At 43.8% G+C, this 72089-nt stretch overlaps 1 protein-coding gene across 1 annotated transcript; it reads right to left on the reverse strand.

The window, feature by feature from the left end:
* Positions 1 to 5828: 5828 nt before the first annotated feature.
* On the reverse strand, positions 5829 to 56614 carry LOC147428705 (Sec23/Sec24 protein transport family protein). The gene is made up of 5 exons (XM_086496975.1): positions 55956 to 56614; positions 52874 to 54694; positions 52656 to 52772; positions 6487 to 6558; positions 5829 to 6393 (listed from the first exon to the last, which is right to left on the reverse strand). The coding sequence occupies exons 1-5, from the start codon at positions 56409 to 56411 to the stop codon at positions 6256 to 6258; spliced, it is 2604 nt and encodes an 867-aa protein (XP_086353101.1). The 5' UTR covers positions 56412 to 56614; the 3' UTR covers positions 5829 to 6255.
* Between the last annotated feature and the right edge of the window lie 15475 nt (positions 56615 to 72089).

The raw sequence follows: 72089 nt of genomic DNA on the forward strand, positions 1-72089 counted from the left end.
TTATTGAGCCATAGGAAGTCCGAAAGGAGCTATCCCTCGACAACTTCGCTATGTTAGACTCACTCCACTACTCTCTATAATTAACCAACTCGAGCCGTGGGTGTAGATACTTAAGTGCCTATTTTCAAAAGACTACCCATGTACTTGACTACATGCTACATATGATTGGCCTGGGGGAGAGGGGTCCAATGAGCCTTTGGCATGTGGAAAAGTCTCCACTCGCCCAAAGCAAGGAGGGGGGGTGCTAGGGGGATATACACCATCACACACACTCATTTCAGACACCATTCTCTCTTGGTGAAAGTTGAAGACCACCACCTCCTTCTCCAAGCTTGTGAGAGTGAAAGCCTACACCAACACTCTTGGCTATGGAATGCAAATCCAACCAAGAGCCATGCTTCAATGCTTAAGCTTGCCATCTTCTCCATCTCCATTACTATGCTATTATGTATGCTAGCAAGAAGAGTAATGATAAGTGAGGAACTACTTCTTTTTCCTATGGAATGTTTCTTCTTCCTCTTCCGTATCCTCATTCCCCGCTAGCTCTCCCCACCTTCGAAGGTGTTTGAGGCCTTGGGACTGAGGCTTGGGATAGTTAATGTTTTCTTCAAGTTTATGTTATGTTTGTGATGCATGAGGCTTCCATCTTCATTGCATCACCTAGGTGACAAGGAACACAAAGATTGTATTGTACCAAGTCTCTCTTGATGGGAGAAACTATAATACAAATGCCTATTGGAGGGGGGACCAGATCCATATGAATCCGGTCCTCAACTATTGTCATGTTCTCTAAACTCTCTCACTCTCTCTCTCTCTCTCGCTCTCTCGCAAAAGTATTGTTCATGCCAAGTTAACTAAGTGTCATGTTTATGTTGCTACCATCCACTAAGTTCACCCGCTATGCTCACAAAGTAATGTCTTAAAAATGCTTTACCTAATTTCTTGATTCCGCTACTTCCAAAGTTCATAGGTAATTACCATTACACTATATGCCCGCACGAACATGTTCCTCGCTACAAATGTCCCAAAGGGGCAACACGGGCACGATGCCCAAGTGGGATCCACCAAGAGGAAGATCCAAAAAAATGAAATAAGAAACCCATACAACTGTCCTCCCACCATGCATGCACAAGGTCCCATCCCTCGCGAGCAGGCACGTCGAATTCCAGTCCTAAAATCAACAACAACAGAAATGTAGTCCCAAAAATGGCCATACATCATGAGTCAGAAAATGAGGACAAAGAATGTGAGGAAGTCTCAACGATGTAGACAAAGAAATTATTTTTCTTGGAACAATCTCCCTAGGAGCTACTGCAACACAAGAGGTCAAATAAAGTGAGCTAACTCCAACAAATGAACAAAAAAAACCACTACATAGCAAGCAAGAGGCGATTGGTAACTCACCAGGGCCTTGGATCACATTCTCATCCATCCTTGTATCAACAATCACCTTCGTTCCCTTGCGAGAAATATTTGCAGCTTAGAGAAAGTTAAAAATGTTAAAGTTATCTAAATGCAATACAAATAATAGAAGGCAAATTAGAAATTCTAAAGTTCTTCGACAAATTATATTTGAGAATGTTTGCAGTAACCATTTACCATATGTCATGTCATCCATACTAAGAGGAAGAGGCTTATTGGATGTGCCCACTAGTGAGTAGACTAAAGAACATCTTGTCCTCTATGCATGCAGAGCTTGTGCTCATCCCATGTCTCTATCTCTGCTGTTGCTTCATCCCATGTCTCTATCTCTACTGCTACTTCATCCCTTATGACATACGGGACTATTTGTAAGCATTCCCCTTGTGGATCAAGAGACTCGTCAACTTTATCTATGGGACCAAGCTGCAATTCTTGACTATGTGTCTCCAAACCTTTTGTCATATTTGTGGCAGAATTTGCACTTATTTGACCACTATTATCTAAGATACTTGAAGCTCATGAAAAATTTCATCTTCCTCTCCGATGTCCTCCACGTACTAGAGGACTAGCACAACAATATCAATAGTGCAATTTGAAATCCTTTACTTGAACACTTCCAGATGATTTGAACTAAAAAAGATGAATGTGGCAAACATTCATCTTTTTGAAATTTGAAATCCTTTACTTGAACACTTCCAGATGATTTGAACTAAAAAAGATGAATGTGGCAAACATTACAATCATATTTGAAATTTTACATATCATTATGAAACCTATCTCTTGGCATGCATGCTGACGTGGATAGCTAGAGACAAGCGGCTATAACATCATATTGGCAGGTGAGCGAAGTGATACAATGTGATGCTCACTTGTCTCTAGCCATCCACACTGGCATAGATGGCTAGAGACTTGTGATGAATTGGAAGGTGAGCAAAGTGATTTAGTTTCATGCTCACCTAACTCTAGCCATGACATGAATGGCTAGAGACAATTGAGCATGAAATTACATCACTATGCTGCTAACCTTAGAGGAGAAAAATATTAGCTTAAGATATAACTAAGATTCATTTTTTTTCCACCATAACTATCCCAAACAAAATTTTAGTTCACATACAACTGTCTCTAGGCATCCAAATTGGCATGGATGCTTTGAGGTAATCGAAAGAGTTAATAATTATTATGAGAGAAAATTTTAACCATCTACTAGTCTACACACTTGTTGCAATTGCTTGCAGGCATCCACATTGACATGGATGGACAGAGGTAGTTGCAAAAAAAGGATAACTCTCACCATGGTAGCCTTAAGGGGACCTACTAGGATACCGTTACGAGGCAAAACAACAATCTAAAACATATTAATTTGCTCACTTGCTACTTAACAACATGCCCTTAGTGAATGAACGGGAATACTGATGCTTCTTTTTTTGGGGGCTCCTGGCACAGCTGTGGATTGATAGGGTTTTTTCGTAGCACAGTTCGGGCGATGCCGGCAGTGGGGAGTATGTTTGCCAGCTGGGTTGGGGTGCCTAGCGCTGGGTGAAGATTGAGTTGGCCTTACACACACAAATGGGTCGCACATTTTGCTTTGCGCGGGGTATGCCCGTTGTGCAGGATGGCGGTGGGGAGGAGGGTCGAGGTCGGGGCTCTTCTATTATTGTGGGCAGGGAAGAAGACAGCCCATCAATCCAATGCCAACTCCACTAGTCCAGAAAAGATACTGAAGCCTTCCTTTGGCATTTGTACCCTGGCTGCACTAGGCAATAGGATCAAGTCAGAACAAGGTGAAAGATTGTGTAGGGAATGGTTGTGCACTGACCATTCCGTTGATCATGGGCGATCGGTGGAGGTCGAGAGCGTTGATTATGGGAATGGTCTGTGCACGATCAATCCCGGTCTTCAATGGTCGAGGGAGAGGGAACTGATACTCAATGGTCGTGGGAGAGGGGACGGGTACATTCACGAAGCACACAGAATTCTGCGTGCTAATGTGGCAGTTGCAGAGAATGGGTCAATTGGTAGAATCCAGCCACTGACGTATCAGCACCTGAGTTGGAGCTCCATCATTGGCTGCAGGCTGGGCAAATTCCGCCAGCTGATGTAGCGTGCATCACACGGCTGCAGATATGCATTCTGCAAAATAAAATGTTGTAGATCGATGGCGCAGATTCTCTACCCGGCTCCCCACAACCTTGACAGCTATGTGATGAAGGCTTCAATTTAGAAGAAGCGAATTTGAGCTTGGAGGCTTGCTATGCTCACTTGGTCATATTGCATTTTATGGGCCGTTATGTGTCAAGCCAAGGGGGTGGCAACGACGACAAACAACAAAAGCGAGACTTGTAAATCCACTTGATTGAATTTTATATTGAGAGTAAAAGTTGGACAATTCAGAAAGCAATGAATCATCTAGCATTATGATACCCTCACCATCATTTTTGGAGTAAAAACTAGACCCTTGAGACTTGTAAATTGAAAAGAAATCGTATAGGCACGGCTATAACAGTGAATCTTCTGGCATTATGATAGCCTCACCAGCATTAGTCTTTTGCTTGAGAATGAGCACGTTTTAATCCATGGTCACTTGTGCATCCCATCTTTTTGACCAATTAGTTGGTAGGAGTTTTGCAAAAGTCACTTAAGATGAAAAAGGACAACTAACTGCATTCTTGTGAGTATCCCCCCCAACACACACAAAACCCCACCCAAAAAAAAAAAAGAAAAAAAAAAGAACATCATTTCTTTTGCATGGCGTATATAAGTTGATGTAAAACCCTTCCAAATTTCAATTTGTGTAGTCTACCCCTCATTCATAGCTTCCTTCAAAAGTAATAGAGGAATCCAAGATTCAAGGTTCCTCTTCCCCATGCACTACTCTCGTAAGGAGTCAAGTTGTTATTGAAGAACATTCGTCTCTCTACCTTTGTAACATTTGCAGCCTTCAAATTTTACTTTTACTCATCAAATAACACAATAATCATATATTTTGACAACTTAGCATAAGATAAACTCCAATGCCTCCGAGCCTTACTGACTGGATTCTAGGATCGGCTAAGAAGAACGATCTGCTTTTGAAAGACGGTTCTTAAAAACCAAGAGCTGCTTATTGCAACACAAATTGTTAAATTCTGCTAGGTCTGGAAGGCTAAGAACGGTCGTATATTTGACAAACCCATGGAAATAGCCATGTTCACAACGATAATACAAGAAAGCAAGGGGGGCGATCCTAACCTTTGGGAAACATAAGAACTTTGATGAATGGAACAGGTTAATTGGCATCATAGGAACCGACTCTTAATAATAAGGGCACTACGTTTTCCGCGGTGTGGCTCCCCTTACGGTCTATGTATCAACCACCTCTTAGAAATGTCATGGCTCGGCATGAGCATGACAAGAATTTGTAATTTCTTGTGGTTGTCAATATAATTTACTCAACCATTGTGAGTTTTGGGAGGGGAAAAAGATAACATATCGCCAACTTGTCCATGAACTAGCTTTTTTTTTTTCCATCTCCGCAACTAGCTTTCATACCTTGTATAGATATGCTCCCGACTTCTTACGCATCCTTGCCTATATCTTGGAGTTTCTTTGGTTTCCCTTTGACATTTGTCACACTTGATGGAGTTCTCTGCTCAGCTGATTAAGAGTGTTGAATCATTCAAAAGCGGTCTTCAGGCAAGGATTTTCCCTTACCTTCTTGCACATGTATTCAATAATTTCAGTTGAGTCAATTTATCAACCCTTTCAGTTGCCAATAGCCTTTGGGCCCAGTTAATTATACACACACACACACACACACACACACACACACACACATATATATATATATATATATAACGTCGTAGGAAACTGTCCCGAGAGAGAAGAAGAAGAAGAAGAGTGTTAACGTCGTAGGAAACTATCCCAAGAGACCTTAAATATCTAGCCGACGAGGAGTTGAACTCAAGACCTATTATTCAAGAGGGAAATGGCATAACCAATCTACCACACTTGGTGATAGAAAGGTTATACCATTTTCCTCTTTTTATTAGCGCACACACGCACACACACACACACACACACCCACACACCCGAGAAGAAGAGAGAGAGAGAGAGAGAGAGAGAGAGAGAGAGAGAGACTACGCATTGATGGAATATTTTAGCAAGACTCTTCGAAGACAGTGGAGGACGCACACCGACGCTGAGCTGCAGCACATCTACATCTTTCACCCTTTTGTCAGGCAAGATTACATAGCACCATTCCTTCCTCATGTCATTTGGATTGCACTTGCTTTATATGCTGCCTTGATGCACCTTGTTTATACGTACCACCTTAGTTTTGTACAGCTTCATGAAGTCAAAACACTGCTAGTAAATCCCCATGGGCCTTTTGCGCCCGAAACTGGGGTGTGTTAAGTATTGCAACTTGGTTGAAATAATATAGCATATGTATTGCAACTGGTGAATAACTGATGCAAGTACATTGCCGTCCAACATATGTCATCCTTCTTGACAAGGGTGTTTTCTATGAAAGCTTCAACTCCCAATCTGTACCAATGGCTCCATATAAACTAAAAATCTTCAAAGTGAACGAACAAGAAGCCTTGGCAAAAATTGACCGCTTCTAGTTGAGCAAAAATATAAAGAAACTGGGAAGCTCTCTTTCAGGAGATTCTTCCAGGTTTGGCTTTTTACTAAGGAAAATTTATCTCAACAATACACATTGCCTCTGTTCTCAACCCTATCCACAAAGTCACCTTGAGAGGTAGCGACACTTGTACATTAAGGCCTCCATTCTGAGGTGGGAATTCCTGGACGGTTACAAAGAATACTGGGCAGTTGCAAAAGCTTCATTTGTCAATGAGGCTCAGCAGGCACAAGTTTCAGGCTCCGCATCCATTCACAAAAGCTCAAATCATCTACATGAAAAAACTTGCTCTTTAAGCGAGCCCTCTGGTCTGGATTCAATGAACGAAGCTGGGGGAATCTTGCCTCCTGGACAATAGATCACAAGCAAATCCCATTAACCAGCATTGCAGATTTCTTTTTTAAGCAAACACAAAAAGTTATCACGCTACCATAATGTACCTGTTCGTAAGGGGGGTCCTTATGTGCAGGTATAAGCCTTGACTGAAGATATCTTGCTTGTGATGTTCCTTCCTGCACATTAGCACAAACAAAGCAAAATAAGAAGGATACAATAACTCGAGATGTAAACACTAATTTTGACAAGACCTCTCTCTCTCTCTCTCTCTCTCTCTCTCTCTCTCAGGGGGAAAAAGGATTGTGCAAATTGTTGCACGTGGCAACTCTTTCACACTTTTGGATGCTTTGTATGTACCTAGGATCAAGAAGAATCTCTTGCATGCATCTTTGCTTGCAAACTTGTACTCGAGTTTGTTTGTGGATAATAGATGTACTGTGCATGATCTCACTTTTGGTGATACTATTGTGGCATTGGTACTTCGTTTTGTGGCATTGGTACTTTGATACAAGAAATGTGTAGAAGATTCAGAATGTGGAGTTTCTGATCCGAAGGCTATTTCAAATGCAAAACTTTGGCATGCTCGTTTTGGTCATCTAAATTTTGCCAATTTGCTACGTTTGCAGAAATCTGCTATGGTTGCTTCGTTGTCCCCTCTTGAGGCACCGTTGAAACATATATGTGAAGACTCTGTTTTGGGCAAAATACAATGTTCTAAGTTTTTAAAGAATCGATCTATACCGGCTACTTGCAAATTACAACTTGTACACAGTGATGTTTGTGGTCCAATGCACACCAGGTGGGCGGGCTATGTTAAACGAGTTCAATGCGTTTCTAGCTAGTCCAAGAATAAAACACCAATGTACAATGTCATACACCCCCTATGTAAAATGGCTTTGTAGAGAGGAAAAACGGGTCACATGCCTTTTGGCTTGAGGCTATATGAAACCGGCCCGCAAGGTGGTAGACTTTAGCTTTCACCTGATTCTTTACTTGAACTTTACGACACCGATTAAACCTGTGATTGGAATCAACACTTCAAACAAAGCACGGCTTGGCAGCTAGAGTGCTACCAAGCAGACAGTGACACCCTGGAGGCCCCAAAGACTAGCGCCCCTTTCGGTATTTTTTTATTCTTATAAAAACTTGGGAGAAAACCTATAAGTTCCTAGGAGCTGTCTTGCTTTTACCGGGCTAGCCCGATTTCGGCAACATAACCACAGTAGGAGGCTTCACAGACAAAATCCCCATGCCAAAGGTGACTTTCCCGGTGCATACGGACACTTTCCCAAACCTGGCGAAGAATCTGCAGCACGCTGAATTCTCTGTTTTCTGCCCTGAAAATGCACCAGATCACTTGTACAATGATCCCATCACTTCCCCAAAGCTCCTGGGGGTATTAGGGATCAATTAGGGTCAAAACCCTAAACCTGCAAAGATACACAGCAGGCTGTAATTCACTGTTTCGGGCTCCGTTTCACGTGCTGCTCACATCCATAGCAAGCCCTCGAGCTCCCGCATCTGTAGGGCTACTTGCCCTTTGAATTGGACGAGGTATCTAGCGTGAAATCTCTCCGAATTCACATGTACTTGCGGAGGATTAGCAACTACCTGATCCAATACCTGTGCAAGAGGCTCTTGCCTCGGCAATCGCGCATGAACCCACACAGTTGTACATACAGATGAAAAGCCCTCGAGCGGGGAATCACGTTTGTGTATTCAAAGGGGAAGAGAGATGCACGAGAGCGGAATCATCGTGCAACATAGAGCAAGGGAGAAGGCAAGCTTTCCATTAAAGTTGTGATCACCTGCACCCACTACTCACACACACAGTAGCCCTTGCATGGTCAAAATCAGCCGTTTGGGCGTCCCCTCTTCATGCAAGCTAGCACATTGCCGCCAAGTGTCCAGTTTGCCTCTTTCGAGTTAATTTCCTAGTAGCCACCAAGTTATAAGTGTCGCAAGGGGCCTAAATGCTATGAACTCAGCCTAGACGCCCTTTTACTGCTCGGAGTCTAGTGTCGACTGGCCTGACCATCTCGTGACGACCTGCCCTTCCCGACTGGGGGTGAAACTCTCTGCCGTCGGCCATTTCACACTGGTCACACACTATCCGGCCATTTGTGACTTCAAAAAGAGGGTCCCAAAAATTAAAGAAAAATCAAGGGAAGGAAACCAACAACTAAGGTTAGTGGTTGCCACAACCTCGTGACATACGTCCCTCTTGAAATCGCAAACGTCCTCGATTGCATGTATATATGATTTAGTGTGATTAGCACCCTTTTATCATCACATGTATCCGCAAGAAAGGTCATGAAACATAGTACAAATGACTTAATGAGACCTTCATACTTTTGTCATTTCATCTACGATAGAAGTGAGCATAATACCTTTCGCATTCGTAGAACAGTGTCCACTTTTATTGCACTAAATCCGACTATACATTTGAGGTGTTAGCTTCATCATTACCCCTCCTTTGAGCGCGTTGAGTTGGGGCATACGTAGGCTGTAACCCAAAGGCCTCAGGGTAAAGCTGCAATACATTTGGTGACTCTAGCAGTTCACACTCTTCCATCCACTTAGCATCCATAGGTGGATAGTTCTTGAACTTCACCAAATACCGTCTTGCAACTTTTCCTTTAATTTTCTTTCTTTTGGCCTGTGCTCCAGAAGACTCGGGTGAATCTTCAGCTTTCTCTTCTCTTTCAGACTCCAGGGAAGCTTCAAGAGCCGCTTTAGCTTTCTCCTCTTTCAAACTCCTGGGAAGCTTCAAGAGCCGCTTTGCAAAGGACCTCTTTGTTGGTCTTTCTTTGACGTACCCCCTTTCACGTTGCCCTGAAACCCACTGTCTTCTGCCTTCAACAAGGTATGACAAATGTTGGCAACTTCCATAAGTTGAGTAAGGGTAGCCACTCTGTTCTTTGTATAGTAATCTCAAAGCCCTTTAGGCAGCCCACAACAATATTCTCAATCTGCTCTGTCAGTGGCACAAACTTGTAGGAGGTTATTGAGAGCAACACTTTACAAAGCCTCCGATTGTACTCCTGTAGGCTCTTGCAAGTAGCCGCAGTGAGTTGGTGCCAATCTGTCATGACAGCGGCTTCAAATTCATTTCACAGCCACGCAGATGCAAACATTTACTTGAAGTATACCCATGTGGCGGGTGCATGTCCTTGCATCAACAATGTCGTCCCCCATGTGAGCGCATTGCCTTTCAAGAAAGTGGCAGCTTTCCTGACCTTAAGAGGCCTCTATTTCCCCCCTGCATAAGTTGTATCAAACTGCTGGAGGAAAGTAAGAGCCTTTGCTTTATCCTCAAAGCCGCTGAAAGTTTCAAACTTCACAGCTGCACCACCTTCTTTGTAGGCTTTTGGCTTTTCCAGTGCTCCCAAATTGTCATAGGGAAGCGTCCGCAACATGGACACCATAATAGGGATCATCTACGCCCCTTGGCCATTGACAATTTGCGTCACTGGTGTTATATGTGTCTGCTGGTCGGAAAAACTAGCCATGCCAAAATTGCCATGTGGCATACCAAACTAGCCCTAGTTGACCTGAAACCCTTGCTACATGCCAATATTTCCATACATGGGGTTTCGCATCATGCTTGCATACCCCCAAACACTCTTCCTGGCATATATTTCTGGTTTCCAGACACATAACCAGCCATGCTCTGAAACACTGATCCACCCCCAAAAAGCCTGTGAAATAGGCGTCCTAACCACCTATTCGTGACAGAAGGAACTTGTCCTGGAGCCCCACGTGACTCCGCAACATGTGAGTGCTCTCTGCCCTGCTAGGACGCACAAGGGACCTGGGCTTGAGCCTCAACAGGCTCTACTGCATGAAACCGTGGCCTTGTCTGCTGTGGCATTGGCGGCACTTGCAGATATTCCATAAGACTAGGATTCTGCACCAACCGAGAGAACACATTCATTGCAGCACCGAACTGTCCTGAACGCATCCTCGTCTAGTTGCCCAATCATATACTCTTGATCTTGTGGAGCAATCAACAAAAGGTACAGACAAGGGTGGCCGTGAACTCTCGCCAACCTCAAACACTGGAGGAATAGCCTGTTTGTCCTCCAAAATCGGGCCTGATTAGGTCATTTTCACCCCAAATTATGCGGGGCAGCTTGTCGGAAATCACGAGTTTTATTCCCTCTTTGAATACAATAAAAAATATCCAATGGGGCGCCAGTCTTTGGGGCCAACAAGTGTCGGCGTCTGCTTGGTAGCACTAGCTTTCAAGCCGTGTATGTTGAAGTGTTAATTCCTGTCACAGGTTTTATTTGCAAGTTTTTCCGTGTCCTAAAGTCTAGAGTAAAGTTTCGGGTGAAATCCAAAGTCTACCGCCCTACGGGCCGGTTTCATGGTTCGGTTGCCAAGAAGAATCACTTTTTCCTCAAGAAGTGAGCCTTGGTTGGTTTGGTGAAGACACAGAGTACAAGAACGCGGGATTACACTATGGCCGACAAAGGCAAGAGCATTATGGAAGAGGGTTCCTCTTCGAAGGACACACAGGAAATTCCTACAATGTTTTGAGGTTGGCAAGAGTTCACGGCCCACCCGGTCTGTACCTCCTGTTGATGTGAATGTTCCCCCAGTGCAGGGCTTTATGACTGGGCAACTTGAAGATGATGCGTTTAGGACGCACTTAGTTGCCGCTGTGAAAGTGTTTTCTTGATTGGTGTAGAACCCAAGGTTTATGGAGTTTTTGCAAGCGCCACTAGTGCCACAGCAGACAAGGCAACTCACACAGCCCGTGGAGCCTGTTGAGACTCGAGTCCAAATACTTCATGCGTCCCAACAGGAGAGGGAGCACTCGCATGTTGCGGAGTCAGGGGCTCCAAAACAGGTTCCTTCCGTCCATGAACAGGTGGTTAGGACGCCTATTCTAAAGGCTTTGCGAGTTCAGCCCGCCACCTTTCCAAGCCCGCATGTTGTGTTACAGGGACACGGAACCAGTTTCCAGGCAATGCATCAAGTTTTTCCATCACCCCGGTACATCCTGGGTATTTCGGGGGTCGATCTGTGTTCCAAAGTATGGCTGGTTATGCGCCTGGAAACCAGCATTATATGCCACGAACAATGTTTGGGGGTATGCAAGGCATGATGCCAAACCCCATGTATGGTAGCATCGGTATGCAGCAAGGCTTTCAAAGCAACCAGGGCCAGTTTGGGGTGCCGTAGGGCAATTTTGGCATGGCTGGCTTTTCTAGACAACAGCCAGATATGGCACCTATGACGCAAAATGTCAATGGCCAAGACGTACCGATGATCCCTATCACAGTGCCCATGTCACGAGGACGTGGCAGTTATTAACCATGTCACAGAGATGTGGCAACTGCTAACCTTGGTTGTTGGTTTCTTTCCAATGGGGTTTATTTTATTTGTTTAAGACCCTCTTTTTGAAGTAGCAAACGGTCGGACATTGTATGGCCAATGTGAACAGTAGATTCACCCGCAGACGGGAAGTGGTCGGAACTGGAATTCGTATGGTAAGAGGATGTCTAGGCTCAGAGCAAGATCATGTAGGTCCCCCCGTTGCACTTAGTAAGTTGGTGGATACTAGGAAGTGAACTCAATTAAGGCGTAAAGTCAAGGTGGGACTACCAACAAAAAGTATCTGACAGTTGGGCCACATTGCATTTTTGGATGCGGTCCCAATGAGGATAGATGGTCAGAAGACCAGTGGGAGCCCAACGGAAGCATCTCCTAAAATTTAGGGAACTGCTATTTTGGGCCATGAAATGTGTTCGCGTCATTACCTCCGGTATGACTAGGGGAACATTTTATAACTCTGCCGCGAAGTCAACTGGGCAACCGGTCATGATATTTTTAAGCGGCGAGCCCGAAACGGGCAAATGCTTGTAAATGCGCCAAGTGTCAACTTTTCATGAACTTTCCTCTTGCAAAAAAATGGGCGCTGATTTTTATGCTGGGAGAGGCCTCATTTCAGCTTTTGTCACAGGTTAAGAGCTATGGAGTGCTTCCTTTCCCTCTCATGTACAGTGTGGTGCTAGGAGTGATGCCCTGCACACTACACACTGCTCTCTCTCTCCCCTACGTGCAGTTATGTGATGCCCCACAAGAGGGCTCCTCATTTGACTGATATACAGTTGTGTGGGTTCATGCTTTTGTGCTGAGGCAAGAGCCTCCTTGAGCAGGAACAGGGGTAGCTAACTGCTGCTCCAAAGCAGGCACTGGTGAGGGTCATAACCTCACCGTACAGGTGCAAAATCAGCGCTGTGTATGCGCTGTATATTTACTGTTTTTCAGCCATACGGACGCCAAGATCATTGGGAATCGTGCCCCACTGGCAGAGGACAGTTAGGGGACTGTTTGGGGCTGAAAACAGGGCAAAAACCAGTAAATACAGCGTGCTGAATTTACTGTTTTTGGACAGGAATCAGAGGGTATACGACAGTGCAAGCAAGTTCCAGCAGGGGAATTGGTTTCGCGCAAGTTTTGGGGCTGTTATGCTACCGAAATTTGGCCAAATCAAATGGTATCTAGGTGGATACACGTGAAGGATTCCCAGGACCTTACCTTGTAATTTACCCTCCTAAAGTAATTTACCCTCCTAAAGAATAAAGAAATACCGAAAGGGGCGCCAATTTTGGGGCCTACAGGTTGTCGGCGTCTGCTCGGAGCATTCTAGCTTCCGAGCCGTGTGTGTGATCAAGTGTTAATTCCCGTTACAGGTCTCCTTTGCAAAGTGCTCTGTGTGTGTGTTTTAAGTAAAGAATATCGGGTGAAAGCCAACGCCTACCGCCCCACCACGGGCCGGTTTCATGGTTCCGTTGCCGGGACATCAATCACTTTTTCCTCAAAGAGTGAGCCTGGATTGTTCAGGGTAAAGACACACAGTGCAAGAACGCGGGGATTACACTATGGCCGACAAGGGGAAGGGAATTATGGAAGAGGGTTCCTCTCCAAAGGACAGGCAGGAGATTCCTATGGTTTTTGAGATTGGCGAGAGCTCACGGCCACGTCAGTCTATACCTCCTGTCACGTGAATGTCCCTCCAGTAGTACAGGGCTTTATGACGGGGCAACTTGAGGATGATGCGTTTAAGACTCAGTTAGTTGCCGCGGTGAATGTCTTTTCGCAGCTGGTGCAGAATCCGAGGTTTATGGAATTCTTGCAAGCGCCACCAGTGCAACAGCAAAATAGACAACCTACGCCGCGTACGGAGCTTGTTGAAGCTCAAGCCCAGGTACTTCATAAGGCGCAGGAGGAAAGGGAACACTCGCATGTTGCGGAGTCGGGGGCTCCAAAGCAGGTTCCTCCCGTGCTTGAACAGGTGGCTAGAACGCCTATTCCACAGGTTATGTCAGTTCAGCCCGCCACCTTTCAGAGCCAGCATGCTGTCTTGAATGGACAGGGAGCTGGATACCAGGCTATGCACTCAGTTTTTCCACCACCCATGGTACATCCTGGGTATTTCGGGGGTGGATAAGTGTTCCAAAGTATGGCTGGTTATGCGTCTGGAAGTCAGCCGTACATGCCAGGAACAGTGTTCGGGGGTATGCAAGGCATCATGCCAAACCCCATGTATGGTACTATCGGCATGCAGCAAGGTTTCCACGGCAACCAGGGCCAGTTTGGGGTGCCTCAGGGTCATTTTGGCATGGCTGGTTTTTCTGGACAGCAGCCAGATATCGCACCTCTTACGCAAAATGTGAATGGCCAAGGCGTGCCGATCATGCCTAGTACAATGCCCATGTTGCAGACCATTCCGTATGACAACTTGGGGGCACTAGAGAAGCCGAAGGTTTACAAAGAAGGTGGTGCAGCGGTAAAGTTCAGTACCTTCAATGGTTTCGAGGATAAGACAAAGGCCCTCACTTTCCTCCAGCAGTTTGATACAGCTTATGCGGGAGGGAATTTTACAGAGGCCTCGAAGGTTAGGAAAGCTGCCACTTTCTTAAAGGACAATGCGCTTACATGGTGGACGACATTGTTAATGCAAGGACAGGCACCCGCCACTTGGGTTTACTTCAAGCAAATGTTTGCATCTGCTTGGCTATCAAATGAATTTGAAGCCATTGTCCTGACAGATTGGCACCAGCTTACTTCAGCTTCGTGCAAGAGCTTGCTGGAGTACAATAGGAGGTTTTGTAAAGCGTTACTCTCAGTGACCTCCTACAGATTTGTGCCACTGACAGAGCAGATAGAGAAGTATTGTTGTGGGCTGCCTAAAGGGCTTCGTGATTACTGTACAAAGAACAGAGTGGCTACCCTTACTCAGCTTATGGAAGTTGCGAACACTGGTCTTGCCCTGTTGAAAGGAGAGGACAGTGGATTTCCGAGCAGTGATAAAGAAGGGCAGCAAAGGAAAAATTCAACAAAGAAGCCCTTTGTGAAAACGGCTCATGCTTTTGTGGGTTCATGCTTTTGTGCTGAGGCAAGAGCTTCCTTGAGCAGGAACAGGGGTAACTAACTGCTGCTCCGAAGCAGGCACTGGTGAGGGTCATAACCTCACCGTACAGGTGCAAAATCAGCGCTGTGTATGCGCTGTATATTTACTGTTTTTCAGCCATACGGACGCCAAGATCATTGGGAATCGTGCCCCACTGGCAGAGGACAGTTAGGGGACTGTTTGGGGCTGAAAACAGGGCAAAAAACCAGTAAATACAGCGTGCTGAATTTACTGTTTTTGGACAGGAATCAGAGGGTATACGACAGTGCAAGCGAGTTCCAGCAGGGGAATTGGTTTCGCGCAAGTTTTGGGGCTGTTATGCTGCCGAAATTTGGCCAAATCAAATGGTATCTAGGTGGATACACGTGAAGGATTCCCAAGACCTTACCTTGTAATTTACCCTCCTAAAGAATAAAGAAATACCGAAAGGGGCGCCAATTTTGGGGCCTACAAGTTGTCGGCGTCTGATCGGAGCATTCTAGCTTCCGAGCCGTGTGTGTGATCAAGTGTTAATTCCCGTTACAGGTCTCCTTTGCAAAGTGCTCTGTGTGTGTGTTTTAAGTAAAGAATATCGGGTGAAAGCCAACGCCTACTGCCCCACCACGGGCCGGTTTCAGCCCATGTTGCAGGAAATTCCCTATGACAATTTGGGGGCATTGGAGAAACCGAAAGCTTACAAAGAAGGTGGTGCAGCTGTAAAGTTTAGCACTTTTAGCGGCTTCAAGGATAAGGCAAAGGCTCTTACTTTCCTCTAGCAGTTTGATACAGCTTATGCAGGGGGGAATTTTACAAAGGCCTCTAAGGTCAGAAAAGCCGCCACTTTCTTGAAAGACAATGCGCTTACATGGTGGACAACATTGTTAATGCAAGGACAGGCATCCACCACATGAATATACTTCAAACCATAGTTACCCGGAACGCAGAACGCGGAACGGGAACGGCACGGAACGCGAGGCATAAAAATACCCAAATAATGCAATTTCAAGCTTTGTGTAATTGAAGTAGTATCAGAGTCCTTTGACTCTTAACACTCACAAAACACTTGATTTGAAGACCATTCAATCTTACTATGGTAAACGTGTGTCATGTAGACTTGAGAGCTTGAGAGGGGGAGAGAGGGAAGGGGGGAGAGAGAGAGCTTGAAAGTTGAGAGAGAGAGGGAGAGAGCTTGAGAGAGAGGGGGAGAGCTTTTAGCCTTGTAGATTCTAGAGTCTAGACTTGAAAGCTTGAAAGACGCTAGAGCTTGAGAGTCGAGACTCCAGACTCGAGAGGGTAGAGCTTTAGCTTTGGCCCTTGAAAGCTTGTGTGCATTGTGAAGGTATGGGGTGGGGGAAGCGACATTTAAAAAGGAAAAGGTTCACAAGACAAATCACCAAAATCTGAAAATTTGCCCATTCCCAGCCGTTCCGGGCTGTTCTGAACCGTTCCGGACTTGCCGTTCCGGTACCAAAAGTCACTGCGGAACGTCTAGCCGTTCCGAGCAGTGTACACCCCCCCCCCCCCCCCGGAACGCCGTTTTGGCGTTCCATGCCCATGGGGTGGGGTTCCCAGGTAACTCTGCTTCAAACAATGTTTGCATCTGCGTGGCTGTCAAATGAATTTGAAGCCGATGTCATGACTGATTGGCACCAACTCACTGCGGCTACTTGCAAGAGCCTACAAGAGTACGATCAGAGGTTTTGCAAAGCATTGCTCTCAGTAACCTCCTACATGTTTGTACCACTGACAGAGCAGATTGAAAAGTATTGTTGTGGGCTGCCTAAAGGGCTTCGGGATTACTGTATAAACAACAGAGTGGCTACCCTCACTCAACTTATGGAAGTTGCCAACACTGGTCTTGTCTTAATGAAGGGAGAGGACAGTGGGTTCCCGGGCAACGCAAATGGGGGACAGCAAAAGAAAAAAATTCAGCAAAGAAGCTCTTTGTCAAAACGGCTCCTGAAGCACCACAGGGGTCAAAAAAGGACAACAAGGGTAAGGACTCAGCCGGGACTTCTAGAGTGTAGGCAAAAAAGCCAAAAAGGAAGCCTTTTGTACGCAAGTCGCTCGAGGAAAAGAAGGTCTTGATGGCAAAAAATAAATGCTTTATATGCCAGCAGTCTGGTCACTTTGCTGCAGATTGTCCACTAAGGAAAAGGCTGGCTGATTCGGATGATAAGAAGATAAGAAAGAAAAGAAGCCTAAGCCCACGGTAGGTTTGGTGCCAGATATGGTGGATGACAGGCCAAGTACAAATGCCAACTAGTTATGCGAGCATGGGTAAAGTGAGAGATCAAATGGCACTCATCTTATTCGATCCAGGTGCCAAAGCAAACTTTATCTCACCAGAGTTAGCTATGAAGCTAGGCATCAAAGCTGAAGAGATGGGGTACATGGCAGAGGCAGGGTTGGCATGTTCTGGCCACTCAGAGTGTGTTACTCCCATCATTGGAAACTGTGTCTGATTTTTAGTCGTATGTGGACACTGAAGAATTCTATATCATGCCATTGGAAGGGTGTGATGTGCTACTGGGAATCCCGTGGATGTTCAGAGTACATAGTGTGTTGGATGTCTTCGGCAAAACGATCACCCTTCAACATAGGGGCAAATATAACCGGCCTGTTCAATCCAAAAAGGGCGGTAGACTTTACTTTAAACCTTGATTTAGCTTTCACCCATTATTAGTCGTCTATTTCACCTGTACTTTCAAGACACAACAAAGGGGAGAGGGATACAGGCTGCTAGATTGCACCTGTATGAGTAGTCGGACACCAGATTGGCCCCTAACTTAGGCGCCCCTTTCGGTATTTCTTTATTGTTCAAAAGAGGGAATAAACGCTGTGGTTCCCTACAAGCTGCCCCGCACAAACTCGGCTGAATTTCCACTGTTCCAGCCCGATTTCGGCAGCATAATTGTACTAGAACCCTTCACAGTCAGTATTCCCACGCATTGGCCGACTTTCCCGACACATACGGGCACTTTGCAAAACCTGGCGAGAATCTGCAGCACGCTGAATTCTCTGTTTTCAGCCCTGAAAATGCGCCAGATCACCTGTACAGCGGTTCCCTTGCGTCCCCGAACCTCCTGGGGGAATTAGGGTCCGTTTAGGGCCAAAACCCTAAACCTGCAAAAATACACAGCAGGCTGTAATTCACTGTTTCGGGCTCCGTTTCGCGTGCCGGTCGCATCCGTAGCAAGCCCTCGAGCTCCCGCACCTGTAGGGCTACTTGCCCTTTGAATCGGACGAGATTTTTGGCGTGAAACCTCTCCGAATTCACCTGTACCTGCGGGGGGGATTAGCCGCTAGCTAATCCAGTACCTGTGCAAGAGGCTCTTGCCTCGGCAATCGCGCATGAACCCACACAACTGTACATTGGTCAAATGAAGAGCCCACTAGAGGGGCATAACATACTGCCAAAGGGGAGAGAGAGGGCAGTGCGTAGCGTGCAGGGCATCACTCCTGGCACCGCACTGTACATAGGAGGGAAAGCAAGCACTCCATAGCTCTTAACCTGTGACAAAAGCTGCAAATGAGCCTCTCCCAGCTTAAAATTCAGCGCCAACTCTCTCTCTTGCATTAGAAACTGCACCAGAATGTGCCACTTGGCACTTTTACAAGCATTTTCCCGTTTCGGGGTTGCCGCCTAAAAATCTCCCAACCGGTTGCCCAGTTGACTTCACGGCAGAGTAAGAAAATGTTCCCCTTGTCATTCCGGAGGTAATGACGCCAACACATTTTCAGGTCCCAAAATAGCAGTTCCCTAAATTTTAGGAGATGCTGCCATTGTATCTTTCTAGGTCATCCGACCCTCTTTGTACACTGTGGCCACATCCAGAACTGAAATGTAGCCTCTGTAGCAAAGGATTCCACTTTGGCTAGTCAATGACCCCACTTAGCTAACCATAGTCCTTGTCCAACCTTAGTGCTCTCTTGCCCTCAGGCCTGGACTCCCTCTGGACAATTCCACACTAGCTATGCAATGCAGGGCAGTTAGATTTCCCGAGGGGTGTTTCCAAAAAGTGAAAGTAAATAGATAATAAGAAAGAAATCAACAAAAAGGATAGATAATAGTCACACGTTGGTGACAGCAAAGCTCATGTTTTGGATGTAAAGCTCAAAGGGGAGTCTGTCCCTATTGTATCTGCTTCGGCTACCACTTCTGTAATCAAAAATCATCTTTCTGTCTACTTGATCTTTGCACGTGATGTTTCAGATAATTGTCAGTCAAATTTATCTGTGTTAGATAAACAAAAGGTCAGCATTTTTGCGAGAGTTTAATGACTATTTTTCTCATTCATTACCGTCGCAATTCCTATCGAAGAGGCCTGAGGACCATGCAATAGATTTGGTGCCAGGGTGTAGCCCACCAAACAGACCTCTCTACAGGGTTAGTATGGCACAACAGAAAGAGATTATGGGCCAGGTAGAGGAGCTTTTAGAGAAGGGGCTGATTCAGCCTAGTTCTTCGCCTTTTTGCTCCCCAGTGCTTTTAGTGTTGAAGAAGGATGGCTCTTGGCACATGTGTATTGACTACCATGCGCTGAACACGAATACCATCAAGAACACGTTTCCTATCCCAAGGATTGATGATATTCTTGATCGTTTAGAGGGTGCTGCAATTTTCAGCACGATAGACCTTAAGAGTGGGTACCATCAAATTTGTATAAGGCCAGAGGATGTGCACAAGACTGCGTTTAGAACGACATTTGATCTTTATGAGTTCTTAGTGATGTCATTTGGTCTTATGAATGCTCCTACCACGTTCAATAAAATGATGGACCCGATTTTCCGCTCGCATCAGAAGTTTGTTGGCACATTCTTTGACGACATGATAGTCTACTCAAAGAATGAAGAGGAGCATAGTCGTCACTTGAACATTGTGTTTGAAGAGTTGCGCAGTCACAAGTTACTTGTCAATCCTAAGAAAAGTGAATTCTTCTTGGAAGACACCCACTTTCTTGGCCACAATGTGTCAAAGGATGGTGTCCGAATGGATCCCGTAAAGGTTGAAGCTATTAAGACATGGCCAGACTTAAAGACTGTGCACGACGTTCGAAGCTTCTTGGGATTGTGTTCATACTATAGAAGGTTTATCAGGAATTTTGCAGAGATAGCTTCACCTCTTCACGCTTTGCAAAAGAAAAAGGTCACTTTGAGATGGACCCAAAGAGAGATTTCAACTTTCAGTCTCTTAAAGGAAAAGTTGACTTCAGATCCCGTGATTGTTTTACCAGACCTCAGGAAGTCATTTGTCGAGTAGTAGCTTATGAGAGCAGAATCTTGCAAGGCAATCTATGAGAAAGAGCTATTGGCCGTGATTCATGCGCTCTCTAGCTAGAAACACTGCCTGTTAGGTGCTGATTTTGTTGTCCAAACAGATCACCAGACCTTGCTACTTCTTGACACAGTCAAGCTATCCGAAAAGCATATGCGATTGTGCAAACATTCTTTCTATGTTCCACTTCCAAATTATGCATGTGGAAGGCAAGAAGAATGTTGTGGCTGATGCGTTATCAAGGAAGCCACAAATTTCAGCTGTGTCGATTCCTTATCATCATGAGCTGGATGACATGAAGGAACAGTATGCTACTAATGAAGATTTTGCAAGGATTTTTGAACAGTTGCTAGAGGGGCAACATCATGAGCACTACCTCCTCAGAGACGGTTTTATGATGGAGCATGGCAGACTTTGTGTTACTAGCCCATTGCGACATAAGGTCATGGTAGAGAGTCATGTCCCACCATATGCAGGGCATTGTGGTATTGATGCGACAATTAGAGCGGTAGAGACATTCTTTTATTGGCCTACTTTGAGGAGAGATGTGGATGCCTTTGTGCGAGCATGCGTTATTTGCCAAAAGGTCAAGTTTGACAAGCAAAAGGCACCAGGGTTGTTACAGCCACTGCCGATTCCGAATAAGCCATGGGAAAGCATTGCTATGGACTCTATCTTTGATCTTCCAAGAACGCCAACAGGGAATAATGGTATATGGACCATTATTTGCAGGTTCAGCAAACAGGCCCATTTTATCCCTGTCAGCAAGAAGATAAAATCTGACCAGATGGCACGATTATTCATGTACAATGTGTTTGAGTACCATGGTAAGCCACAATCGATTGTCAGTGATCGTGATCCTCGCATGACAAGTTTGTTCTGGAGAGGATTGTTTGAGAACATGGACACTACACTCAAGTTCTCGACTTCATTTCATCCACAAACTAATGGATAGTCTGAAGACGCTAATTCTACTGTCTTGGATCTATTGAAATGCTATGTGTCAGATAATAAGGGCAAGTGGGAACAGTATTTTCCTATGCTTGAGTATGCGTACAACAGTACGATGCATTCGTCCATAGGCAAGGCACCTTTTGAGATTGTTGACGGTGACAAAAAGATTCCTCCCATTTTGCATACAAAGGACAAGATCTTTGAGGTAGATCGATATGTAGAAAACATGGATGAAATGTATAAGAAGATAAAGCTTACCTTGGAGAAGACTCGGGCAAAGCAGAAAAGGGTTGTTGATCATCACCGTCGTGAATGTTGTTTTCACCTGGTGATTGGGTACTTTTGCGATTTGAAGGACAAGGAGAGATTGTTTCCGAAGCTCAGCATGCGTTGCTATGTTCCTTTTCAATTGCTTGATAAGATCAGTGATGTTGCTTACAGGCTGAAATTGACTGACACTTGGAAGATTCATAATGCGTTTCACGTGAGTCTTCTAAGCCATTCGTGGGTGATATGCCAGAAGATATGCCATATGAGCACCAGCCAAAAGTTGAGGAACTTGATGAAATTTTGTTTCCTGAGCAGATTTTGGCACATAAGGAAAGAAAAGTTAAGGGACAGGTTGCAAGACGCTATTTGGTGAAGTTCAAGAACTATCCACCTATGGATGCAAAGTGGATGGAAGAGCATGAACTGTCAGAGTCACCAAATGTATTGCAACTTTACCTTGAGGCCTTGGGGTTACAACCTACATATGCCCCAACACAACGTGTGCACTGATAGAGCTAGCACATCAAATGTACATATGGATTCAGTGTAATAGAAGTGTGCATCGTTCTTTAAATATTAAACGTATAATGTTCACTTCTATCACAGATGGAAATGACAAAAGTACGAAGCTCTTATTAAGTCATTTGTATCTATGTCTTATCATCTTTCTTGCGGATACATGCAATGATAAAAGAGTGCTAACAACACAAGATCGTCAATGGCATGTATTTATGGTATGCAATCGAGGACGTTTGCGATTTCAAGAGGGGGGTATGTTAGAGGACGTGGCAACTGCTAACCTTAGTTGTTGGTTTCTTTCCGATGATTTTCGTTTAATTTTTGAGACCCTCTTTTTCAAGTTGCAAATGGCTGGACATTGTATGGCCAGTGTGAAATAGTAGTTTCACCCGCAGACGGGAAGTTGGTCGGCACTAGAATTCCAATAGTAAAAGGGTGTCTTGGCTCAGTTCAAAGTCATCTAGATCCCCTCACCGCGCTTATAAGTTGGTGGATACTAGGAAATTAACTCCATAGAGGCACAGTGACAAGGTGGGATAACCTAGAGAAAATCACACGAGAATTGGGCTATATTGCATTTTTCGACGTGGTCCCAGTGGTGAAAGATGGTCAGATGACCAGTGAGAGTCCAATGGAAGCATCCCCTAAAATTTAGGGAACTGCTATTTTGGGCCACGAAATTTGTTCGCGTCATTAGCTCTAGAATGACAAGAGGAGCATTTCATTACCTTGCCGCTAAGTAACTCAGAAACCGGTTGAGATATTTTTAGACGAGAAGGTCCAAAGCGGGGAATTAATGCATGAGTGCCACTTGGCACATTTTTGGGCATTTTTCAACTTAAGAGATAGAGAAGCATTAAAAATACAACCTGGGCTGCATTTTCATTTACCAGATCTCAAGAAGTTATTTGTGGTCCAGTGTGACGCGTGCGGCAATAGCATCGGAGCAGTGCTAATGCAAGATGGTCGGGTAGTAGCTTATGAGAGCAGAATGCTACAAGAGCCAAAAAAAAGACTATGCAAATCTATGAGAAAGAGTTATTGGCTGTGATTCATGCGCTCTCTAGCTGGAAGCACTACCTGTTAGGTGCTGATTTTGTTGTCCAGAAAGATCATCAAACCTTGCGATACTTCTTGACCTAGTCAAAGCTATCCGAAAAGCATATGTGATGGGAAAACATTCTCTCTATGTTCCACTTCCACATTATACATGTGAAGGCAAGAAGAATGTGGTGGTTGATGCATTATCAAGGAAGCCACAAATTTCAGTTGTGTCAATTCCTTATCATTGTGAGCTTGATGACATGAAGGAACAGTATGCTATTGATGAAGATTTTGCAAGGATCTTTGAGCAGTTGCAAGATGGGCAACGTCATGAGCACTACCTCCTCAGAGACAGTTTTATGATGATACATGGCAGACTTTGTGTCACTAGGCCATTGTGACATAAGGTCGTGGTAGAAAGTCAGGTCCCACCGTATGCAAGGCATCGTGGAATTGATGCGATAGTGAAAGCGGCAGAGACATTCTTTTATTGGCCTGCTTTGAGGAGAGATGTGGATGCCTTTGTGCAAGCATACCTAATTTGCCAAAAGGTCAAGTTTGACAGGCAAAAGGCACCAGGGTTGTAACAACCACTACAGATTCTGGATAAGCCGTGGGAAAGCATTGCTATGGATTTTATCTTTGATCTTTCAACAGGGAATGATGGTATATGTCATTATTTGCAGGTTCAGCAAGCAGCCCCATTTTATCCTTGTCAGGAAGAAGATAAAATTTGATCAGATAGCACAGTTGTTCATGTACAATGTGTTCAAGTACCATGGTATGCCACAATCGATTGTCAGTGATCCTGATCCTCGCATGACAAGTTTGTTTTGGAGAGGATTGTTTGAGATCATGGACACTACGCTCAAGTTCTCGTCTTCGTTTCATCCACAAACTGATGGACAGTCAGAAGAGGCTAATTCTATTGTCTTAGATCTACTGAAATGTTATGTGTCAGATAATAAGGGCAAGTGGGAACAGTATTTGCCTATGCTCGAGTATGCGTACAACAATATGATGCATTCATTAACTGCCAAGGCACCTTTTGAGATTGTTGAAGGTGGCAAAAAGGTTCCTCCCATTTTGCATACAAAGGACAAGAACTTTGAGGCGGATCGATATGTTGAGAACATGGATAAAATGTATAAGAAAATAAAAGTTGCCTTGGAGAAGACTTGGTTAAAACAGAAAAGGGTTGTTGATCATCACCATCGTGAATTACTGTTTTCACCTGGTGATTGGGTACTTTTACGGTTTGAAAAGGCAAGGTTAAAGAAGATGAAGGGCAAGGAAAGGTTGTTTCTGAAGCTCAGCATGCGTTACTATGGGCCTTTTCAAGTGCTTGACAAGATCAACGATGTTGCTTATAGGCTGAAATAGCCTGACACTTGGAAGATTCATAATGCGTTTCACGTGAGTCTTCTAAGACCCTTCGTGGATGATGTGCCACAAGATATGCCACAGGAAGATCAGCCAGAAGTCGATGAACTTGATGAGATCTTGGTACCTCAGCAGATTTTGGCACATAAAGAAAGAAAAGTTAAGGGACAGGTTGCAAGACGCTATTAGGTGAAGTTTAAGAACTATCCACCTATGGATGCAAAGTGGATGGAAGAGCATGAACTATCAGAGTCACCAAATGTATTGCAGCTTTATCTTGAGGCCTTTTGGTTACAGCCTACGTATGCCCCAACCCAACATATTCAAAGGAGGAGTAATGATGGAGCTAGCACATCAAATGTACATACGGATTCAGTGCAGTAGAAGTGTGCATCGCTCTTCGAGTGTTAAAGGTATTATGCTCACTTATATCATAGATGAAAATGACAAAAGTATAAAAGTCTCATTAAGTCATTTCTATCTATGTGTTATGACCTTTCTTGCGGGTACATGCGATGATAAAAGCGTCCTAACAACACAAGATCAGAAATGGCCTGTATAGATGGAATGCAATCGAGGACGTTTACGATTTCAAGAGGGAGGTATATCACGAGGACGTGGAAACTGCTAATTACTGTCACGAGGACGTGGCAACTGCTAACCATAGTTGTTGGTTTCTTTCCAATGATTTTTATTGAATTTTTGGGACCCTCTTTTTGAAGTTGCAAATGGTCGGACATTGTGTGGTCAGTGTGAAACGGCCGATGGCCAAGAGTTTCACCCGTAGTTGGGAAGGGCAGGTCACTACGAGATGGTTGAGCCAGTTGACACTGGAATCCAAGCAATAAAAGTATGTCTAGGCTCTACTCAAAGTTTGAAGAGAAGATCACCCAATAAGGGCTACATTGCATTTTTGGATGTGGTCCCAGTGGTGATAGATGGTCAGATGACCAATGAAAGTGCCATGGAAGCATCTCCTAAAATTTAGGGAACTGCTATTTGGGCCATGAAATTTGTTCGCGTCATTAGCTCCGGAATGACAAGAGAAACATTTTATTACTCTGTCGCTAAGTCAACTGATCAACTAGTTTAGACCGGAAGGTACAAAACGCGAAAACCATGCATGAGTGCCATTTGGCACATTTTTGGGCACTTTCCAACTTGAGAGAGAGAGAGAGAGAGAGAGAGAGAGAGAGAGAGAGAGAGAGAGAGAGAGAGGCGTTGAAATTAAACCTGGGGCTGCATTTTCAGCCGTATGGTGGATTGTTGCAGGTACCAAAGCTACTGTGTACTTGCCTACCCTCTATGTACAGTGAAGTGCAAGAACTGAAGCCTTGCACAACATTCACTGTTCTCTCTCCCCCCTCTGTGCAGTTATGTGATGCCCCACAAGAGGGATTTTCATTTGACCTATGTGCAATTGTGTGGTCATATGATTTTGTGCCGAGGCAAGAGCCTCTTTGAGCAGGAACAGGAGTAGCTAACTACTACTCCAAAAGCAGGCACCGGTGAGGGTAATAACCTCCCCGTACAGGTGCATTTTCAGCATTGGTTATGTGCTGTTTTTGGACTGTTTTTCAGCCATATGGTTGCCAGAAGCATTGGGAACAGTGTCCCACTGTTAGAGGACAGTAATGGGGGTTTGTTCAGAGCAAGTTTTGGAGCCGTTATATTGTTGAAATTTTGCTAGAACAGGTGCCGTCTAGCTGGATACACGTGAAGATCCCCAAGACTCAAGCTTTGTAACTTTTTACCCTCTTAAAGAATAAAGAAATACGGAAAGGGGCGCTAGTCTTTGGGGCCAACAGGTTGTCGGCGTATGCTTGAGCGCTCCACCTTCCAAGCTTGTGTGTTGAAATGTCAATTCCCGTTACCCATTTTATCTGCAAAGTTTCTCTGTGTTTTAAAGTTTTAAGTAAAGTTTCGGGTGAAAGCCAAAGTCTACCGCCCTACGGGCCGGTTTCATCAGCCATAGTATAATTCCGAGTTCTTGTGCTCTGTGTCTTTGCCGCAAACCAACCACGGCTCGCTTCTTGAGGAAAAAGTGATTTTGTCTCGACGATGGAACCATGAAATCAGCGTAGGGGCGGTAGACTTTAGCTTTCACCCAATTCTTTACTTTTCACTTTACGTCACAAAGGAACTTCACGATTAACCTGTGATTGGAATTAACACTTCAAACCCAACAACCTCCCACTTAAGGGCCCAAAGTGGTACCTTTAAGCTAGCCAACTTCCACTAATTGTATACAATGCTCATGTTGAGTCTTTGAAGACTCTTGTGAGAATATCTGCAAGGTTATCTTGGGGTTCATCTTAGTCAGTGTGACAAGACCATCATCCAAGACCTGTCGTATGAAATGGTACCGAACGTCTATGTGTTTGGTACGTGCATGAAACATGGCATTTTTAGCCAAATATACTGCACTCTCGCTATCACAACCAAGCACTGGAGCACGTGCAGGAAGACCAAAATCTCTAACTAGACGGGCCAAGCCAAACAGCTTCTTCGGCGGCCTTTGTGACTGAAATATGTTCAGCCTCTATAGCACTCCGTGCCACAATCTTTTGTAGTCTTGAACACCAAGCACAGCCCAACCAGCAAGTGTAAAGACATATCCACTCGTAGATTACCGAGTGTCAAGATCTCCTGCCATGTCTGAATCACGGAATCCCCGCAATTCCAATGTACCCTTTCCATAGCATATACATTTCTCCTATGTACCTTTTAAGTACCTAAAAATGCATTTCACTACTTCCCAATGTGGTTTGCCAAGATTAGACATAAATCTAATGACAACTCCCACTACATGAGAAATGTCAAGCCGTGTGGCAACCATGGCATGTATACATCAAAGATCCACAAGCTGATGCATAAGGTATACCCTTCATAGACTTTGCAGCTACATCATCTTTTGGGCAGTCAGCTTTGCTAAGCTTCGTATGTGGCGGTAAAGGCACACCAAGATGCTTAGCATCAGCCATATTAAACCTTTCATGTACTTTGCCAATGCATTTGCCTTGAAAGAGGAATAACAAGCGTTTCTCTCGATCCCTTTTAATTCGCATGCCCAAAATGTGTTCACAAGCCCCCAAATCTTTCATTGAGAAGGCTGAATTCAGCTGCTTTTTAAGAGCATTGACAGTACTCTTATGCTTGCTTGCAATCAGCACATCATCCACATACAAGACTAGCACACTAAGGCTTCCATCTTCGGGAAACCTCTACTCGCTAATCCCGACTCAAGAGTCTACAACTCTGCGATCTGTCAATCTCCTCCCAAACTTGGGGTGCGAAACCCTTTGGGCTGATCTGGCTTTGTTTCCACAAAGCACTTTTCTCATGCAAAGGCTCTTGCCTCCCTCTACTCCTACTCCCTCCTGTGAAGAGAGTGCACCTATAAACAAACATTCGATAGATCAAACCATATAAACATGAAAAGCATCACCTATGAGGACTCGAAGCTCAGAAAGCAACTCCTCGGAAGAAATCTCTATGCAAAGGACCTTCTCTTCCAGACCTACATACCAGAAAGGTGTGCTCTCGAGTTCCTTCTCATAGGTCAGCCCCGTCTACAACTCTACGACATTTATGGGCTGAAAACAGAGAAAATCAGTAGCTTGTTGAAATGAAAACAATCTCCTAAGATGCTGCGATGGAGCTTGTCTATGTGGTCTTAGCCACGTTTGATACCCTTGGAGCAGCTATAGGATTCCTCGGCAACTCCATCATCATGGCTGCAGCATGGGGGAAGGCTGGCACCTTGTTTTCCTAATGCCTAAGAATGAGAGAGGGGGGGTGCTTTTATAGGCCCCTTGGCACCTGACAGGAATAGAGGGGTTCTGATTGCTTTTCCCCGCAAAGAATAGGGCAGATAGGGGTGCCTAGAGGGAAGTGCTGCCTTGCTGCCCTCACCAAGAAGGAGAGGAGCGAGGGATAGATTTGTGCCAGATATAGCAACAGATGGGGGCACCTTGTTTTTTTTCTAGCCTTTTTTAACAGTGGCTGCCCACTTATTACGTAGGCGGCCGGACACTTTTTAAACAGGGTCTGAACCTGACAAAAACTCAATAAAAACTTATAAGCTGAAAATTATGCTTTCACAAACACAATCCAAGCATCCCTGGATGCAATCTCATACTCAGATGCAATGCCAACAAAAAGCAATTTGCTTTTCCCAAAAGCATATGCATTTCCTCAATGCGTACCTAGAACCCATCTTCATTTCAAGTGCTTGTCTCATCTTTTGAGCACAACTCTCTGTCCGTTCGGAATTCCTCCTACCTAAGGAATATTCTTTGTCTGGTGCTCCTCTCACCCACCATGTGACGATCAGGAATACCCATCACTTAGTTCTTTCTCACTGAGCCTACGAAACAATTCCTTCGCGATGCTCTATGTCACCCATCCCATGACACATCAGAGATGGTTTATTACTTCTTCTCGATGCTCTCTATCACCCATTTTATGCACCAGAAGTATCCATTTTTGGTGGCCTACAGCTACTCTCGTTCACAATGCTCTCGTGATTCCTCTGAATAAAGCCATAGGGTTCCTCAGCAACTCCATCATCACGGCTGAAATATGGGGAAGGGCTGGCACCTTGTTTTCTTGATGCCTAAGAGTGTGAGAGGGGGGCCCTTTTATAGCCTCCTAGCAGCAGGTAGGAATAGGGGGGTGCAGAAGTGTTGAAATAGATCCTACTAGCATCCAAACACTTCCGTCTGAAGGAGGAGGCTGGAAGTGAAGTTCCCCCTCTAGATCCAATAGCCGCATGCATGCTCCCTTTGCGGGAATGCACGGCAACATAACTCCATCTAGGAAATCTGAAACAATCCAGCAATGCTACACATCCTGTAGTCTCCATCCGGTTCCCCTAGGTGAAGAGAGGTCGGGGTCGTAGACAAGGATCCATAACCTCCACATACCCAAATTTGCCCCAAACTGAAGAAAAACAAGGAAAAAAACAACAAGCTTCTTCTCTCTCAATCAAGTCCAAAACCCCACCGGATCAACCAATACCTAGCATCCAAGGTGGTCGAGTCACCTAGGGCTTTGATACCATGCCTGAATAGGCAACCGAAGATGAAAAACTGGCCTCCGATCCGGTGGACACCTTGACTCTGATCTAGCTCAACTCCAATAAGATCCTCTAACAAAAGAGAACACCAACAATGCCACATGCATGAACAAGGAAATTGTGGAGAATAGAGATCACTGAAGTAGAAAGAGACAAGGTATCTAAGAAGGGGGGGGGGGGGGGGGGAGATCGGAAAGGCTCTCCGTGTTGATAACAAGCTGCTCATACAAGTGACCAAGGGTGGTGGTCCGGCTAGAAAAACCGTGAGCTAAACATAGCTAGAAAATCCTGACATGAGAAAACAACCTCACTACAGCCGAGCACTGTCACAGAGTGATAACGTGGCATGCCCACCTGAAAAGAATTGGCCGCGAAGACAAGAAGAACTAAACCTAGAAAGTGTGGCCGACACGCCTAAATCAAGGGGTGGGGCCTAAACCCAAAAATAAAAAACTTGAACTTTGGCTGCAATTTTTGTAAGGGGTGGGGCCTAAACCCAAAAATAAAAAACTTCAACTTTGGCTGCAATTTTTGTAACTTGTTGTCACAAACTGTTGGCGTGTCAAGCCACTGAAGACCCAACAGGTTAGGGTTCACATACCTAACCCTAGCCAAATAGCAGATCCTCGCCGAGGGGCCTAAACCCTAGAAGCAACAGAAGAAGAAGTTCTCACCAACTTACAGTTCCTCGTCGAGAGGCCCAACTATTTAAAAGAGTTCCCAATTTATAGTACCCTGTTCGATGGGGCCTAAAATAATAAAATAAGGCAACACACACACACACATAAATTCCCTTGCGTAGATTATGATGACGTGGCTGCTGTACGGACGCTCTGCGAATCATGCTGGCATGCTGACGTGGCACTGTACAGGCTACCACGAATTGCATTGACTGTTGAGGTGGCAGTTTGTATGGAATTCCTAAATTTGCTTTGGCTGCTTTTGAAGACCAAATGCTTTTGGACCACATGCTTTTGAGTTTGATGCTTTTGATGTAACTGCTTTTGGATGGCCAAGGGCTTTTAAATACGAACTCGAGTGGAGATGCAAAGCAGTGTTGCCGCCATTGTACTGAGTTGAAGCAATATAAAGAAATACCGAAAGGGGCACCATGGTTTGGGGCCAGTGCTCTCTAGGGGTGGAACTCCGCCACCCCCTGTCTCGTGTGTCATGCATCTCTTTCAGTTCAAACTTCAGTTGTTTTCAAGTGCTAAAAGACTATTCAGTCTGTTCTATTCCGTTGGCACGTGGTGCCCTCTCCTTACAATTGCGTTGACATGATGACATGGCACGCTGTACGGATTTTCGTGTTTTGCGCTCGCAGCTTTTGGCAGTTTCCACATTGACTTTTGAGAGCGGATGCTTTTGGGTGCCATGTGCTTTTAGAACTGAAGCTTTTGGGCTCTACTTTAGGGCATCCCTTGTACGTTTATAATTGCCCAAAGGGACCATTTCTCAGGAGCACCTTGACGCAAAGTCTTCGAGAGAGTTGGACCCTCAGGGAGTTGTACCTTGGCAAAGTAATAATAAAGAAATACCGATAGGAGCGCCAATCTTTGGAGCCAGTGCACCTGGGGAAAGGACTCCGTTGTTCCATGTCGACTCTCCTCTCTCTATCACTATTGAAGTTTCGTTCAGTTATTAGAAGTTTTTGTTTGTGTGTTGCTATTGATTTCTCGCATGGAGTGTCCAAGCCCGTAACAATGGTATCAGAGCTCATAACGAATCTTCTTCTACGAAGGATCCCATCCTTTCTACAACGATGGTTCTCGCGGAGAATCTAACAGAGACGACACCCCGCTGAGCTTTGGTCTGCGGGGAGATGAAGAAAAGTTGAGTTCCAACATGGAACAGAAGAAGCAACGGAGATCTTGGCAAATTTCCGGGGGAAAATCTCAATAGGGCGGAGTACAAACGGTACGTGTTGATACGTGTGTGAAAAGATTGATCAATTACTCCAAAGATCTAAAATATGTGAATCACTTGACGATCGATGAGATTCACTCGAGATGGTGAGTGGCCGTCCATTCTCCTCTCAAGACGGTAAGGAAGCTAAACGAAAAGACGAGTGCAAAAAAAAGCAGAAATTGTACTCGTAGAAAGAGTTTGACAAAGCTCTTGAAAAGAAGATGAACCAGTTAATGAAAGGCTTAAAGCACTCTCGAAAGAAGAGGAAATCAACGGATTTCCCCCGTTATTTGGACCAAAAGTCCACTTTCATAGTGGTAAGCAGATCCAAGAAGGGTGTTTGTTTCTAGGATGACCCAAATTTTTCTTCGTCTTCAAAGAGTTCTGACAGTTCATCATCCTCTAGTTCCAAAGAGGATGAGAAAAAGCGGAAGAAGTGGAGAAGAAGCCTGAAAAGCAAGAAAAGCAGATTTTTGAAAAAGTCTAGAAGGCACAGGGAGCCATCTAGTAATTCAAAGTCCAGAGGAGGAGAATTCATCACTGAGAGTGCAAACAATGAACAAAAGGACAAGAAGAGTTCAAGGATGGGGGTCAAGCAGTCGTTTTCAAGCTATCAGGTTGCCTCTACTTGGTAGAGCCTCTTCCTTGCTTCTGCTTGGTTTTGTGGCTCCTCCACTTGCAGTTTGGATGTACCTATGCACTACTTACACGCTGAAGACCTCATAAATGTTCCTTGCTTTGCTGGTCTACTCCAAGGCTATGACTTCTGCAACACCAGTCATTCTTCCCAATGCATCCTCTCAACCGTCCTTTACCTCATCACATTCCATTACTTTCGCAGGGGGGGAGTTCTCTCATGTCGCATGCCTTCACGACTTGCACTTGCAGATTCTCTCTTGGATATTATGTCAAGACCCCAGTGGTGGATGTGCTCCCACAGGTTGATTTCCCAGGATCTCCTCCGACTCTTTTGTCCAATATTGTGTGTCTGCCATGGAGCAACGGATCATATTGCAGCTTATACCCTTGAGACGACTCCTCTCCCGAAAGATTGCAGATATTGTGGTCTCTACATGGATGGATTGCTTATCTTGTCATCTTGTCTACTATGGTGTCACGTGACACATCCAACCCTATGTGTCCGTGGACAAGCTACAGCATGAACAAGGTTCAGTTGGTCAAGTCAGTCTAGAATAGGAAGTGATCACAGACCGTGCATGTCCAGACACTTAGAGTAGATGCATATCCTCTGGTTGCACACAGCATGATCATCAGATTACAGTCAGAACGCATCAGGAGCATTTTTACAGTGCATAAACCTATTTTCCCTATTTTTGACATTTTTCACTTATTATTTATAAGTGACTTTTATTGGAAAGTAGGTAGGACAATTTTGCTAAGTTGTATAAATAGAAACCTAGCGCTAGCACTTTCTGGCAAAAGAGGCAGCAGGAACCGGTGTGTTCACAGGCAACTTCTCAGCAGGACCCCAAGATCCCTAGCGGTTTTGCTCCACAGCAAATGGGCTAGCGTTTTTTGGACAAGAACTCAGATTAGCCAACGTTTTTGCTTCTGCATCAGCCTGGCGAAAGAACCACGGCAGATCAGCCTAGCATTTTGCATTGCAAGACAACCGGCAGCAGCAGAAGACAGAAATCAGCCCTGGCGTTTTCGCATCTGCCAAACACCTCAGTGTTTTTGCAGATCTTCGCGACAGAATCAGCCCTAGACTCAGCGTTTTCAGTTTTCAGCAGTCAGTTTCCGCAGTCGAACCCCCGAACCTCGCAGATCTCACCTTCCCGCAGCAGATCCTCGCCGCACGGTCAGATCCAACGTAGTTTGCAGATTCAGCCCCGAAAACGGAGATTTGTGTTTTCAGCGCATCGTCGTATCCGACATAGAGTCGGAATTCAGCAGATAAAGTTTTGCAGATTTCAGCCCTTAGCATTCTCATTCTCAAATTTCAGCCCGTCTCATCGTCGTCGACATCGTCGGCAAGTCAAAGCATTGTAGAGATTTGTGCAATCAATAGTAGACCGCTCTCGCCATAGAGAGTGGGGCCTTCGGAGGAGGCTTTGACAACATCCTGGTGTCGTATTCTCTTCTCTCTCTATCTCTCAATCTCAGCACCTTCATTCACAGTGTTCACCACTTTGTTTGTGTCCATTGCACTCTCTCACTAAAGAAACGGAAGGCTCTCCCTTCCGTAAGTAAAAGGAACCCTTGAGCACAGTTCGGAGCACTCATCTTGAGCAAAGTTCAACATTCGTTCCACTGCACCTTACATATGGTGGACGATGCCTTCCCTATTGAGCCTCTTCGTCCTGCTCTTCCTCCCTCTTGTGCTAGAGCTTATTTGACTTGGATATGCTACCGGTTTCCCACCTCGGCGGTTTTCCTCTCCTCTTGGTCAAAGTGTTCCTCTTCGGGGGGGGTCCCCATGACTTGTCTCATGCTGCTACACTGGGTTCCTCCATCTCAGTGGTGATCATCACCGATGGGCTATTGGACGCTCATCTTACGTCATTTCCCTATATATATCCTCTTCAGCGACTTATTCCGTAGCTTGCCACTCCATCAGCTTCCTTGTGCGACTTGATCAAAGTTTCCTCACCCTTGGTCATCGTCACATTGGTGCTGTACGAATTGTCGTGTTGTTTGGCTTGCGTTCCTCATCCTTTTCTCCCGGGATTTACATCTTCTCCAGATTTACCAGGCGTGTTGCATTTGCCTTGACAGCTTCTCCGCATCTGTTGTTGCGGAGGGGTGTTAGATTCTTCATCTCCAGAAGCTTCGCACACTGTCTATGGGCTCTTCCCCACTCACGTGCACTGGTCCTTGGTTGTGGGTTGGCCACTCGTACACTTGTTGGACACGGATCTCAAGCACACTTAGGGTTGTTCAGCACATTTCCCACTCTAGACCTGTTTTGGTCACATATCCCCCATTTATATTGGAGGGTCATATTTTTAGGTCATTGGGCTATATTGAGGATTATTGCCCGACCAGCCCTATTCTCCTATATATAGGAGGGGGGGCACCCTCTTTCTCATTGTAGTGTCTCACACCATGTAGCCATCTGGAGTTATCGGGCTGCCAGCCTTTCCACCATCTATCTCCCGTCATCTCTCTCTCTCTCTCTCTCTCTCTCTCTCTCTCTCTCTCTCTCTCTCTCTCTCTCTCTCTCTCTCTCTCTCTCTCTCTCTCTCTCTCTCTTGTGCCATTGTCTTTTTCTCTCTCACCTTCTGCTACACACTCTGAAAGATACACGGATTACTCAGCTTTTTGAGGCGAACAACAAAGCCAAAAAGCACGACAAAAAGCAGAAAAAAGGAACTTACTTCCCGGGTTATTTGGGTCGTCAATCTACTTTGGCCTTGGCAAGAAAATAGAAGAAGCGGGTGCAATTTGAAGAAGTATCCAGTTCTTCTTCTTCTTCTTCTTCTTCTTCTTCTTCTTCTTCTGACAGTTCTTCTAGCTCTTCTGACTCGAGCGAAGAAGACTGGAAAGGGAAAAAGCGAAGCAAAAAGCAAAGCTTCGGAAAGGGCAAGAAAAAGGCAAAGAAGCCTAAGTTTTGCCTAGTTTCTGACAGTTCTACAGAGAACTCGTCTCCAGATAGTTCGGATTTCGACAATCACAGATTTTACGCAAAGAAGAAGCATTTCTATAAAGCCAACCAGTATGACTTCCTCGAAGATAAAAGCAAGAAAGTTCGAGAATTTAAAGAAGGTGGACAGTCAATTAAGTTTGACACTTTTTCTGGATTCCAAGATGCTTCGAGGGCTTTGGCCTTCATACAGCAGTTTGATATAGCTTTCTCTGGAGGGCATTACTTAGAGCACTCCAAGATTCGGAGGGCTACCTCTTTCTTCAAGGAAAATGCTCGAACATGGTGGTCCACCCTTCTATTGAACAAGGAAGCGCCAGTTAAATGGCTGAAATTCAAAAGGCTTTTTATTTCTTCTTGGCTGACTCGAGAGTACGAACGAGATATGCAAACTGCTTGGAATCATCTTCGGATGACCAAGAGAGATTCTTTGGACGCATATTGCGAGAGATTTTGGAGCTCTTTTCTACCAACCTCTTCATTTAAGAACAGATTAAATGGTTTTGCTGCGGACTTCCTACAAAGATCCGAGATCACTGCTTAGAACAAAAGTCAGATTCTATTCAAGAATTGATGGGTCATGCGAAACGGGGTTTTGCCATTCATTCAGGCAATCTGGCTTACCCCAAAAATGAGATCATGACTCAAAGAACCGAACAGACTTCTAATAAAGAAAGTAGAAAGAAGAAGAGCCCCCAAGAAAAGAAAGATAAGCATTCACGACCCCTCGAGAGCGAGCCAAGTACATCAAAGAGGGGAAGTGTTTTGCATGCAGGGAACATGGGCACATCTCCGCGAAGTGCCCTAAAAAGGCACAACAAGAACAGAATAAAGAAAGGCCAGAGAATTCGAAAGCAGCTGAGGAACGTGGACGAAAAGGCAAGATGAAAGCAGGACTGGTACCAGATTGCATGGGTACTGACCCAAGCACGATTGATGAAAGTACAGAACTTTGCCGAGCTTGGGGCAAAGATCAAGAAGCCCTGATTTTCTTTCATGGAGGAGCCAAGGCCAACTTCATTTCACCTGAATTGGCGGCGTGGCTCGTGATTACACCCGATCGGATGGGACCACAAGGAGAATCAGTTCTAGCGACACCCGACAGGGACGTGGCCATTACACCTGTCATTGGCAAACTTTGGTTGCATTGTCAGGGATATTTGGGGCACGAGGACTTCTATATCGTGCCCTTGGAAGGTTGTGATGTCCTCCTGGGAGTCCCTTGGTACCATAAGAACAACGTCGTGGTCGATTATCGGGAGAAGAAAGCGACATTGACTATTGAAAAGGGTCGAAACATTGTACTTGATGGCTTAAGGGCGAGTCTGTCCCTATTGTATAGGCTTCGGCCATTTCAAAATTAATAAAATCCAATCTGTTTGTTTACTCGATCTTTTTGAAAGAGTTGAATGATGAACATACGACAAATATGTATGAACTTGATAAAGAACGCCAAGATTTTCTCCACACTCATGCCGATTGCTTTTCTGAGGGCCTGATAGGCGAGTTGCCACCAGCTCGTCCTGAGAATCATACCACTGATCTGATACCTACCAAGTGAAAGACCTCTTGGAAAAGGGTCTTATCCAATCAAGTACTTCACCTTACTGCTCTCCGGTGTTGTTGGTTTTGAAGAAAGACGGATCTTGGAGAATGTGCATTGATTATAGAGCTCTCAATAAAATCACCATCAAGAACAGATTTCTGATTCCTAGGATCGATGATATTCTTGACCGACTAAAGGGATCCTCTTGTTTCAAGAGGATCGATTTGAAGAGCAGATATTATCAGATCCGAATCGCATCGGGAGATGTCTATAAGACAGCTTTTCGGACGACCTTCGGTTTATTTGAATTTTTGGTGATGCCTTTTGGCCTTACCAATGCTCCAGCGACCTTTAACCGAATGATGAACACGATTTTCAGAGAGTACAGATCTTTTGTTGGCACTTTCTTTGATGACATTATTGTCTTCTCCAAGGATGAGGCAGAACGTAGAGAACATCTGCTACAAGTCTTTCAGGCATTGCGACTCGCGAGATCACAAGTTGGTGATTAATGCAAAGAAGAATGAATTTTTCTATCAGAGGTACACTTTTTGGGACACATCGTCTCAACAGCAGGAGTGCAGATGGACCCGGCCAAGATTGAGATTGTACGTGATTGGTCCAATTTGAAGAATGTCCATGAGGTTAGAAGCTTCTTGGGCTTATGTTCTTACTACCGGCAGTTCATTAGAAAGTTTGAAGAGGTTGCTTCCCCTTTGCATTTGTTGACACAGAAAGGAGTCCCTTTCTCGTGGGGACCCACAGAGGTGACTGTCTTTCAGACATTGAAAGAAAAATTGACTACATGACTAGCTTTGACTTTGCCGGATTTACAGAAGTCATTCGAAGTATATTGTGGTGCTTGTGGTCATAGTCTGGGTGCGGTCTTAATGCAAGAAGGCCATGTCATTGCCTATGGGAGCCGATTGTTTTCAAGGCCGGAATTGACAGCACAGATATATGAGAAAGAGCTTTTGGCGGTTATCCATGCTCTTACTCAATGGCAACATTACCTACTCGGAGCTGTTTTTACGGTCTTCACAGATCATCAGAGTTTACGCTACTTCTTGTCACAGAAGCAGCTAGCGGAAAAGCAAATGCGGTGGGCGAACATCTTGTCACAGTTTCACCTCGAGATTGTCCATGTGCAAGGACAGAAGAACTTGGTGGCAGATGCTGTCCCGGCAGACGTTGGTCTTGGCTATTTCCGCGATACATCATAGAAGCTTCAAGGATATGGTCGATCAGTACGCCACAGATTTAGATTTTGTAGTTGCATTCGATCGAATACAGAATGGGGAGGTAGTAGCGGGATATTCCATTCGGGATGGCTACTTGATGAAGAAAACGATGTTGTGTGTTACACAGCCGTTGAGGGAAAAGGTTCTAACCGAATGCCACTGTCCACCATTTACGGGTCACCGCGGCATTGATACCACCTTGAAAGGTGTGGAGAGATACTTCTTTTGGCCGAGACTCAAGAAGTAAGTGGACGCGGATGCTTGGTATGCCAGAAGGTCAAGTTTGACAGGCATAAAGCACAGGGATTGTTATAGCCTTTACCCATTCCCACCCGCCCTGGGAAAGTATTGCTATGGATTTCATTTTTGATCTCTCGAAGACACAAAGTGGGCACAATGGTATCTGGACTGTTATTGACGGATTTAGCAAGCAAGCTCATTTCATTCCAATGAAGAAAACAGTCAAGCCGGATCACTTAGCGAGACTCTTCATTGCCCAGATATTCAAATTACATGGCATGCCTGAGACAATTGTCTCTGACAGAGATCCCCGATTCACAAGTTTGTTTTGGAAGGCTATTTGGGAGAACATTGGCACGCGGTTGCAGTTCTCGTCATCTTTCCTCCCGCAGACAGATGGGCAATGTGAAATTGCAAATTCAGTCGTATTGGATTTATTGAAGTCTTACATCTCGGATCAGAAAACTCAATGGGAAAAGTATTTGCCCTTGGTGGAATTTGCTTACAATAACACGATTAACTCTTCGATAGGGAAGGCGCCATTTGAAATTGTTGGTTCTCTGAAGGTTCCACCCTTCTTAAGCACGAAAGATAAGATTTTTGAAGCCGACCAGCACACTTGGACACTACTTTTGCCACAGTCCAGGAGGCTTTAGAGAAATCTCAAGAAAGATACAAAAAGGCAACAGATCGACACCGTTGCGATTTGAAATTGAAGGAGAACGATTGGGTGCTCTTACGTTTTGAGAAGGCACGCCTGAGAAAGAAAAAGGGAAAGGAGCGGCTTTTTCCAAAGCTTAGCATGAGATACTATGAACCTTTCCAGATAAAAGAAAAGATAAATGATGTCTCCTTTAGACTGAAGCTGCCCGATACTTGGAGAATTCACAATGCTTTTCATGTGAGTCTCTTGAAGCCTTTTAAAGGCGATGTGCCCGATAATGGGGAGCTAGATGAGCAACTCGAAGTGGAGGAAAGCGAGGAGATACTCGTTCCAGAACAGATACTGGCACATAAAGATAAAAGGTAAAGTGATAAGGCAGTTCTTGGTTAAACTCAAGATCTATATATATACCTAGATGAATCCAGGATAGCCCAGATTCACCCATAAAGGAAAGTGCAAGGTATAGACCCATGGTAGTCACCCATAAGACAATATAACCATCAGCTTCATCATGCATAGTATTGACTAAATACCACGACATCCCCACTAACGTCGTCAATGCCCAATAGTAGGTGTTGAACTAGGTACTAACATATGCTCCCAAACACAACACCACACACACACACACACACACACACACACACACACACATGAGCATACATCAACACAAAGTTCAACGTACTGAGTTTCTGTCATGACTCCAGAGATCAAGGGCAAACTCAGCCATAATGAAGCCTAGCACTAAAGAAGCATTAAATCGAAAAAATTAGCACAAAAATGAGGAAGTTGATAGGGCATACGCACCACAAAAGATAGAAAGAATTAGCACAATATCAACTGGTCGTAACGAAAACTTCGCAATGTGAAGTCTGCATGTCCGCTATACGACTAAAAAATATACCTAGATGAATCCAGGATAGCCCAGATTCACCCATAAAGGAAAGTGCAAGGTATAGACCCATGGTAGTCACCCATAAGACAATATAACCATCAGCTTCATCATGCATAGTATTGACTAAATACCACGACATCCCCACTAGCGTCGTCAGTGCCCAATAGTAGGTGTTGAACTAGGTACTAACATATGCTCCCAAACACAACACCACACACACACACACACACACACATGAGCATACATCAACACAAAGTTCAACGTACTGAGTTTCTGTCATGACTCCAGAGATCAAGGGCAAACTCAGCCATAATGAAGCCTAGCACTAAAGAAGCATTAAATCGAAAAAATTAGCACAAAAATGAGGAAGTTGATAGGGCATACGCACCACAAAAGATAGAAAGAATTAGCACAATATCAACTGGTCGTAACGAAAACTTCGCAATGTGAAGTCTGCATGTCCGCTATACGACTAAAAAATATACCTAGATGAATCCAGGATAGCCCAGATTCACCCATAAAGGAAAGTGCAAGGTATAGACCCATGGTAGTCACCCATAAGACAATATAACCATCAGCTTCATCATGCATAGTATTGACTAAATACCACGACATCCCCACTAACGTGGACAGTGCCCAATAGTAGGTGTTGAACTAGGTACTAACATATGCTCCCAAACACAACACCACACACACACACACACACACACACACACATGAGCATACATCAACACAAAGTTCAACGTACTGAGTTTCTGTCATGACTCCAAAGATCAAGGGCAGACTCAGCCATAATGAAGCCTAGAACTAAAGAAGCATTAAATCGAAAAAATTAGCACAAAAATGAGGAAGTTGATAGGGCATACGCACCACAAAAGATGGAAAGAATTAGCACAATATCAACTGGTCGTAACTAGGACGAAAACTTCACAATGTGAAGTCTGCATGTCCGCTATACGACTAAAAAATATACCTAGATGAATCCAGGATAGCCCAGATTCACCCATAAAGGAAAGTGCAAGGTATAGACCCATGGTAGTCACCCATAAGACAATATAACCATCAGCTTCATCATGCATAGTATTGACTAAATACCACGACATCCCCACTAACGTGGACAGTGCCCAATAGTAGGTGTTGAACTAGGTACTAACATATGCTCCCAAACACAACACCACACACACACACACACACACATGAGCATACATCAACACAAAGTTCAACGTACTGAGTTTCTGTCATGACTCCAGAGATCAAGGGCAAACTCAGCCATAATGAAGCCTAGCACTAAAGAAGCATTAAATCGAAAAAATTAGCACAAAAATGAGGAAGTTGATAGGGCATACGCACCACAAAAGATAGAAAGAATTAGCACAATATCAACTGGTCGTAACTAGGACGAAAACTTCACAAAGTGAAGTCTGCATGTCCGCTATACGACTAAAAAATATACCTAGATGAATCAAGGATAGCCCAGATTCACCCATAAAGGAAAGTGCAAGGTATAGACCCATGGTAGTCACCCATAAGACAATATAACCATCAGCTTCATCATGCATAGTATTGACTAAATACCACAACATCCCCACTAACGTTGACAGTGCCCAATAGTAGGTGTTGAACTAGGTACTAACATATGCTCCCAAACACAACACCACACACACACACACACACATGAGCATACATCAACACAAAGTTCAACGTACTGAGTTTCTGTCATGACTCCAGAGATCAAGGGCAGACTCAGCCATAATGAAGCCTAGCACTAAAGAAGCATTAAATCGAAAAAATTAGCACAAAAATGAGGAAGTTGATAGGGCATACGCACCACAAAAGATAGAAAGAATTAGCACAATATCCCGCATTGAATGCGAAGTGGATGGAGGACCTGGCAGATACTCCTTAGATTGTGAACTTTTACCTTGAAGCATTCGGTTTAGCATAGTCTACTCCGATAGAACCCTAATTTCAGCATGGGCGAATCTAGTGCAGTGGGTATGCACAAGAGGGGAGTCACTCCACTCCTTTGTCAACAAATTGCCCCGATACCTTGATTTGATATAGAGTCACTGATGTCCCTTTGGGTTTCAGGGATACTGCTGAGCTGACAGTATTCTGTTGTATGACTTTATGATTTGGAATTCCCGATAATATGATACTGATTGATTTGTACTTGACTTGTTTGAGTGTAGGAACTGATAAACGAAATGGGTGCAGCATTTCGGTCTGCTAGATCTCTATAGACATGATTGCAATAAGGATTAGTTAATCGGACATCTGTGAGGTCCCGACTCGATCTAGATACGATTGCTAAATACGTCGTCGATTAATTATGGTCTGCGATTTGGAATGATTTTTGAATGTGATTTGTCATGTGATGTCCTGTAATGTCACGTGATGTCCTGTGATGTGATTGTCGATTGGTACATGTGCTAGATGTGTTGTTCCTAGTGCGTCAGTACCAACAGTAAGTGTCTGCTAAGACAGTTTATGGCCTCTCTCTGTTTTGCAGGCGTAATCGAGGGCGATTACAATGCTTTCAAGAGGGGGGTATGTCACAAACAGGTGATGTGGCATGCCCAAACACATTCCGAGCAGGGTACAGGCCCGGAAACCCCGCTAATAGGTTGACCGTACGGCAGCTCCGTGATTTGTGGCGCAAAAAGCGAGGCAAGCTGTACAGAAATCTGCTTTTGCGCTGACTTGTTGATGACATGGCAAAGCATACAAAAATCCCTAATTTCACGCTGGCTGAAAATTGGCAGCTTTTGGAGCTCAGTTGCTTTATTTTTTAGAAGCTTTTGATTACTGCTTTTGGGGCTCTGCTTTTGGGAATCCCTTGTAACTTATAAATAAGTGGGCAGGGGCCTCACTTCTCAGAGCATCTGGACGCAGAGTCTGAGAGTGAGAACCCTCCCACTCTCTTGTATTGAACACAGATTAATACAAAAAGAAATACCGAAAAGGGTGCAAGTCTTTGGGGCCAATATCTCTAGGCACGAAACTCCGTCGGGCCGTGTCGAATCAAGTGTGAATTGTGAACTGTTTTGAAGTGAATCTCTGCTGTGTCGCGGTAGAATCTTGACTTGGAGTGTCTCTATTACACACGGTCACAATTTTGAGGAGATGCTCGAGCAGTACGCCACAGATACAGATTTTGCAAACATCTATGACAAGTCACAAAGTGGGGAAACAGTTGCAGGATATTCTCTCAAGGTTATATGATGCGAAAATCCATGGTGTGTCTCTGTGCAAGTGCTAGATGTGTTAAGTCTCGTGCATGTGTTCATAGAGTCAATGTCCACTGAGCTACTTTCTATCTTTTGCCTATTTTGCTACCGTAATCGAGAGCATTTATTCTTCAAGAAGGGGGGGGGCCGGGGGGGGAGGTAATATGTCACAGTTGTGATGACGTAGAATGCCTAATGGCTGGACCACTAAAGAGGCAGATGACGTGGTAGGAACTTATGCAATGCTGACGTGGCAGCCAATCCCGCATTTTGCGCCGCGATTTAAGGACAACTGTTGCACCTTTCCGGGCAGCATTTCATGGGTTGTTTTTAGCAAATGGAAAGCACTTAGGGGCACCAAGTTTAGGGGCCCCTTGTACCGGGGGGTGAGTGGCACATCATGCATGGTTGCAGATTGCAAAGATCATCTCTCTAACACTTGTACTCTGTGATTATCAATAAAAAAGAATTACCAAAAGGGGTGCCAAACTTTAGGGCCAGTGCATTTCAAAGCAGAACTTTGCCTCTTCATGTCACCTCTCTCTCTCTCTCTCTCTCTCTCTCTCTCTCTCTCTCTCTCTCTCTCTCTCCAATTCAATTTGTTGCAGTTTCTGCTCGTGTTGCTATCGATTTCTCAGTTTGGTGTCCAAGCCTGTTACATCTTGGCAGAGAGTCCAAATGGTTAGACAAGAAGAAGAGCTTGCTCTGTTCAAACAACAAATGGTGGAGATGCAAGGGACGATCCCTTGCCACAAGTACAACTCCTCAGTACCCTCGCAAAGGAAAAGGAGATTAAAGCTACACCTCAAGAGCCTTCTCAAGATATACCTAGATGAATCCAAGATAAGTCCAAATTCACCTTAAAGGAAAGTGCAAGGTAGTCATCCACAAGACAATATAACCATCAGCTCCACCATGCATAGTATGGACTAAATACTGTTGACAGGCCTCCTAAAGATGTTCAAAGTTCTCTTGAACCTCAGAAAGAGAAACAACCTGGAACATCTCAAAATCCCGAAGAACTCCACTTCTCCGCTACTGACCACTCACGAGGTTACTATGTTTCGAGTAAATGGGAAAAAGGTCCCAAGAAGCAAGAAGATCCTACTCAATGAAGGGCAAATCGAGCTTCGAAGATTCCTTTCATAAGGATTCTCGCGCTATCTCCAAGAAGAAGCACTCTCACCATCACTCACAGGAGAAGAAACAAAAGACCTTTACGGCACGCAACAAAGACATTAAATTCGAGTACTACAATGGGCCAACGAGTTATCAATAAAGCTCTCTCTTCTATCTGAGAATTTGAAATTGCTTTCACCGAAGGTAATTTCAAAGAGCGCTCCAAACTATGCTGTCAGTATGTACCTTAGAGACACAACCAGCAATCGGTGGCTACTGGAGGACTTCAAAACCAATTTCTACGTGCAGTTCCTCCCCTTGATTTCCAAAAAGTTGTTAAAAAGAGCGTCTCTCAAAAAAAGCATGAGTCTACATACGCGGATAAGTTTTGGGCTGTCCCACTTAAGGTAACTCCCTTTATGAAGATTCTGATGAGGAGAAGATGCTGACGTTTGAACAGGGAGCCACCAAAAGGTAATTTCTCTCTCCCACTCATTTGAAGGCTTAAATGGAGGAAGGGAAATGCTTCTTCTCTGGTAAAAAAGGACATAGAAAATCCGAGTGCCCTCAATCAAAGGCAAATATTGCTCCTCCCTCGTCAAACTCGGTGCCAAGTGTGCAAGGTAATACAAGCCAAGAGAAAAAAAAGTGTGGGCTTTTAAAAGGCTGGAGAAGTATTAATGGGCAGCGGGTTCTTATTCTCTATGATCCAAGCTCTATGGACAACTCCATCTCTTGACACACTGCCAAAAGACCCACTCTTCCTCTTGATCAGCATGGAACACCAATCAACTCCGGATCAGTCTTTGTAGGACTTACGAAGTTACGACAAACTCAACTCTTATTCAAGGTCAACTCAATCCATGGATTGAGAAATATATGAATAACTGATCTTTACTCTCAGCACCTATTCACAGTTGTGATGTAATACTAGGAATGCCTTGGTATTATCGAGTTCATCGTCAACCAGATTATGTAAATAAAAAACTGACCTTTAAACTAATGGTCAGCAGTATGATGTATATGCAGATGCAAATGACTCGCCAATTCTTATGGAGTCATATTACTGCTAAGAGAGAAATGAAAAAGTGTGTTTTTGCTTACTTGACTTTTGCAAGGGAGAGAGATGTGTGCAATTAAGAGTCTCTTTCAATCCCACTGGATGACATTCTTGATAAGTTACAAGGAGCACAAATTTTCGGCTGCATAGATCTCAAGAGCGGTTATCAACAAAACCGCATTGCTCCTGAAGATGTGCATAAGACAGCATTCCGCACAACTTTTGGATTATATGAATTCTAAGCTATGCATTTCGGTTCGACAAACGCACCACATTCAAACCAAATGATGCATAGAATCTTTCATCCTCATTAAAAATTCACACGAGTCTTCTTTGATGACATCTGGGTCCTTTTTCATTGATTAAGAAGAACATCAAAGACATTTGCAAATTGTTTTTGAAGAATTATGAAGGCATACGCTTCAAAATCAATTCTAAGAAAAGTGAATTCTTTCTCACAGATATTCACTACCTATAGGTCATATAGCTTCACATAATCACGTGAGAATGGACCCAGCAAAGATTCAAGCAATACAAGAATAGCCTCAACCAACTTCAATACACGATGTACGAAGTTTCTTGAGCTTACGTTTGTACTACAAACGCTTTATTCGACACTTTGCTCATGTGGCTTCTCCTCTCCACGATCTTACCAAGAAAAATATCTCTTTTCTATGGGTACTTACTACTTAGACAAAAGGAAGCTTATGAGAGTAGAAGACTTAGAGACGTAGAGCTTCATGCCTCTTAATGTAAAAAAGAGTTGATGGCCGTCATTCACGCTCTCTTTGCACTATCTCGTTGGTGAAGATTTCGTTATCGATTGGTGAAGATTTCGTTATCGAAACAAATCATCAAAGTTTACAATACTTTCTGTCAATGAAACTTGTCTAAGAAACAAATGCGATGGGCCAATTTTTTTTCTTTGTTTCACTTCAAGATTTTGCGGACTTTCGGAAGCAACAAGTGTTGAGAAGGGGTTAGAGGCCGTCCTTTACGCTCTCTCTGTTTGGAAACACTATCTCGTTGGTGACGATTTCATTCTCAAAACAGATCATCAAAGTTAACGATACTTTCTGTCATCGAAACTTGTCTAAGAAACAGATGCGATGGGCCAATCTTTTTTCTTTGTTTCACTTCAAGATTTTGCAGACTTACGGAAGCAACAAGTGTTGAGAAGGGATTTGAGTTACATCCCTAACTGCTCCATCAATTCTGGCATTCTTCTATGGCTAGTGGTTGTTCAACGCTTGCCACTCACTGCATTGCATGTAGATTGCACGACCAGCACCTTTTGAGCGGCTCCGTCCCGTCATTTTGGGCTGGACGACGAGGTTTCAACTATAGCAAAGTTTGATCACACTCTCCCTCCAATGTTTTGTCTCTCTCACTCTCACGCTTCCACACTCACACAATCTCACAGCTGATTGGTGCTTTGAGCAAAGCTCACAATTTTCATGTATACCAGACTCTTTATGTCACGTGACACATCCAACCCTATGTGTCCATGGACAAGCTACAGCATGACAAGGGTTCGGTTCAATCAAGTCAGTCTAGAATAGGAAGTGATCTGGCACTTTTGTGAGTCTGTTCGCAAACCGTGCATGACCAGTCAGGTAGATTAGATGCATATCCTCCAGTTGCACATGGCATGATCATCAGCATTTCCATCAGAATTTATCTGAATCCATTAAGGGAATTTTCCAATGCATTAAACCTATTTTCCCTATTTTTGACATTTTTCACTTATTTATTAAGTGACTTTTGTTGGAAAGTAGGTAGGGAAATTTTGCTTAGTTTGTATATAAGCAAACCTAACGCTAGCACTTTCTGGCAGAAGAGGCAACAGGAACTTCGCATTCAACAAACGCCTTCTCGACAAGACCCCCCACAAGCGGTAAACCCTTGCATTTTCAGCCACAGACCCAAGATCAACCCAACGTTTTTCATCAAGAGCAACCTGGCGACAGCAGGACCAAGTAAGACACCTAGCGTTTTGCATCAGCACAGCAAGACACCTAGCGTTTTTGCAGATTGACCCCAGATTAGCCTAGCGTTTTTGGGAGCAGCATATCCACCTAGCGTTTTGCAGTTCCTCCGCGGCAGATCAATAAAGAGGACCAACATTTTCAGTTTTCAGCAGTCAGACCCCGCAGTACGAACCCCAAACCTCGCAAATCTCACCTTCCCGCAGCAAATCCTCGCCGCACGGTCAAATCCCGCGCAGTTTGCAGCATCTGCGTTTTCTGCGCATCGTCGTCGTACCGTCGTCATTGACATTGTCACCGACATAGAGTCAGAATTCAGCAAATAAAGGTTTGCAGATTTCAGCCCTTAGCATTTTCAGATTTCAGCCCGTCTCATCGTCGTCCTCATCGTCGGCAAGTCCAAGCATTGTAGAGATTTGTGCAATCATAAGTAAACATCTCGCCATAGAGAGTGGGGCCTTCGGAGGAGGGTTTGACAACATTTTGGTGTCGTATTCTCTTCTCTCTCTATCTCTCAGTCTCAGCACCTTCATTCACAGTGTTCACCACTTTGTTTGTGTCCATTGCACTCTCACTAAAGGAACGGAAGGCTCTCCCTTTCGTAGAAGTAAAAGGAACCTTGAGCACAGTTCGGAGCACTCATCTTGAGCAAAGTTCAACATTCTTTCCGCTGCACCTTACATTGGTATCAGAGCTTTGGTAGTGTTCTGTATCACTCAAGGAAAGAACCACAAGAATTTTTTTTGCTTGTTGCGGTCGCACGTAACCCAAGATTTCTTGGGCGTGTCGATTCCTAATCGTGTTTTTGAAGAGTGATAGGAAACCCAAGAAAGAAGGGCTTGTCCAGCCTCCCCTTGTGCCTCTTTTCACTCATTGAGAGCGGACCGTGCACTTAGCGGCCGGCCAATCGACGTGAGGTGGGAAAAAGCAACCTTGGTGTCAGCGAAAGGTCGCCAAGGGGTGCGCCCGGGGAAAAGAGAAGAACTCGGGTGAAGAGAAGATCCTTCTCTAACACAAATTGCAAGCTAAAGAAGAACTCAAGAACCTCAAGACCCTCAAGAACCCAAGTACCCAAGTTCCTCATGAACTTAAGAACCCAAGACCACAAGAACCCACAAGAACCCAAGACTTCAGTGGATGGTCATCACTCAAAGCGGTATGGATACTTCGCTTGGAGGTGATGAGCATGAGAGAGGCGAACAAGACCGGGAGGTTTTTCAGACCCTCCCCCTTCCCCATCTACGCCAAGGATTGCACTAGATCCTATGGAGGCTTGGTGCAAGACGATGATGGACATGATGACAACGTGGCACGAAGCAAGAATGGCAGCCATGGGCGTGAGCGCGAGCAATTACGCTTGGAGGCCAAAGAATTTGATCGCAAGTACGCAGAAAGAAAAACAGAATTGGATCGCAAGAAAGTTGTTCATTCTTCCTCTCTCATTTCTAATGTGCAGGCGAAGATTGAAAGGATTCACGAGAAGGAGACTCTCTCAATCTCTTCTTCTCCAAAGCATGACACACAGGATTTGCATGATGATAAGCATGATGATTTAAATGATAATGATAAGCATGATGATTTGAATGCCAATGCCAAGCATGATGATCACGATGTGATTTCTCACAAGCATGATGATTCGTATGATCAAGACGTGATTGTTCACAAGGATGATGGTTTAGTTGATGCTTTTTCTAGCGAACCTAACCTCGTTGCAAATTTGATCAATCACGAAGAACCGATCTTGGCTCTCGAGTCGAGGTCCACAGAACCCCCACAAGAAGATTCGATCAAACACGAAGAACCGATCTTGGCTATCGAGCCTAGGTCCAAAGAACCCTGTTAGGTGCAGCGGAATGAATGTTTGCGCTTTGCTCAAGATGAGTGCTCCAAACTGTGCTCAAGGTTCCTTTTAGTTCTTATGGAAGGGAGAGCCTTCCGTTCTTAATGGAAAGTGCTATAATCACAAAGAAAGTGAACGGACACTGTGCGTGCAAGTGTATGAGACTGAGAGATAGAGAGAAGAGAGATACGACACCAGAGACGTAAAACCCTCCTCCGAAGGCCCCACTCTCGTCGGCAAGAGTGGTCTACTTATGATTGCACAAAGTGGTACAATGACGATGCAAAGGACTGATGCAATCTGGGACTATGCCGGTGACAATGACGGTGATGACGACGACGACTTTAGGGCTGAAATCTGCGGTCTTCTATCTGCTGAATTTCGGTATGTTTCGGTGGCTGTAAATGACTGTTTTGGCTGCGTTTTCATGGCTGAAAATGAGGTTCTTCTGCATGGGACTAGGGCTGAGTCTGCTGATGTCCTTAACTGCTGAAAACGCTGCCTCTTCTGCTGCAGAATTGCTGAAAATAGAAAACGCTGGCAGATATGAAAAACGCTAGGTAGCTGGGAAATTCTGGCGATGACTGCAACTGGAAACGCTAGGGATCTGGTACTGCTGGCGAGGACGGCAAGGCTGAAATCGCAAAGGCTGTAGAGGTTCTTGATGAAGACCAAAAACGCTAGCAATGGGAGGTGAAAACGCCAGAGTTGATGGTGCTCGATGGGTTCTGCTGAGAAGACGCTTGTTGAGCGGGGAGCTCCTGTTGCCTCTTCTGCCAGAAAGTGCTAACTTGGGTTTGCTTATATATTAACTTAACAAAATTGCCCTACCTACTTTTGTTGGAAAGTCACTTAAAAATAATAAATGAAAATACCAAAAATAGGAAAAATAGGTTAAATGCACTGGAAAATTCCCCTGACTGAATCTAATGGATTCTGAAAGGAATACTGATGATCATGCTGTGTGCAACCAGAGGATATGCATCTATGCTAAGTGACTCGGCATGCACGGTCTACGAATAGACTCACAAAAGTGCCAGATCACTTCTAAATCTAGACTGACTGGACCGACTGAACCCTGATCATGCTGTAGCTTGTCCACAGACACATAAGGTTGGATGTGTCACGTGACAAACCCCACACGAAATACTATCTGTTCGCATGATTAGTCAGCATGCATTAATCGAGTGTTTCATTCGTGGTCGTTTCCTGTATTTTAGTCGCCGTCTTTATGTGATTCCTTTTCCTAGGCATGACATATTGTACGTTGAGCACGTTTCACTCATGAATGAGCACGGATGTATGCGGATTATTCATGAAAAGCTGAAAAGTATGCATTCAAGGGAGTCACATTCCATGTCTCTTTCTTGGCACGACACAATTGTAGAAAGAGCACAAGAAAGTATGAGCACCAAGCATGGGCATTTCCATTGTGAATTGCAACAGTTGATTGATTTAGATCAAAAAGACAAGATTCGATCTCATTGTTTGCGTGAGTGTGGTGAACGGTTTGGCACTCCGTCTATTTGTTAATCTACATTGCATGCACAGTCTTTTAGGAAGACGAGATTTTTTCCAGTCACTTTACATGGAATAGGTATGTTCATGTTTTTGTGTTGGAAGTGGTTTCAGGAATTTTCAACCTTGGAGATTCTTGAAGAAGATGGACCTACGTCCATAGACAAAGTTGAAGCATTGAAGGAGCTACAGAAGACTTTGTGTCGCTTTCGGCGCGGCCCAAAGAAGCAAGCGTTGCAGACCTTTATGAAGTTAAAGTACCGCACGACCCACACATCAGAGTGGGCCGACGAAGAGTCCCTTCCAGGATTCCGGATGCTATTGGCGATCTCCCTCGACGCCATACAGTTCGGTACCAATACCTCGCTTTGAAAAGGAGGGGATGTCACGTGACACATCCAACCCTATGTGTCCGTGGACAAGCTACAGCATGACAAGGGTTCAGTTCAGTCAAGCCAATCTAGAATAGGAAGTGATCTAGCACTTTTGTGAGTCTGTTCGCAGGCCGTGCATGACCAGTCACGTAGATTAGATGCATATCCTCCAGTTGCACATAGCATGATCATCAGCATTCCCATTAGAATTTATCAGAATCCATTAGGGAAATTTTCGAGTGCATTAAACCTATTTTCCCTCTTTTTGACATTTTTCACTTATTTATTAAGTGACTTTTGTTGGAAAGTAGGTAGGGCAATTTTGCTAAGTTTGTATATAAGCAAACCTAGCGCTAGCACTTTCTGGCAGAAGAGGCAGCAGGAACTTCGCGTTCAACAGGCACCTTCTCAACAAGACCCCCCACCGGCGGTAAACCCTTGCGTTTTCAACCACAGACCCAAGATCAGCCCAACGTTTTTCATCAAGAGCAACCTGGCGACAGTAGGACCAAGTAAGACACCTAGCGATTTGCATCAACACAGCAAGACACCTGGCGTTTTTGCAGATTGACCCTAGATCAGCCTAGCGTTTTGAGTAGCATATCCACCTAGCGTTCTGCAGTTCCTCCGCGGCAGATCATAAAGAGGACCAACGTTTTCAATTTTCCCTCGCAGATCTCACCCTCCCGCAGCAGATCCTCGCCGCACGATCAAATCCCGCGCAGTTTGCAGATTCAGCCCAGAAAACGCAGATTTCAGCATCTGCGTTTTCTGCACATCGTCGTCGTACCGTCTTCATCGACATCGTCACCGACATAGAGTCAGAATTCAGCAGCTAAAGGTTTGCAGATTTCAGCCCTTAGCATTTTCAGATTTCAGCCCATCTCGTCGTCGTCGACATCGTCGGCAAGTCCAAGCATTGTAAAGATTTGTGCAATCATAAGTAGACCGCTCTCGCCATAGAGAGTGGGGCCTTCGGAGGAGGGTTTGACAACATTCTGGTGTCGTATTCTCTTCTCTCTCTATCTCTAATCTCAACACCTTCATTCACAGTGTTCACCACTTTGTTTGTGTCCATTGCACTCTCTCACTAAAGGAACGGAAGGCTCTCCCTTTCGTAAAAGTAAAAGGAACCTTGAGCACAGTTCGGAGCACTCATCTTGAGCAAAGTTCAACATTCTTTCCGCTGCACCTTACACTATAGGTGTGTTGCAGGTGGATGGCTTGCGCTTTTTCTGCATAGGAACTTCTCCTTGTAGCGTAAACAGGCTGTTGAACGACTCAAACGGATTGGAGGCAGAAGATTCATTACAATGGGGTCGATCAAAGGCGATGCAGTAGCCGACAAGTTGATGGTGGGTCTTCCTCCCTTTTTGAACAAAAAGCCTCCCAACAGCCTTGCAAGTGTCCCCCCTCACAGAGATACTCTAAATAGTTTTGCATTCTCTTCAGGGAAACTCTTTATTTGACATAAACCAAGTAGGCAAAACTGTGTTTTCATTGCACCAGCAGATACAACTGGGACAAAAGCTCTCCACCAATCTCGATTCTCCAACTAGACACCACCATGTTGACAAATGTCACACATTATCAAATGGTAAATGCATATGAAATGTAACAGTGACAGACCTTGTGCCAAACCACACCCTGGTCGTTGAGAATTGGTGCCTAGCTCTAATCTCTTTCACAAGAAATAGAAAGTCTGATCAAGACAAAGAAAATCAATGGCATACTTGGCAAATTGTATCTACATTACATAAAAGAAATGGTGGCCAAATCCTGTTGAAAACAAATGAGCTGCATCTTGTATATATTCCCCACACAGAATGAATGCGACAGTAACTTAGGCTGAGACAGTCACCTAAAAGAAACTTTGTTGATTGCATATTCACTGTTCAGGCGGTTTACTCGGTTTGCCTCAAAAATGTAACGTTAATTCCATGACTTCAGAAATTTGATGCAATGCCTTGCTTAACAATATAGCACTACGTAACATAAAACTACAAAAGCTATGACTTTCTAATTGGTTCTCCAAGCTTTCAAGTTAGATTACAATAAATCCAACCTGAAGTATAGTATGATACACAAAAAGAACATAGTAATGAGCAAACCTTAAAAGTTAGGACCCTTGGCGCTGGAAAACGTTGATCTGTTAGCTCTTCCACCAGTGTCCTGCATGCTGCAAGAGCAGCTGCACTGTGTGTTTCGTCGGCTGACAAGTCAGACCCCTATTTGACCACATGCACAAAACTTCTTAGGCCAGTCATAAGGGCCACGAAGAGTAAAGTACCACAAGATATTAAAAAGGAGGACAAAGTCAAAGAAGTACCATCCAGATGAAAATATCCGTGCCGTGATCTAGAACTATGGCAGCATTGGACTGCATGGCTAAGTCATATGCAGGGAGCTCTTCAAAAGTGCCACCTTCGCGATGCATCAGAACTCGAGGAGAAAGCATGCGCAATGACAAATCGAAGGAGGCTTGCAGAAACAGATTCCTTAGCACCACTCTCTCATCCTCATGACCAACTATGTTGCCCAGCAAGGGACCTCGTCTCAAATGGAATAGAATCTCTCCTAGTTTAGGCAGCTCACTCGGAAAACAGCGCAACTTGCTCTTGTTCAGCGGTTTGCCCAGTTTAATAGCTATCTGCTTTGTCCTTTCATCAATAGATGCACGCATATCCAGAGCATCAGAAGCAGTCTTGGCAAATGCTACAGTACGCTTGCCAATCAAAACAGCAGCAACCTCATCATCAATACTTCGTACATAAGACACTAAACTATTAGTTGTTGCCAATCTTACAGTGACAACTCGCGTGACATTCATCAAATATGGGTTTGTATACTGGGCAATAAACTGAAAGTACACATTATCTCCCTTGATATCTTTATTCAATTCAAAGCTCATGACAAAGCTCTGACACTCCTCAAATGTTGGAACTTCCATGCACACTGACTTGTCATTTCTAGCAGTCTCATGAGCACTTGAGGTAGCCGCTTTGCCTGGTCCAATCACATGAGTTGCACTGAAGCAATCTGAAGAGCGTGCCTCAAAAATTCCACGGAAACCAGATGTTCTTTTTGCTGCCCTCTGTAAGTTCAGACCAAAGGATTCACCGAAGTCATCATGAAGAATAAATACACCTCCAGAAGCAGCAGCCAAAGGCTGTACTACTGGCACTCTGACAGGACACGTTCCCGCACAGAGGATGTCTACCACAGCATCTTGTCTCCGGGCCTCTTGACCAAGATGCTCCATCTGTTTGATGGCCTTTTTTTCCAGATACATGTAACTTGGGTGGCTCTGAGAATGAGGCACAGACCCCTGGCCTAGGGTGTTAGGACCCCCCACGCAAACCAGTACCCGACTGCAGCCACCTGATTTCTTTACCATGCTTCGAGGCATCTCCATTGAAGGACCTTGAATTAGAGACAGGGCGATTTCTACAGCTGTACCCATGCAACGGTATCTAGCATCTTCAACCAGGTCACCTCTGTATGGCCGCAAGGATGATACAATGGAATGAGCAACTGAAATACAAACATGCAGAGGTGCCAGATACACCCCTGTCCCATAAAGTAAAGTTTTCTGCAGCTCCTTGTTAGGTAGACTGTTGCCTGGGAAAACATCAGCAGCTGCCACCCCTGTTTGAGAAAAGTCATACAATGAAACAGTCCTTCCATAAGTGATCAGCCCAATTCGAGTTGATAAAGGTAATGAATCAAGTAAGCCATGAAGTGAGCTCTGCAAATGCTGTAGGTGGGCATCATCAAGGTTCTCATCAATAAGAACCATCAATGGGGCCGCCAATATTGTTTCTGAAACAGGTACGAAACCAGGACGACCAGAGCTGACCTCAACATAGTCGACCACGGAGGTTACAAGTTCTGGCCAATTCTCGAGATTCTCTTTGCTTGCGGCTTTGTATGTTCCGGAACTGCTGTTCATCTTGTCACAAAAAGGACATTTCCATTGGCCTGTACTAGGGGCAATACTGCAGTACAGGTTTGAGAATGCACCACAATTCTGGCATCGACAAGGACTGCGTCTGATGCTAGGGGGAATAGGAACGACCTCCCTACCTGGGCAAACTATTGCACCAAACCCCAGACTAGGAATATTGAAGGCCTTTTTCTCTTTCAAAACCTGCTCACAAAGAAGACACTGTTTCAAGTACAGGCCTGGTGAACCAAGAGGTTCAAGGATGAGCTACAGCAGTGACAAAATAGAAGCAAGACTGTAGAATGTCTTCACTTTAAAGCCAAGAATTTGGCCCTTTAGCATCCCAATCACAAAAATTTGCACTATGCAAAGTGATTATGCAGCCCACATTTATCAAAATAGCAACTTATCTGTGTTTTAAACTGATTATCATAAGATAGCGATCAAATAACCACTCTTTTGCAACTTAGAGCGTAAAATTCAGTTAATCCTGAGGTCATAGAATTGACCCATGACTACATATGAATCATGCAAAAACTGAAGCCACTGTTCATAAAAACAAATGAGAAGATCCGTTGCCAAACTACACAGCCAGAATTTAAAAATGTGGCCATCATCACTACGAAGTTAGACAAGAACTTCACCGTCATAAGATAAACACATATACACAGAAAAGCAGTCAAGGAGGGAAAAACGATAAGTGACCTGTGAGACAACCCCAGTGTACAGTGTGTTCATGCCTGTAGTTATCATGGAGTAGAAAATTACAATAAAGGAGCTCCTAACATACTCTACTATGAGTGTGTGAGTTCCAACTGATAGTGATGGATGTCTACCCATGCCCTATCTCTGTCCAAATCTGAAATATTGCTAACAAGAGATGTCTTTCATTCTAATGGATGTGCTGGTGATGTGCTGGTGTCAAAGGCCATCCTACCATTCCGAGTTTTATACTCACTAAAATTCTTATCTTATGCACAAAATGGCTCCTGTTATGACCAATCCCTTATGTCTTTCTTCTTTGGACGCTGTTTAAGTAGGTGAGTGCTAGTTCTTTGACCTTTTGACACAATTCAGTACTCAAGTGGTCTTTTTTCATCTCTTTGTACGCTCCATTCGTGTCTAATACTTTACTCATTGCGAAAAGAAAGCAGTTGTTGTTGTTCCGGCTAAGTCTATTGTTAATCAAATTATTGCTTGAAGGCTTCGAAGTAACCATTTGTCATATGGTTTGCCTGTGCTTCCAATGTGGCCACTATTTCTTTTGAAGTCTGTTTAGGCCTCAGATACTCAAAAAGACAGGAAACCATATGTTGTCTAAGTGTGCCAGTGCAGCTACACTGGGCAATCATAGTCATTATACCTAAGGCTGATTAAAAAACCCAAAGTAAGCAACATGGCCCCATGCTTTTCTTCAGCTAGACAGAAAACCAATCAAACTAATAGCTGAACAGCAGGAGCATACCGCATGAGCTGTGAAAAGAACGAAGGATGAAGCAGCCGACCAGTTTGTGGAGTCATCTGAAGAAAGGGCAAGAGAACCATCGTGCTGTGATGGGACACCATTCATGAGAACTGGAGGGTCAGAATGCAAGACAGGAATTTCAGAGAAAGCTGCAGATGAAGTAGAGAAGCCGAGAGGAGGAGAGGTAATGCCAATTTGTGACGCTGATCTGAAGTTTGGGGGAGGAGGAGGGGTGTTCACTGGCGCAAAATTGTGCATTGCACGATTGCTTGAAGCGGATCCAGAGAGCGGGGTGGGCAGGACAGATTGATGCTGATGGTCCGGAGTTACGCTCGCCCAAGAGGCCCCATTTGAAAGAGGGATCTCTGTTCCTTCACTGCCACCTGCGGACGATGAGTAATGCCTTGCTACAGGCGCGTAGGAGGTGGGTAGAGGGCTACCTTGCGGCTGCGACATCGTTGGAGACGATAACGCCCGAGCTGGGGGTTGATGATGCTGATGATGGTGATGAGGAGGAGGTGGAGGGGGGAGCAGCGTTTAGTAGGCGTTCGCCTGGGAGTCGCCCATGATTTCAAGGTTTTGCGTCCTCACCAGAGACCACCGTGCGGCTATTTCAAAGACTACGGCTGCTAACAGCAGTTTGTCAGATCGGTAAGTACTAAGACCTGCAAATGAAATAATTACTATTAGCAAAGAGAAAAACGAATCCTATTTCTAATCGTTTTATTCTAATCACTACATGCTAATCGGTAAGTACTAAGACCTGCAAATGAAATACGGTAATTACTAATAGCAAAGAGAAAAGGGATTTTGTAACGAGGATAATCGTTTTATTATAATCACTACATGCTAATCACACATTTAATTGCTCTCATGAATATATTCAAGTAAATAATGAGATTCCCTCCTGCCTCAAGAAATCTGCTTGGCTGTGGCTTATTCTTCATCTAACTAACATAATATGGCGGCAAGGGTACCCGTGCCACGTGTCCGCATTTGCGAGAAAGTAGAATTTTCTATGTAAAAGTTTTAAAAAAAAGAGATTTACGTTGCAGGAATTGCAGGGACTTTGAAAGAGGCGAGGGCGCGGGCGCGGGCGGCGGAGCATTTGGAGCTCGCTGGCAAGCTTAACTGACTCGTTGCCAAGGAATATCGGCTGGCTCGCTCATATTTCGTGCTCTCAGAAGCTCAGAGCTCCTTGCTCGCTCATTTTTCGTGCTCCCAGAGACACAAAGAGAGAGAGAGAGAGAGAGAGAGAGAGAGAGGGAGAGCGACAAATAGAGAGAGAGAGAGAGAGAGAGACTCAGCTACAGGTATTCCTTTCTCTTTTGCTCATATTCCCTGCTCGCTCATGTTCGCTGCTCGCTGATGAGATGTTGGTTGTGAACACGAGCGACCAGTACTGCGTCTGTGTGCTGTGAGTACGCAGCCTTTCTCTCTTCCCGTGAGTAGCCAGCCCCTTGAATCACGCCTGCTGCATTGCTACTGCTGCTCATTACCGCGGCCAACTGCCCGTGGTGTCGCTTGAGCCGCATGCCCGTGCTGTCGTCTGAGCCGTCGACCACCCAGCAACCCTGAACCTCACTCGCACGCAGGAGCCTGCGGCCGCGTAGAGGCTCGACTTGCTACCCTACATTCGAGTTGGTCCTCTCCCACAACAGTCACGATGGTCAAGCCGCCGGATGCCCTCTGCAGCAGAACCAAGCTTACGGCCCTCCTGCTCTGCCTTCCTCACCGCTGCCCGTGGTGTTGCCTCAGCGGCCTGTCCCAGCAGTCGCCTGAGCCGTCCGTGTTGTCGCCTGAGCTGCCCGTGGTGTTGCATGCCCATGATGTCGCCACACTTCTTGCAACTCCTACACGCCCCCGCCGAGCTCCCGCGCCGCTTCTTACGTCTCCTGCATGCACGCACGTGCCTGTGTATGTGTCTGTGTTTTCTCACTGTCTGTTTAGGGCTAGCTTGTGCAACGTCGCAGTTCCCTTGCGATACCAATATTAGGCTTTCATTATATTAGGCTTTTTATTTTAATTTGTTCTTGGAATGAAACGAACTGAAATGTTATTTCTTTTCTGTGGCAGGTGCAGGCACACACAAGTTCGAGGCGTGAATTTGTTGCACCATGTAATCATTTATTTATTTATTTATTTATTAAATCACTTCATAAAGATACACATAAGAGAGAGAGAGAGAGAGAGAGAGAGAGAGAGAGAGAAAGAGATAAAAAATGGGGGGAGAGGGAGAGAGGGAGAGAGATTAACCTGATTCAAAATAATCCATAAAGGTTTACATAGAAGGAAGGGAGAGAGGGAGAGAGATTAACCTGATTCAGAATAATTCATAAAGATTCACATAGAAGGAAGAGAGAGAGAGAGAGAGAGAGAGAGAGAGTATCGTGGCTAGCAGGTCCTATGTACAAGAGAGTGCAAACCCTTCTTTGTCTGCAACTTTGGCTTTTAAGAGCAGCATACCACTTTGGTTGTATTATTTAAATTTTTGGCATTGGGTCCGCTGCATAACTAATCTCGCTTTCTTTATGATGATGTTTTACAGTACAGCCAACACTATTTATGGGGAACCTCATTGTTTACCTTGCTCATTAATAACCGTGACACACACATAGATGCACATTTGTTTTGAAGCTCTATGTACAATATAACAAACCCATGTTGGTTTCTTTTAAAATATGATAGTGAAGTGAAGCTTTCTCTTTGTACGTAGTTTTTTTTATATCATCGTGCACTATATACTATTATATTTTGGCATAACCTTTGTAGTGTAGCAAGAGTTGGGGTGACCTTTTAAGTCTATTGATAGCTCTTTGCCATGTGAATTTTTCTTGACTCTTGAGATGGAAAAGAGAACGAGTGGAGAAAGGTGATATGCTAGCCAAGATCGTACCTTGCAAACTGAGTTGTAGAAAGTCATTTTGGATGCTTTTGGGGAGCATGCTAAACAAGCCCTTGATTCTGGTACCAACTGCGTGAAGGAGTCAATAGCTGATGAAGGATAGCTCTCAATCATGTCGAATGAAGCATGCTTATAACAAGAATGGATTGCAAGTCTTTTGGCTGCTTGATACCTTATTCGGCCAATTTTGGGTTCATTATGCACATTCATTATGTAAATGACTATTGTGCATGTTGTTTAAACCCCTAATGTGGGCTACAGACTTACTAGAAGATATAATGCTAACTCCTTCCTCTTCTTCTCAATGTTTCCAAGGTTTCTCTTTTTCAATGCTGTTTTCACTGTGTATGTATATGTCCATGCCACTGGTTTTGTTCATCAATTTGTAATGAATGCTCAAAAATTTATGTAAATTCCATATTGATTAGATCATATTAAAGGTTACAATTATAATCCCAATAAGACGTAAGTGACCTTTGTAGGCTGTGAAGATCAATATGTTTTTTGTGCATGCACGAGCTTGCATTCGTTTATTGTATGGTCTACTCGCAAGTAAAATTCTTAGCAAAGTGTGTACGCACAACTTCCCAAGGGTCACATTCACTGCCCCTTTGGTTGGAAACGTCTCTCTCTCTCTCTCTCTCTCTCTCTCTCTCTCTCTCTCTCTCTCTCCCTCCCAATCCCCCCTCTCTGTCTACTTCTATATATCTATATGGCCTTCACACGTGTCACAAGCTACAACTTGAAGGTTAAAATCTAAAGCAACGAGTTCTCCCTTAGATTTCCCACAGGCTCTTAGGTACACACACGTGCACACACACACACACACACACATATACATAGTTACATGCATACATAGAAACATTTCAGAGCGATAGAGAAATGAAAGAGATATAGTGTTAGTGTTTTAGTATGTACTCATGATTGAGCTTGAGAAATTGTATAAGATTGTCATTTGAAACTATTGGTAAGAGCGAGCGAGACCTATCGTTCGGTGGGTCGTGCGATATAGATTATGTTTTCACAAGTTGCTTCAACAAGAACACAAATGGACCAAAATATCCTAATAACCAAGATCATTGATGGCCTTGCATCTTGCTCTCTTTTCGCTTTCAAAGGAGCTATTGAATTTGTCATGTAATCATCAAAGGAGCCCTTGAATCTATCATGTAATCATGAAAAGCTGTGAAAGAAGTAGTCGACTAAGAAGGATTAGATAAGGTGGAAGGCTTGAGGGTAGGAGGGGCCATGTTGCTGCTGGGGGCGGCGTTGTTTTACTTATAGATGAAGGAGATAGGAATTCAAGTGGCCACGTGGTAAAAGCTGAATCAACTAGCGAGTGTTCTCTGAGTCTCTCAAGTCAGTCGGGCAAAACAGAGAGCGCGACGTCCTCATGCTCTGCAATGAATGCTTTAAAGTGAACTCACTAAAGAGAGTACATAGGCGCACGGGGGGGGGGAGAGAGAGAGAGAGAGAGACTTTGACGATGAGGTTTGCAGGCCAGGCCCAACTCAACATCGAATCTCCATGGGAAGAGAGAGAGAGAGAGAGACAGAGAGAGAGAGAGAGAGAGAGAGAGAGAGACTTTGATGATGAGGTTTGCAGGCCAGGCCCAACTCAGCATCGAATCTCCATGGGGGGGGGAGAGAGAGAGAGAGAGAGAGAGAGAGACTTTGACGATGAGGTTTGCAGGCCAGGCCCAACTCAGCATCGAATCTCCATGGAGAGAGAGAGAGAGAGAGAGAGAGAGAGAGAGAGAGAGAGAGAGAGAGAGAGAGAGAATACCCCGTCTCCGTGTGCGCGCATGAGAAAGAGTGTGTGTGTGTGTGTGTGTGTGTGTGTGTGTGAGAGAGAGAGAGAGAGAGAGAGAGAGAGAGAACCATCTGATCCTTAGAATTTTGAAGTTGATGGCCATGGAAAAGAAATGAAATGATATGTTAACGGTAAGATTGAGGCTAAAATTATGTATTGAGTTCAAAAGGCCGTCCAAAATAATATAGCAAAAATTACCAAAATACCTGTCCACTTTGTGGAATTTTCCAAAATAGCCCTTAAATTTCAAAAATTTCCAAAGTACCGTTCTTATTTTGTCACGACGTCTTAAAATGCCCTTCAAATTTTCCAAAAAACCTATCGTTGTGAGATTAAATTTCTCCAAAGATAAAGAAATTTATAGCTTTTCATGAGAAGATTGATTGTCTATCAATACAAGATGCTATAACGAAAATTTGAGTTGGTTATGTAGGCTTTGGAGATGAAATGCTTCATTATTTTCAAGCATAACTGCCTTTTTTTTGAAGGATCTCAATTGTCAAAAAAGAATAATGATTATAAAATTTTGATCAATCGAGGCAAAATAGATACAAGTGTGTTTTGGGGATTTTTGAAATTTGAGGGGTATTTTGGAAATTTCCACAAATTAGAGGGGTATTTTGGTAATTTTTCTAATAATATATTATCGTCTTCACGAGGCCAAAATGACCTATGAGACACAACTTGGTGAATCTGATACCATGTTTGGGTACGAAAGAAATATAAAATGAAACTAGAAGTGCTACTAGCTAGAGAGAGAGAGAGAGAGAGAGAGAGAGAGAGAGAGAGAGAGAGAGAGAGAGAACAAGCAAAGAGCTGCAAGATAGAGCGCACAAGACAAGAGACAGAATGCACTGAGAGAGAGAGAGAGAGGACCAGTTAAGAGAGATAGAGAAGTTGATATATATATATATATATATATATACATACTATAGATAATACGGAGAGGGATCCGGCACCCCCGCGGGCCACGTGGTAGAAACTAAATCAAATGACGAGTGCTCTAAGTTTGACAAGTTAGCCCGACGAGATAGCGAGTGCGACACACACACACACACACAGTGAGTTCCACTGAACGCAACAAGCCGTGACTACGTACGTGTGCGCACACTTAGAGGGTCCATGTTCATGATCCATGTGAAGCAAGTTCTGAACTGGGTTGCTGTTGGAGGATATCGAGTTTGGACTTTGTAGAAGTTGTACACATGTTCCAGATTGTTATGTACAGAGTTACCTTGACGTCTTTTTGTTCTCTTGGTTGTGAACTACAACAACTCCTTCTTTTTTAACCGAACAATGGTTAGGACAATACTACATGTAGTGGAAAATGCACACGTTTTCCAGTAAAATGCTATGCTAAGTGTTTCCACAAGATCTGTCACACATACGTAATTCATGCTTTTTTTATGTAGAGATCACTTTGGGTCATTCCAAGTTTTGTTCAATTGCAAACTTGAGACTGCAGGGGAATTTCATCTATTGCACTTAGTAATTTGCCAGTTTGTTTGAACGGTGAAAGATATAGGTGGGTCTCTTTGTGCCAGTGGTGGTCTTTTCAAGAACATTATATATAGCCTATATGCTTGGTTTTCCATTTTAAGACCAACACCCCTCCAGATTTAGTTAAAGCATAAGGTTTTGTTTGTAAAGGAACCAATGGTTTGGTAGAACAAAAGCATAGGGTATTGTCATCAATCAATGCAAGGCTACAAAGCACTCTTAATTTCATGTCGTACGTTGTCGTCGGTTCAAAGCAAGGGGAAAACGAGAAATTTTACCCCATAATAGAGAAAAATAACGCAAAAACCCAAAAAATCGTGTAGGTTCAGAGCAAGGGGAAAATGAAAAATTCCGCCTTGAAATAGAGAAAATAATGCAAAATCCCAAAACAATAACGTAAATTTATAAAATTTCAGCATGACCATTGACGAGAGAGAGAGAGAGAGAGAGAGAGAGAGAGAGAGAGAGAGAGAGAGAGAGAGAGAGAGAGAGAGAGAGAGAGAGAGAGAGAGAGGCTCAGAACCCCCATAGCTTTGTAGTCTGGAGTCCCAATGTTAGGGAAAAATGCATCTCTCTCTTAATATTGCACCGTTTTCGCCGGTTCAGAGCAAGGGGAAGACTTATCTCTATAATGCACTACTTTGTTGTGTACGTGGTCAACAGAATGTCTCTTTAGCATGTGCATCCTCGGGGATTGCAGCTTTACTTTCTTAGCAATGGACATACAACACATTCGAGATTTAAGATACCAATAGAAGTACATTCTGAATCAACATGCAACATCAAAGTAAATAGTCAACTTGCAGAGCTTTTGAGATTAGCATCATTGATCATCTGGGATGAGGCTCCCATGGTCCATCGTTATGCTTTTGAGGCTTTGGACAGGACATTGAGAGATGTTATGCAAAGTGATGCATTGTTTGGGGGAAAGGTGTTTCTCCTTGGGGGTGATTTTAGACAAATCTTACCAGTTGTGCCCAAAGGAAGTCGAGCAAATTTTTTTGATGCCTCTTTGTGCCGATCTTATGTATCAACAGCCCATAAATGCACTACCTTCCTTTGGATTTGAAGCAGAGAATTGGAAAGTGAGAATGTATATTGTCGATGATATTCCAAGGCGGCTTGGACGAAGTGTGTGATACATTGGGCCCTGGGTGTTACGGGTGCGAATCCGTGTCTATCGCAAGCTTCGTTGTAAACCTAAATGATGTCTTCTAGAGTGGGTTTGGTTTAATGGTGATCTCTTTTTGGGCTTGGGATTCCTTATGTTTTATCCCTTACGTCTTTGATGATTACTCTCTTATCAAGAAGCCTCTTTTTTGTAACAGAACTATTGGCTCTTATTTGGAATGAAAAGCATGTTGCGTTGTTTATGTGTGTGTGTGTGTGTGTGTGTGTGAACCATGAAAACAACTAATTAAGATCATACAAGCACAACTTATGAATACCATGTGTGTCATTAATTTACTTTGTGTCATAGTAAGAGCGAGCGAGACCCACCGGGAGGTGGGTCGCGCAAGCTAGTAAAGCCCTATGGACTGGGGAGAAGCAGAAAGATGATGGTTTATCGGATGGCCAATGTGCCATATGTAAGGGTGCCACCAAAGACCTAGCCCATATGTTTCTTAATTGTCCCCTCAACAAATCCTTATGGGACCCAGTAATCAGAGTGCTTCAGAAACCATTATCTTGGTTTATCGGATGGTCGGTGTGCCAGATGTAAGGATGTCTCCGAAGACGTACCCCATCTGAAACTGAATTGTCCCCTCAACAAACCCTTAAGGGACCCAGTAATCAGAGTGCTTCAAAAACCATTATCCTAGAAACAAGTGGGGCCTCCTTCGCTCATCTGGAAACATATCAGAGCTGAGTTTGCATGGGCGATCTGGAATTAGAGAACTTTTATCTCTCAGTATCGAATCTACACAAAGAAGTTGAAGATGTTGGACATGGCAGGGAAGATGTTTCAAGAAGCTTGGATCAATGGCGAAACTCGATCAATCAAGGATCAGATGGAAGAAGACCTTAAGAAAGACGTGGAAAAGACCTCTGGAATTAGTCCAAGGAATTACTAGCACAAATTAGAACTGAGTTGGATGTCCTCAAAGGCTAATCTCATGAATCCCCCAAAATTTCCTGGTCTTAGTCCTAGGGAGATAGGCTCACCTGTCTTGTCATTAATCTCAAGCTCGCTCCTTGAGCTAACATATGTAATTTGGTTGTTTCTATTCTAATATATTCACGCCCTACATTGGTTAAAATAATGAGATTCCCCACACCCTCCCCGAAAATCCATGTCAAAGCTCACAGCAATGGAGAGAGAGAGAGAGAGAGAGAGAGAGAGAGAGAGAGAGAGAGAGAGAGAGAGAAATCTAGAAGTGCCCTCCCACAACCCTACATCGCGCACACACCCCTTGCGCCCTCCCCTCATCCCTACCTTGTGCACCCACATTCAAGAGAGAGAGAATGAGACCCTTTCGCAAAGGGCCCCAACCCTACCCCATGTATAGGCATTGAGCTCGCGAGGGAGGTAGGGGGAGGGGGGGGAGAGAGAGAGAGAGAGAGAGAGAGAGAGAGAGAGAGAGAGAGAGAGAGGCACCTGCCATGGTTGCTTTGAAGAGAGAGAGAGAGAGAGAGAGAGAGAGAGAGAGAGAGAGAGAGAGAGACTCCAATCGAGCAAATTGGGTTCCTGCCACACGGTTGCTTCAAGAAGAGAGAGAGCAAATTGGGCGCTAGAAATGGAAAGAAAGAGAGAGACAAAGAGAGAGAGAGAGAGAGAGAGAGAGAGAGAGAGAGAGAGAGAGAGAGAGAGAGAGAGAGAGAGAGAGAGAGAGAGAATCTACTCCAACATTTGCAATCTATCCTATTTTTGTTGAGGGGCACACATGATGACTCGTCTTCTAGTTTATTAGCTGGAATTTGCCCGGATTCCATCCCATTAACCTTTTTCCTTGCAAATTATCCAATCAAAACTCAAAACTTAGAAGTCTGGTGTCATAAAATTTAATATCTTACCAACCCAAACGATTTTCTCATATTAAACCGATCACTTAATGTGGGAGAATAAACGGGAACAAGGGTTAAGATATAGACATGTGCTTATAGATCTATCTCAACACGGGGCCAATGGTAAAGGGGCCCAAATGAGAGATGGTCTATCAAAGAGCAAGGCTAACCAATGGAGCATAAGACCTTAGGGTTAGCTTGATCCAATTTGACATTATGTAAGCTAGGGTTGAGCTTGAGGTGGGAACCTGACCCACGCTTGAGGTGCTTGAGGTGGGAGCCCGCCAGCCCGAGCTTAAGGTGCTTGATGACTGAGGTGCTTGAGGTGCTTAGTGATTGAGATGCTTAGTGATTGAGATGCTTGAGGTGCTTGACATGTTAGGTCTGTACTTGAGGTGAGAACCCAGCCCAAGCTTGAAGTGCTTAAGGGCCAAGCTTGTGGTGGGAACTGGGCCTAGGTTTGAGAGGCTTGAGGTGTCAAAAGTCAAATATCTAATCCCTACAAGGAGGGGGCGAGCCCTACATGAGGGGGGATCAAGAGAACACACTCACACAAGGCATGCCTAGTACAAAGAAAGCAAAGTGGACACTTGTCAAGTTCCTCCTCATGTTGCCCTCATGGTGTGCCTGAAGCCTATTGGTTGGCCACCCAAGGGGTCCAATGATAATTTAGGAGAATTAATTAATTGTCTTTGCATTTATCAAGTCCTCTCTCTCAAAGGGGAAAGGGGGACACTTGTCCCAAGGCTACCCTTGTTGCTTGTAATGCCTCTTACTTGTGATTGGATAGGCCTGGAGGGGTCCAATGAGCTTCAAGCATGAGCTACAAGGGGGTCAACCAAAGCAAGCTAGGGGGTTTCTTAGGGGGTATACTCTCCCACACACACACTCTCGTTGTGCAATGTGCAAAGTTCAAGAGCTCCCTCTCCTTCTCCAAGCAAGTACAGGTTGAGAGCCCACACCAACACTCTTGGCTATGGAGTGCAAATCCAACCAAGAGCCATGCTTCAATGCTTAAGCTTGCCATCTTCATTACTATGCTATTACATATGCTAGCAAGAAGAGTTATGATAAGTGAGGAGTTAATGTTTCTTCTTCCTCTTCCCTGCTCTCATTCCCTGCTAGCTCTCTCCACCTTCGAAGGTGTTTGAGGTCTTGGAAGTGAGGCTTGGGATAGTTAAAGCTTTCTTCAAAGTTTATGTTATGCTTGTGATGCATGAAGCTTTCCATCTTCATTGCATCACCTAGGTCATAAGGAACACAAAGATTGTATTGTAACAAGTCTCTCTTAATGGGATAAATCATAATACAAATGCCTATTGGAGGGGGGATCGACTCCACCTAAATCCGGTCCTCAACAGTTGTCATGTTCTCTAGATTCTGTCTCTTGCAAAAGTATTGTTCATGCCAAGTTAACTAATTGCTATGCCTATGTTGTTATCTTCAATTATGTTCACTCGCTATGCTCACAAAGTAATTTCTCAAAAGTACTCTCATTAATTTCCGCTACTCTCAAGTCAATAGGCCAATTCCATTACATTGGTATCAGAGCATTTGGTTTCTCTTTTCTTTCTTAAGAAGAGAGGTCCTTAAGTAGCCTATAAAGGGTTGATTTTGCTAATTATATTAGGGTAAGTGGAGTTGGGATCTATTATTGGTTTTGTTGAGCCCACTATGTGGGAAATGGTGCACACCTCGGGAGCTTTGGACTTAATAATGGAGTCTTTTTAGACTTGCCTACGGCTTTACCATTATTGAGCCATAAGAAGTCTGAAAGGAGCTAGCCCTCGGCGACTCTGCTATGTTAGACCTACTCCACCACTCTCTATAATTAACCACTTCGAGCCGTGGGTGTAGATACTTAAGAGCCAATTTTCAAAGGCTAAGAGGAGTGGCAACTAAGGATTTGAATTGCCAAAGCATTAAGTATATACCTAAATTTTGTTAACATGGTTGACAATAATCAAGAGAGTAGAATGAGCATTGATAGCTTTGATTTTGCACATGAAGGTGCTAATGATGTTATAATAACTAATATCTAATTTTCCTAAATGATTTTCTCATGTTAAATTGATCATTTAATATGGGGAAGTGCAAGGGGAGAAAAAGCTAGAATATTGGTTAAGCTAGCAGACCGGCCACAGTACGGATCCAAAGGGGGGGGCATCTGCAAAAGAGCTACGTGCAACAATGGTCTCCAAATACCTTAGGGTTCAGCCCATTAAGACTTCCAAAATGCTTAGGTTCCAAAATTCAAAGGTTGTGTCCAATAGTCAAAAGCTTAGGAAATTGGATGCTTTGTGTGTGTCCCAAAAAGTCTTCCCAAGTCCTACAAAAGAGGGGGAGAGCCCAAGAAGTAGGGGATGAGAGAGAAACTCACACACACACACACACACACACAAGCTCCCTTTACACAAAGGGAATGAGGGACACCTGTCAGCTCCCTAGGCCAGATGCCCACAGGGTGTACTCAAATCCTATTGGATGGCCATGGAGGTGGACCAATGAGAATTAGGCTAGAGTAAATCTAGTTTAATTAATTTAAAAATACTTAATAAAAGAACCAATAGGAATTAAGCTCTCTAGAAGACTATCGGACGGTCTCCCAAGGGGTCCAATGAGCATTCAGCAACCCAATGGCTTGCCTGATTCCTATTGGCCAGGAGACAAAGGGATCCAATGAGAGTTTAGTCGCATTAATTAATTACCTAAATCTCTCACAAAAGGGGAAAGGGGGGCACATGTCAGAAGACTATCACTTATGCTACTTAACTTTCATTGGCTAAGCTGGGAGAGGTACAATGAGGTGCTAGCAAGAGCAATTAGCAAGAGGGGTCGACCAAGAGAGAGAGGGGGCTGATTTTTCAAGTCAATTATCCACACACACACACACTCACACAAGCTCATGTGTAGAGTAAGAAGACTCTCTCTCTCTTCTCAAGATTTAATGGAAAGCTTATCACCTACTCCAAGCTTGTGAGAAGGGAGGCCTACACCAACAACTCTTGGCTTTGTGATGCAAATCCAACCAAGAGCCAAGCTTCAATGCATGCTCATCTTCGTGTCCTCTACCATGCTAATTACTAAGCTAAGCTATGCTAATATGAGTGATTATTCGAGGAGATGTACACCTTTCTCGTAAGACTACTCCTTCTTCCTCTCAATCTACTCTCATACCCCGCTAGCTCTCACCATCTTCGAAGGTGTGTGAGGTCTTGGGTCTGAGACCGTGAGGGAATTGATGTTGTGCATTCACAAAAAAAGTGTTTTAGGGTGTACCCAATCCGCAAGTACATTTTGGAAAAGACAATGTTCGTAAATATACTCTCTACCAGATTTCTTTTTGGTGAGAGACAATCTTCCACAAGGGACAACAGCAACCTGCACAATCATAAGTGATCATAGGGGTGTTCCTTCCTCTTTCTCTAATAAAGCTATGAGATTTTTCTCTAGTAAATTAGAGGAGCAGTTCGGTGTCAGGAATGAAGTGAAAGAATTGGGGGTGGCAAGAGAGTTGGGTCTTTTTAGTGAGAAGGAATCATCATCATCAATACAAAGCTTGAGAAGACTCGTGATAATCTTAACACCTTTGTAATTTGCATAGGTAGTTATATAAGTCCCTGGTTCATCAGCGTTCAGATCTTTGAGGATATCTAACATAAGCCCACAAAAAAATTTGAAAGCAATTTGAGCAATTACTAATTGTTTAGCCTGGCATCCTAGCCAAGAGCAGATGAGAAGCAGATGAAAGTCCTTCGGTTTTTCAGGAAAGAGCTTGTCCAAATGATTGAGGATAAACCAGATAGCATGCTCAAACCACATAATATTGGATTCGCATGAAGCTTAGGGTCAAGAAATTTACAAGCACATTTAACATAAGGTCGAAAAACATTACAAATGATTCTGTGTAGAAATCAGGATTACTTTTAGCAAACTCCATGTTCCCTTTTGTTTGTATGTATAAGCCTGTATTAGAAGAGCACTTGGAGTGGTCCATCAGGTTAAGGTTGAAGGGGGCTTTAATGAGTTCTCCTTTGTCTAAGAACTGACCTCCTTTCAAAATTTTGAGTCTACAATCCTCAATAGTGGCAGCAAGGAGGTTAGCAAGATATACCCATGTTTTGCTAAGAATAAGTGCAAGAAAAGCTTTGTTATGTAGAACCCAAAGCTAATGATCCACACCAAAGGATTAAATTTCAATCCGTCTAACAGGTAGGAAAGGAAAAACCTTGGATACCTTGGGTACCATTTCTAAAAGGTTAGAGTCACTTAGGGAGCAAAGATTGTTTTGCAATTCCTTGACAGCCTCAAGTGCTGCACTATCTCTGCAAAATATTCCGCCAGTTTGAGGAATAGATGGGGCAGCAAGGGTACTGATAAAAGATGGATTGAGTCCACATCATTTTTTCAAAAAGTTAGATAATTTTGCTCGAGAGGAAGAAAATATGGCAAGCTCTTGTTGATATTGTATAGAAAGTATAGGCAATTGCGCTATGTACTCGGAAATCATATTCACCCCATCTTGGGAGTCCTTGTCAAAGGTAGCCAAAATCTTTACCCAATCATTAAAGGACAGCATGTGTAAGATAGACAGCTTTTTATCTGAAGATAGAGTCGAATCATATATTAATTGAGAAGCATCCAAACTGCCAATACATCTGAGGACAAGAAAGGTAGCCACACAGAGGGGCTCAGAAGATAGTTCCAAGCCTTGCGAGAGAGCAAGGGTCTGCAATAGACAAAATTTGTTAGTAAGTCATGGATTATTTTTGGTAATATGTAACACGATGTTTGGCCCATCTAGCCAAAAAAGGTATAGTTCTAATAGCTAGGGTAATTTTAGGAGACTGGTCCTTTAGGTAAAATCTAGTTTGTTCTAAAATCCTTGTATGTTTCTCCGGGTCGTGGTTTACCCTCATGCGAGCTATCAACTTAAAATGTTTGTTATCTTGAAAGAAATTATATATATGATTAGTCATGTAGGTTGGGCCTGCAATCCTTAAACCAGCAAAGCCAGAGACCATGATAGCCATGAGTAGGAAAACAAAATCTTAACCTATGAAGAACCACCTAACACCAGCCAACCAATCAAGGATTTACAGGCAGTGGGTCCAACATGCAACGAAGATTCAAGAAAGTTTCTAAAGCTAGCGTCCTGGTTTGTTCAAAAATGCAATGAAAAAACCTTATATATAGGACGTGTGTGTAGTTGTTTTAACCTATATTATAAGACATAAATTACTTTTACATTCAAAAGATAGCTGGCTTAGAGAAAAGGCAAAAATTAGTTTAAAAACAACTTAGTCTTAGAATTATCTTTGTACATGGCATATGGGAATGAAGCCATATTCTAGTATACAATGATAGTGATCCAATAAAGAATTACTTCCCAAGTGGTATGGGCAAGTGTACTATCGGACAGACAATACCTTTAAGCCAAAAAAAATCCAAGAAAGGATAGAGTCCTCACCTGCATCTATCCAAACAAGACAACAAATACGTTAGTCTTCGACGTGTGTTACAGGTGTCAGTTGTTATCCATGTCCAACTTACGACTTTTTTTATAAAAAAAAAAAACTTAAAACCGTTGTCCAAAGTGTTCATGTATTTCAGTCCTTTGATTTTTGTTACCCCAAAGATTTTAAAAGAAGTACTTATAAGTATGGTATATATATATATATATATATATATATATATATATGTATATATATATATATATATATATATATATATTCCCAATTTTTTATTTAGACCTTAAATAGATATTAGCATATGTATCATTTTGATAAAAAAGGCCACCACCCCTTCTGAACCAAGTGTCTTAATCCCCATATCATCTCATAGATCAATCTTTCAATACCTGAATTACTTTGCCAGTTTTGTTAGGTTACAATTTCTCTAGCTTTTTTAAGTACCATGAAGCCATAAAGTATCCAAAACAATGGCTATAGATACCTCTCAACAAAAATATTCCATTTAAAGGTATCAAAACTCGGCTATGTTATCAAGCCAACTCAAATTTCTCATGCCCATTTGGACTTACGGAATTCATCTTACCTCAGTTTGTATGCCAAATGAAAAGAAAACACACTAACTGAACCAAAGCCAAGAAGTTTAGTGAAAATAACCTATTTACAGCTTGTCGATCAAAAAAGAAAAAAACCCATATTTGTTTATGGTTCTGTCAGCGTCAAGCTATATAAGACAATAAGCAAGATCATTAGCAAGTATAACAATCCCAAAAATGGCATAAGGGAAGAAAAACCCCATAACACCACACAGCAGTATGCAAATTTTTGGAGCGTCAGATACACAGTAAAAAGCCCCAACTTTACACTGCGTATTATCATGACGGACCAGACAAACGTCAGTACCAAGTACCAAAAGATCTCCCATTTTTTTATTGTCCAAATACTGCAATATCAAGCACCACTACTCTAATTATGTATGGGTTTCCAGAATCCTCAAGCACAATGTATTTAAGGCACTATACAAGTTATCAATTCATTTTTTGGTTCAAAACCCTTTGTATAAACAACCAACATCCTACCATAAAAAAACCAAAAAGCCAACAGTAATCAGCGTGATTAGTATGGGTTAGAAAATCTTTAATCCCCTCGATATTCATCCCCAGTTTTATTAGGAAAAAAATGGGTACCACAAACCAAAGTGTTTCACCGTCCCTCCCTTAAAGTATCAGTTTATGCACATTATGCAATCACGACAAAATTCCCGACAAGAAACGAGGTTAAGCCAGGTAGTACCTATGCTATATGTGTAACAGTATTAAGAAGTTTTCATGCAGTATGTACAACAACATTAATTTAAGTCATCAATGTACCCTTATCAAGGAGAATACCAACATGTGACGGTAGTCAACCACCTCCATAGCTGCACAGTGTTAAAGCCCT

Source organism: Adiantum capillus-veneris, chromosome 23, assembly GCF_014529385.1.
Source record: "Adiantum capillus-veneris isolate H3 chromosome 23, ASM1452938v2, whole genome shotgun sequence".
Classification (NCBI taxonomy): domain Eukaryota; kingdom Viridiplantae; phylum Streptophyta; class Polypodiopsida; order Polypodiales; family Pteridaceae; genus Adiantum; species Adiantum capillus-veneris.

Coding starts and splice junctions, on each gene's coding strand:
- LOC147428705 (XM_086496975.1), bottom strand. CDS start 56,411: ATGTCGCAGCCGCAAGGTAGCCCTCTACCCACCTCCTACGCGCCTGTA. Junction 6,559..52,655: donor CAAGGGTCCTAACTTTTAAG/GTTTGCTCATTA, acceptor GCTAATGTGCAG/GAAGGAACATCACAAGCAAG. Junction 6,394..6,486: donor AGGACCCCCCTTACGAACAG/GTACATTATGGT, acceptor TCTATTGTCCAG/GAGGCAAGATTCCCCCAGCT.